Source organism: Oreochromis niloticus, linkage group LG7 (assembly GCF_001858045.2).
Source record: "Oreochromis niloticus isolate F11D_XX linkage group LG7, O_niloticus_UMD_NMBU, whole genome shotgun sequence".
Taxonomy (NCBI): domain Eukaryota; kingdom Metazoa; phylum Chordata; class Actinopteri; order Cichliformes; family Cichlidae; genus Oreochromis; species Oreochromis niloticus.
This window is the reverse complement of record NC_031972.2, coordinates 64,222,026-64,282,973: the sequence shown is the minus strand read 5'-3', so window position 1 is coordinate 64,282,973 and position 60,948 is coordinate 64,222,026. Positions and strand designations below refer to the sequence as shown.

The window sequence follows — 60,948 nt, the reverse complement described above, 5'->3', positions numbered from 1 at the left end:
GATTCAGCAGAGGGGTGAAGCACCAGCTCCTGGTAGACATGGCAGTCGCTCGATACTCTAAGACCACGCTCCCCAACCTGTGCACCACCTGGATCGACTGCAAGTCAGCCTATGACTCAGTGCCCCACACACAGACTTTTTTTGTTCAGTGTGACTGTTTATGATGAGACAAATGAACACGTAAATGCAAGAAATTGACTGTTGACAGTAGTCAGAAGCCTGTGGTTGTGCAAGAGACTTTTGTAATGTGGTTGTTTGATGTTGTAATGTTGTTTGGGTAGTAACTGTCTTTAGTCGATGTTTAGAACCGTGAGCTAAGAAAAAAACAGTGTCAAAATAAAAGATTTAGACTGCAGGAACTGTTAGAAACAGAAAGGTGAGTTTCATATGTTTATTTTTTGTTTCAATAATACAACAGAAGACAAAAATTATTTATTATTGTGCAATTTACTGTACAATATAAAGCACCTTGAGGCGACTTTTGTTGTGATTTGGCGCTATATAAATAAAATTGAATTGAATTGAATTGAAAAAACTGGAACGGTCTCTAATCTTTCACTTGATATATCCAAGTTACATTCCCACCAGGATTTCCATGGTGACGTGTTAGTTTGTGACCTCACTGTGGCGTTCTGAGTTGGACTTTCATGCAGTAAGGTTTGGGACTCAAAGTGACCCCATAGACTGGAGTGAAGTCTGGTTCTCCTGCGTCCTCGGGCCAGATGAATTTAAACTTCCTCAGCAGAGTCACCATGATGAGGAAGAGCTCCATACGAGCCAGACCCTCTCCAAGACACACCCGAGGACCTGAGCCATTGAAAAAAATACATCAGTATCATCCACGACACATAATTTAATCAACTATGTCTGTAAGTGTTGCATGTACCTGCAGAGAAAGGCATGAAGGCCTCTGGTTTAACAAACTCTCCTTTGTCATCAAGGAAGTTTTCAGGGTTGAATTCATGAGGGAATTTCCACTGTCCCTCCTCGTTGAGCACTGAGGTCAGATTCTCGATGATCATTGTTCCCTGAGGATGAAATCAACCCCAAAACCATTAAGGATGCTCATCACTTTTTCTGTTGCCAAAACCTATTTAACCAGTTGACTTTACCTTGGGAATGGAATATCCCATTAGCTCTGTGTCTTTAGTCGTGCAGTGGAAGACACTGAGAGGAACAGTGTTGGAAACTCTCTGTATCTCATGAATCACAGCCTGGATGAAGAGAAGACATTTCTTATGCTTTGGCTTGGAGCAGAATGTATGTGTGCACCCTGAACCAGGTGGGGACCTTAAAAATAAGTTCAATAGTAAATAAAACTTTGCTGTACGGCACCTGCACGTAGGGCATATTGTGTCTGTCCTCAAAACTGACCCGGTCTTTCCCTTCCAACACTCGGTCTATCTCCCGCTGACACCGTTCTGCCAGAGGAGGGCAACACATTACCTTCTACACACTGCAGTACACCACAAACAATGATACACAACAACATTATACCAAATGTATTTGGTGAATTAACAGTATGTTGAGTTCAACCAATTGGCTGAAAATGGTTTCTTTCCATTGATTGTCATAGTCTACAGCATATAAGTGGCATGTGGCACACAAAGGTAAATGCAACAAATTTTAAATGGAAAAATATCAGGTGAACTGAAAGAAAAGAAGAAAATGTGCAGGTTTACCTTGTACATGTGGGTAGTTCATAAGGTAAAGAAATCCAGTAAGTAGGGTGTTGGATGTAGTGTCAGTCCCAGCAAAGTGAAGGTCTAAAGCGTACAGACAGATCCGGTCTTCTGAAAATGAAGACCCATCATCGCCTCTCTGAATGAGAGGAATTATTTCAAGATTTATGCAAATAAGGAAATTCAGCTTTGTTGTTATAGGGTGAAAAGGTCACAGCCATATGTGTAGTCTCCTTAATGTAAAATGTATTTTTAAAAATTATTTTAAATGTAATCAATTGCTATATTACAATATCTGAGATAGTAAACTCCTCATTTTACACACACCTTCTCCAATTCATCCAGATAGCAGTCAACAAAGTCCCGTGGGTCTCCGGGAACTCGGGTCTTCTTGTGCTCCCTTATAAACTCATTTACAAGATTTTCAACTGTCTAAAAAACACAAGTAACTATGAATGTATTAGCACTGACTTTTTCTTATTACTGATGAAATACACAAGTTATTTCAATGCAGTTAAAGGGATTTTAAATATTACCTCTGCATTCTTGAAGGCTTTCATGAAGGGCAGTGGTAGGTAACGTATTAAAGGAAAAGAGTCATACAGCTGCAAAGAAGGACAATCGTTAATTTTCCTTTGTCCTTCAGTTGTTACCAATGAAGGTTACAGGATGCTGTATTTCCAATAATTAAGTCATTTCTTTTATTTAATCATACCTGAAAGCTTCTAGTATAGCTTCTAATAGAGCAACTGTCATACAGACTGTGCTGGCCTCACTTTACACAGAAAGCTGTTTTACTCACCATAGCCCACGGCCCATTGGCTATCTTGGAGTTCTCAGTGAAGCACTGAACAATCACTTTGATTAACGCGTTGTCATACTCGTAGCGTCTAGCAAACAGGACCTGGCAGATGATGTTGGAGGCTGCATTGTGAAACATAACTTGAGGGCTCATGGTTTTATCTGTGGAAGGCGTAATGTAAGTTATAAAAACCAAAGGAATACACAAGAATAGAAACAACAACACAAAGAACAATTCTATGTTAATGATATACCAATGCTCTTTTCCAGGGTACTGATGGTGTATTTAATCTCTTTATGAATCCTGTCCTCCATTGAATTCTTCCCCAGACCAAAGTTCCTCAAAGTCATCAAAGCAAAGCGACGATGTTCCCTCCAACTAGAGCCGTAATCTGCCAGAATAACCCCTACAACAAGTTCACCAACACAAAAGGGAAAGAACAAACTTAAGAATCATCTATTTGAACATTTGATGATCATTGCTGTTCTGTTCTAGAGCTCTAAATTGTGTTCATGTAGAGAAAATTCACAGAAAATCACTGGGTGACAGGTATAAACTCCACGCAGACCTTTTTAGTACCATTACACTTTACAGAGTCATGCTGATGGTAGACGTGCAGAATCTAGTTTGGGATTGTCTTGTTAACAGTGCCAAACTACACAACTGGACATTGTCAGCAAAGTTCTTGAATTTAGTATTAGTAGTATTTCATCTTTTATTTAACCAAGAAGTTACACTCTTGAGATTAAAAAGGTCTTTAATGAGAGTGACATGGTCCCAGATAGAGAGCATATTTTTATTGATGCAAGAAACCAGAGAACCAGGATTAAAATGTCTTGATGCATGCTCAATCATCCAGATAGGTAAGACTGAAGAAGTTTCTCCCATTGAAAACGCTACATCCAGATGAACAGAATCAACCTTTTGTGAGAGAGAACCAGGAGAAAAGCCACGCAGGGGCACAGGGAGACCACCAGACAACCACTGAGCCGCCATGGTGCCTGTCATAACCTCAGGATAAAAATGCTCGGAAACTCAAGTGCCAATTTTAGGACGTTTACTGACCACTTTTTGAAACAACCACAGCTAGTCGCAACACATACAGAAAACTGTCCCACACATAACATTCCGGCAGGGAGAACCCTGAAAAACCTCTGAAGGTTCCGGGGTGCAACGCCCCCAAACATACATTAACAACAACACTGTCTATAACAGTGCCTCTTTTTAAGAGTGTTTTACTGGAAAAGTAAAGCAGCCTGGCTTACAGGAGGCTCGTGGAGCCTGAACTGTGTGGTCTGGGGTCTTTGACCCTGTTTTTTGAGGGGTTTTTTTGGACTTAAGAAATATTTATATATATTTTTAGCTCCCTATTTGTCTTGATTTTAGTTTTCCTGGAGCCTCATAGTTTTGTCGTTTATATTTCTAGTTTCTGGTTCTTGTTTTATTACGTTAGTTCCCTTTTGTGTTCAGTCTGTCCCGGTCTCGTCTCTGTGACTCGTGTCTGTGGGGTTTTTTCCTTTTTGTCCTGCAGCCATGTCCCCGTGTCTCCATGGTTGTCTGATTTCCCAGTTTGTTTTGTCAAGTTCTCTGTGTCAGACACTACCCGTTTTATTTTGAAAGTCCCTCGTCTCATGGTACATGTAATCGCTGTCAGTCTATCCTCAAGGCGATTTCTCTTTGTTTAGTTGCTTCGCCTCATTTCCAGCATTAATAAAGCTGTGATCTTAAGTGTGCATCGGTCTGCTGAGTACTGGGTTCACTCTCTGCCTGCCACACGTCCTGTTTCACATGAACACTGAACCAAAAACTGGTTTTCTTAATGAGTGAAACAAGGCCGGGGACAAACTCTGGTGTAGCCACAGTTTAACTCTCACTTTTTTGCCTCTTTCAGATGTTTTTTTATCAGTGTATTATGTTTCCAACATGCTTGCTCTCTGTGAATTTTGCACACTATATTGTGACGCCTTTTACAAAGACATACTTTACACAAAGTACTCTTCATTTCCTTTTGTTTTACATGTCAGACACTACTGTGGCATGTTACCAACACACAGAGTATAAAACACTCTTACCTGAGTGTTACCTCAAAGTCATTTCCTGAGATAATGATGCAAGAAGAACAAAGGTGAAATTTGCATATACTGCTTACCATATGATAAAAATATAAAGACAAAAATGTGTCCTATACAATATAATACCTGCTTTACCTTTACTCTTGGTGACATCATTAACAAACAAGTCTTGAGGTCGTCCAGCAAAATCACTAGCCTTGGTCACCATCGCCTCCTTTATTGCCTTCACCCCATTGATGATTACTGCTGGTTTAGGGCCAATAAAGATACTGTAGACGTCTCCGTAAGACTTCCTCAGCTGGGAGGGAACGAGATAAGTCATGTTTAAAGTGGGCTAAACATATTTGCACAGCTGAGCACACTATATAGAAACACTGCATTTAAATATTACAAAACATACAGAGAGGATAAGATGCATTTAGGGACAAACCTCCTGTGTAGAGCTTTGTGCGGTTCCTAATGTAGCAGCCTGCTGTAACATGATTTAAGACTGTGCATAATAGCGCCTTTGTGTGATATGGCTATTGTCAACCAATCAGATGCAAATGTATCCATGTTCAACCAGAAGAGAATCACCCCTGGACAGTTTGCTTGCTGGCACGTGTCCTAACCCTCGAAAACCTTTTGTCTTCTTTATAACTGCTGAACTATGAAACGTATGAGTGTGCTGTGTTGTACTAACACACACCCATACATTGTAGAATAACCATCTTACCTGATGCAATACTTTGGTTAAATTTAGGTACTCTGCTGTTGTTTACAAAAACTGTTTTTAAAATTGCTTGAAGGACAAAAAATAGCAACTTCCTTTCACCCAAATTATAGATATAGATAATAAATATCTACATAAAGATATTAGAAAACTCCTGTTGTATGAGAGGTGCAGTACTGCTGGGACGCATGCCAAGTTCATGTTTTGCAATCACACAGAGCAAATAAATGCACTGTTGTTGCTGCCAGGTAATTTATGCCCTTACAGCTCAAGATGTTTTTCATTGCCATTACGTTTTATTCAGTCTGTAACAAAAACAGTTTAATCCATTTAAGGAAAAGCAGAAAAATGTCCTCATGTGTTAGATGTCATCCAGACATTCAGACATATTTAAATGCTAATAGTAGTAATTTCACCAGTGCCATAACAATATGTAACTTTAACAAAGTCTTCTTTATTGCAGCATTTGTTTCTTACCCTTTCAAAGTCCTTTAAAGGGTTTTCCAGGCTCAGCTGCAAAGTGTTGCCTAGCAGAGGCAGGACAGGGGGTCCCGGTGGAAAGTTCTTGGGCCTCCGAGATTTGAGCTGAAGAACGATGAAGCCAACACAGAACCACAGCAGCACAACTGAAAGAAACATGGTCAAACTGGACTGTACTGAAAGCTGGCTGACTTGCTATTAGTAGTAGTAGTCCTGCCTCTTGTAAGTGTTTACTTTGTCCTCTGAGTCAAAGTTCAGAGAGGTTGTTAAAGAGGGAGGCCATCGAGTTTTGCAGGGTTTCAGTGAGAGCCACCGTTAAACCAAAGCATATGTTTTTGTGTCAGATAAAGACTACTTGAGTATTTTCTTTTTAAACTCTGTTGTTAAAACACAAAAGCCAGTGAGTTCTCTCAATGCATCGCAGCTGAGGTGAATACTGATAGAGGGGAGCGAGCCCGTGTTTCTTCCCGTTTCCATGGTAATGTGCTCATTTTAATGTTTTTTTAGGTTTGTTTAATTGTAAATCAAACAAGGTTTGAAGCAAAGTGCAGTAAATGACCCAAATGGAGGACTCACAAGGCAGCAGCACATAGAGGGAACAAGAAAAGTGGAGACACTTTTAGACAAAGCTGAAACTACAGCAATGATACACAAATAAAACAAATACAAGACACAATAGAAACATTACTAAACTACATTAAAAAATACAAAATGAACACAATCAAAACCACAGTCTAGAAATAAAACAAAACCAGGAACACTGAAACATCCCAGAATCCAAATATGAAAACAAGGCACAAAACCCAGAATCCATGACATGAACAGCAGTCCTGTAATCTTGTCTAAGGTGTTATGTATCAGGACATAATTAAAATAATCTGCGCCTTAACAGGTAATAAACAAATTGGTAAAATTACACTCATCATACATTACACGATGTCATTATTTAAAGATAACAAAGTCAAAATGCAGAAGAAGCCTGAGAAACTAATTTCACCCTTATTGTATCTCTTATTGTAAATGGGATTTTTTTTAAAGGCAAAGATCAGAAAAAACAAGAGTGAAATAAAACTTGAACTGTAACACCGAAACAGGAAGAGGAAATAAAAGTGATCAAAAATTGTGATCAGCAAAAGTGATCAAGTTTGATGAAAACTCAGTTTTTCACAACTCTACATCATGTTTTTACTGACCATCCAAAATAAATTGCAAGACAACGTTTTGACCAGTAAATTGAAAAAAAATGTCAAATGTAGCAAAACTATGGGACTTAAAACTCATATATGCAATCTGATATTTAATTTCTTTTTTTATTTGTCAGATTTAACTGAGCTTAATAAACAGTCCAGCTTCAAAAGTTTGAATTTTCAAATCTTTGCCTGGGAATTGTTAAACCGGCCAGCAGGTGGCAGTGATCACTATCCAAAAAGGTTTGGACTGAAGACACATGAGTAATGACAACACACAGGTGGAAGCTCAGCAATGCAGACCGGCAAACGTCAGGGAAAGACAGTGTTTGTTACAGTAAGTTAGCACTAGGGCTGGGTATCGTCACTGATTTCTAGAATCGATTCAATTCCGATTCACAAGGTCCCGAATCGATTCGATCCACGATTCGATTTAATTCGATTCGATTCAATTCTATTTAAATCTGGGAAATTTTGACAGTCAGAAATATTATAATTCAGATCAGTACATTTACATATTTTTGTATCAATAAAAAGGAAGCTGACACACGCAAGACTTAATCAACAGTGTGAGCGTCACAGCAGATGCCTTTGTGTCAAAGTAGCTGAAGATAAAACACAGAAAAACATGAAGGTGGTTTTCCTGGCCTGGGATTTTATAAAAATATTCTGCAGTACATCAAAAACGAAAGAAAACCATTAATCAACATATGAACGTTACCTCTGACGTTACAGAGGTTTTATTAGAGACATGGCTGAGCGTTTTGCATTTTGCATAATTTTAAAAAGTTTAAATTGGTTCAGTATTGAACAGCAGAAATTAGGTTTTCTTTTCAGAAGTATGTAAAAGGGGGAAAAAACAGCGGCGACAGCGCTGTAAACAACGGTAGACTTGTGCGTAACAAGCAAGCGAATAATGAAGAAAACAGATTTTTAGATGGGAAACTGTTCTTGAAGTACAGAGAGAGAGAGAGAGAGAGAGAGAGAGCTGTGCATCCTGGTGGAAGCAAAACAGTAAAAGTCAGAGTTGTTGTTGTTTATGTGAAGCGTAGTTTGGATCTTCTTTTGCTGCTGGTTCGGTCAATATTGTTTGGAGAGAGATCAAACTAACAGCTTCAGAATCAGCGCAAAAAGGGCGTGAACACAAAGCGCGGACCCGCCGAAACATCAGAATCAGCGAGCTGTTGGCTTTCAGCCCCGACCGTGTCCGTGCTGTCGGGTGAGAAAGGCGACGTCTCACTGATCCGCGCTGTGTGTTTACGTCTTTGTGCAGAATCCGTGTACCTGCTCTCACTTACTGTCTTAGCTGTTTGGTTGTTGTTTAAATTTTGTGAGATTTCACCTGAAATTCTGGCATTTCGGCCAAAATAAATTTATATTAGAAAATTGATTCAGGATTTTAATGAATCGATTTTACGTTATCCAAACCAGAATCGATTTTAATCGATAAATCGATTCTAAAAACCCACCCCTAGTTAGCACACGTGGAAGACACTGGAATTGATATTCAAATTGTTTGATATAATATAGGATAAAGCACAGTCAGTTTGGAAGCAGACACTATAATGTGGTGCAGTGAAAGCCAATGACAGAGGACCACAAGCACCACACGCATTGAAACAAAGAATTCTGTTCTTAAGTAATGAATTGTACAATAAAATATGCATTTGTAAAATTGTTTTTTTTATGATACTTGGAGTTAAAAGATCTGAGACAGGCTTATAATAGCTGAATAATAGCTGTCAGTTCTGTCATGCATTATATTATGTCCAGTCTCAGCAGAGGGCAGTGACACTGTTGATTTAACCCCCAAAAGTTGATTCTGTTCATCTGGATGTACCTTTTTTGGATGAGTGACAAAACGTTTCTCCCACTAAAAAACAGGTACGTCCAGATAAACAGAATCAACTTTTCAAGATTTCAAGTCATGATGCATGCTCAATCAAAGACGATTGAGCATGCATCATGACACTATCGGTTCAGGCTCATAAGCAAGTTCAAACATTTCTGGCCTCTTATCACTTAGATTACTGAATCTAACTGAATGCATTTAAAGCAGGAACTGCCCACCTAGTAACATGAGTACTGTAAAGTTTTGCAGGGTACTCACACAAGCATCACACCACATCTGACATATATAGTTCCATTTTTTACAGGACATTGTTGAAATTATAAACTATATATTCCAGTTATCCACTTATCAGTGATTTTTGAATAAATGGATGATCAATCAGTGGTGATTCACCTGCGAGTGTTTTTAACAAATGTTGTTTTTTGTAGAATTGATCAGCAGCTGTGGAGAGATGTATTGGACTATCTTCTGTTCCACTTTTTTTAACCTGGAAGCTGAGGATGGCTGATTCCTGACAAGGACACAAACCTCAGCGCTTATCGTGGCTGTTACATCCTCCGTGCAGCCATTCCAGAGAGAGAGCAACAGCCGCTCATTAACATCAGCCAGAAACAGCCTGTCCCTTTCTGGCAACTGTGGAAACTTCCAATAAGAAAGTTTGCAGTGTTACAACAACGATGTGTGATGTGTCATTCATATGAGGATGCTACAGTTTGACTTAATTCTGATAAATAAGGTGTTTTGATGAGATATCGTGGCTCAAGAGTTGGGAGTTCGCCTTGTAATCGGAAGGTTGCCGGTTCGAGCCCCGGCTTGGACAGTCTCGATCGTTGACACTTCACCCGTTGCCTACTGGTGGTGGTCAGAGGGCCCGGTGGCGCCAGTGTCCGGCAGCCTCGCCTCTGTCAGTGCGCCCCAGGGTGGCTGTGGCTACAATGTAGCTGCCATCACCAGTGTGTGGATGACTGGTTGTGTAAAGCGCTTTGGGGTCCTTAGGGATTAGTAAAGCCAGGCCATTTACCATTTACATTCATCACTCATCCGTGACACTAGAGAAGTCACTTGAATGAGTGATAAAACTATTTTCCATGGAAACATCCAGAGGAACTAAACTTTTGGGCATATCCCTGCCTGTAACTCATTCACCAAGAGATTTATGTACACATTTACTTTCAGTTGTTTCTGTGGGCTTGTTTTCAGCCTTAGCAGCAACTCTCAGAGGAAAACTGTGTAAACTTTCCTGTGTGTGTGACTCAGAGCTGTAGTTGTGCCAAAACCTGATTGCTCATATTTAAACTGCTATAATTTCATCACTGAAGTCTATTTACCAACATAAGTAAAGACATTCCGCATAAAAAACACAGGCAAACATTGGAAATCACTTGTTGGCACATCTGGACTGATGTGTTTACTGTCAGCATTTTAATCGCTAGTTTAAAGGCTGTAGGTTGCAGCCATTGCTCTAACACTGTATAAATGTAACAGGGCTCAGTGCTACATTGTACCGTGTGGCTAATTCGGATTGCTTCGGAATTTTGCTAATCCAGTAGCTAATCCGCGAGCTAACAGGAAAGGGAAATGGATTTTCGAATGACGAGTGGCAGATATAAATCTTTGAGTTTTGAATCTATTTGCTTATTTCTCTTTTTTAAATTGTGTTTAAAAGTTATTTTGAAAATCTGTTTTTAAATTTGGAATTTGAAAATGGTTTGTGAAATGAGATTTTTATTGACAATTTAATTCTTTTTTTTGTGAAATTCTATTTGGATTTGATTTATTAATGGATTGAAAATACTGATTTAAAAGTAGTGTTTTGATTTTAAATTAAATTATTAAATAATAAATTACTTTAGTAATATTTGAATAAATAAAATAATTTTAAAATATGCATTTTTAAATTAATTTACAAATGCATATTTTATTGTACAATTCATTATTTAAGTATAGAATTATTTATTTCAATGCTTGTGGCTCTTGTGGTCCTCCATAAGAAAATATCAAATTGTGCAACACTTACTTTTTAATTCTTTACCCAGTTTGTATGCAAAGTCTAGTGTGTTAAAAAGGGAAAATAATGATTGTAAACAAGCTGAAGTGTCCTTTAACTTCAACATATGTAACCGGTGTATACCAGGAACCAGGAACAGTTTGGGGTCTTGAACACCCTTTTCTGTAATTATAACGTCATAATGTCATTTATGACCCGGTTACATATAATTTACATAAGTGGCCTAAACAGTCTCTAACTTTCCAGTAACAGAGCTACATTTAAAAAATACAGTCGAACCTGTGACATCCAGATCTCAGGTTAAATCTCTGTAGTTAGATCTCAGTATATGTCAGTGAATCAGGAATAATGTAAAACTATTTGAAACACCTTTACACCATGCAGATTTCGGTCACTCTCCCCTGTTGTCTCTAGTGTCAGCTGCCTTTTTCTGTTTAGCCCCCTGCTTCTAGTCTCCGTCCTCCCCCTCGTCTTCTCTTCTGGTGTGTGAAAGCAGGCAGATCTTTTATTCCTTATAAGGTCCTCGGAGCTGTGTTCTCTCACAGATGACTCCCTGACCTGCACTTCATCCACTCAGCTTCCCTTCCATCTTGTATATTTAAGGGTCAGCACAATCATCTAGTTTTAGAGCATAGCTAACATCATGTTCATGTGCAGAATCTGTTATAGTAGTTTGATGGTGTTGTAATTTCCCATTTACCAAAGCACTAACCATCATTTCTCATCATGTTTGAGATCCTCCTTGGTGCTTTCCTGCTAGTATCAACCCTATGGAAACCATCTGTGGAAACATCACTTCCTGGAAATATCCAGCTATCTGCAGTCACTCCACACAGCCTCAGCTCAAATCTCGTCCATCTGGGTTTCTTCCCATTTTACATTTTCACAGTTTTGTTTAAAATTTTATTTGCATGCACTTTGATGCTCACGCCTGAACATATTCTGGTTCACACTCATCTTAGAGAAATACTTCATGAAGCAGGGAATGTACTGTGTATGTACTGTATATTTAAAAAAAAAAAAAACGACAAATTATATCTAGATTTTTTTCTTTAAAAGCATCAGTATATTAATAAACATCATAATTTGTCCTTTGAATAAAAGTTAAACTGGTCTAAAAGATTTTTTAAACTTTTCAGCAAACCACTGTGGGGTTTTCACAGGATTGTGCTGAAATTGGGTGAAGGACCAGTGTGTCACTCTGATAACACTTTGGTGTGATCAGGACACTGAGGTCAGTTAAAGACCTTGGTTTCCCGAACATGACCATCCCAGCATTCCTCAGTTCAGCATCAGACAAACAATGTCTTCCTGTAACTCAGTCTGGACTGCTTCTGTTCGCCATCACTGTGGATATTACATCAAACAATTAAAATGGGATTGGAGTGCAGAATCTAAGCGTTAATCCAGGCGGTGTAAGAGAAATATTCCATAAACTGCTTTGAATTTACAGGAACAGGCGTACATAGTCAGAGGCTCAGAGGTAATCAGGCAATGAGTGAGATAGAGACAGATAGAATTTTATTTCGAACATGCAAATATAACTGAAATAACAAGAGAAAAGGAGAAAAAAAAACTAAAACTTAAAAAAACATCACGTTTTCATGTATATCTCTATGTCTACACGATGTGCGCACTCGAAAAGGAGTAGGATGAAGTTTAGTGGCAAGAAGCTTCAAGGTCAGAAGAGGCCAGTGCCCTTGTAATTCCATTAAAGAGATAAAAGCTTCTAAACTGGTGTAGAACTCATGAAAAGTGCATTCAAACATATTAAATCTAAGATGGAAACTGCTTAAGTGGATTTTCTGCTGTTTTTTGGCTCCACTCAGCAAAATATCGACCCAGTCTGGACTACCAGGTGCTGCTGAAACCACAGCAGATTTCGGATCAAATTTTGATATGTCCTGGTGACATTTCCATCAAATTTGCCTCTTTCAGCTGTAAATGAGATGGAGCTGGGTATAAATAAATGAGTCAAGTGGCTGTACATGTTTAACTGACTCAGTACTGAATATCAATACTGTATAAGTGTTAGTGAAAGTGAGTGTGTGTAGTTTACAAAAAAAAATAACTCTCATTGTACGTCATCCTTCTAACACAGTAGTGACACCTCAGGCTATTTTTTGCACTGTGTTCATTGTGTTTGCTTTGTCAGTGCTCTCAGTCTGTCACACACATCAGACACAGACGCTCGGTGGGCACTGAGAAATCTAACACAATGCAGTAAGAGCTCCAGTTGCACCAACACATTCAGTTTCTTCATTACAAACCAAAGTCACAGAGATGGTTTTACATCAGCAGATTAGGACAGGGTCAAAATTTTCCAGCACCTATACTGACTCAACAAAATGTAAGCTGCAGAAACCCCCGAAACACAAATGACTCTTCTTAACCTGCTTCAACTACGTGTTGAACTCAAGATTTCTGGATGTGTGCCTCACTGTTTCAGCAGGCTGACGGGAAAAGCTCAGTGTGAGGAAACAGTCGTGCTGTTGTGACAGGAAAAGAGCCAGCTCTCATACGGCTCTAAAAGAGAAATCTGACTATCTGGCTTTACAAACATGTTGCACAACATAAGTGCTTCTGAATCAGTCCTCATCAGAGTGATGCTGTCTCTTTCTAGTGTAGATCAGCAGCTTAAAGCACACATGTTCCCTCTCAGAGAGGTCATCCAGCAGCCCACACCAATTACAACTTACTGACCACCCAAAGAACACCGGAAGATTTAGCATCAGCGATAACATTGGATTCATATGTGTACAGATGTGCATGAGTTATTTTCTCACCTTTGCCATAACCTTATATCATGCCAGTCTGTTTACAGTTTGTCCAAAAGCATCAGATATTATAACTTTAAACTCTACATTTAGTCCTCACTACTCTTTGTGGTTATTCCTACATGAATCCCTCCCTTATCCCATGACTCCATCCTTACATAGTGTTATTTGCTTATCTAATTCAGGGAGCTTATCACAACTATCTACTTCTTGACTCAGTGTACTTAAGTCACTAAACTAAATCCTAATAAGGCAAAAGGTCTCATGTAGTTAAAATATGTTAGAATGACTATAAATAGTGGTTTCCTCTTTTTTAGGACAGCAGCATGAAGCTTAAAACTGTTTTCAGCTTTCTCTACTTGAACATTAAAATTCAGCAGTCCGACCGTTTCGGTGTTGCAGAGGTGCTGAAATCTGGTGTATGGGTTAAATCACTGGAGAGTGAAAATAGAGATAATTGTATGACTGTTCAGAGTCACAGACACTCTGCTACTGAATAATCTCGGGTGTGGACATTAGCTAGATGACTAAAGTTGTATTTAGTAATTCAAGAATGGGAAACTGACCTCAAGTTTGTGACTCTCTGACCCAACTTTCACCTTCCTTCCTGCTTCAGCTCAACTTCAGATGACAGAGTAAGAAACTTTAAGATAAAGCACAGGACCAGTCGCATACAACAGCTTACAAGCTCACAAGTTTAGCTGTACGAGAGCACCATTTGACATCTTTTTGAAGAAGTGTACCCAGACCAGTGGGCACGTGATCCTGACCTTCTTTGTTCTGTTGTCACTTTGTGGTCACTGGGCCTATATTTGGTGAAGACCTGTGTCTGCCTTCTGTCTCTGACAGCTTCAATATATTTAGTCATTTCATGATCTTTGTTTAGCACCAGATAACTTTCTAATCTGCTTTGGCTTCTGGTTTCTTTGCATGGTGTTATAATTCGGTCCTGATTGGTATTTGATGGGTTTCGTTTCTGTTGTGTTTGTTCAGCACTTTGGTCAACATGACTCGTTTTTTCTTTATAAATGTGCTGAATAAAGTTTGAAGCAGTCAGAACCAGCGTGCAACTTAAACATGCGTACATCGTTATCGCATGTTTAGGTTACAATAGCCCTGATGTCGTGCTCAGTGTCGTATTGCACTACACTCAACATTTTACTTCCTAACCTCTGTGATGCTTGGACAAATCCACCAGTCTTCATATAAAGCAACAATATAAGGTTTTATTTATTAGACTGAATGACTGTGTTCGATCTCAATTTTTATATTATTCTTTTTCTCTTGACTCCACAGGGAGTGCTCTTGATTTCATGCTACTTGTTACAATGACAATAACGACTCAAAGGGAGCATTGCCTCAAGAGAGATAATAAACAGCCTCTGAAGCTTTCACTTATGCCTACTCCCACAAAGGAGTGTAATTTTTGGTATGTGAGAGGTCAAAGAGGGAGGATAAGCAGCATGACCGAGTGTTTGGGGGGTGAGTGTGTGTCAGATAGGTGGGAAGGCCTCTCTGGAGTATAAATACATGAGCCTGGTGGATATCGAGCACGAATCTGACACAGCGTGAAGACATTTGGAGCAGATATTTACGATGGCCAACCACAAAGGCAAGTGAACATCTGCTGCTGACTGCACATTACAAAATTAGTTTGAGATTTTAATGTGTGTGAGCAATGTGCTGAAGTGTGAATCAGCATTTGGGTGCTACAGGACTCGTCCTGGCTCCCTACCGAATGCTTTGACAGCTTTTGAGCAAAACTAGGACAGGAAGGAAGGCAGTGATGCATTAAGAACAAATACGTGTAATTTTGCAGTTTAAGCAACGTTAATACTTTGTTAATAATCGGATTTAAAGCGAAGAAAAATCGACAGTTGGGGAAATCGATAGGCGTAACAACACAGCCGACGTACATCTTGACTATGATCATGGACTTGACTCTTAGTAATGTCGCAACTTAAAAATTTGAAAGCTGAAACTCCCAAGTCTGTGTAAATGTGTTATTTAGCGATATGACAGACACCTCTAAAAGCCAGATATTAGTGCATGACCGATGTCTGAACTTTCTCTTGTTCGTCTTAGGTTTGATTAGTGATGTGGATCTGAGAAGTCGCGAGAACAACTCGGCACACCACACCAGGGAGATCGATCAAAAGCGTTTGATTGTCCGTAGGGGTCAGCCCTTCTCCATCACTCTGCAGTGTAATGGCTCTTTGCGCCCCAGACACCACTTGGATCTGGTCCTGCACCTCGGTGAGTACAGTCTGACCAGGAAGGAGCTGTGAAGATAGAAAAGATTAAACTCGAGTCTTCTGGGGGAACATTGCAAAGAAAGCATGTTGTTTTGGAAGATTTCTTTACTCAGTCAGAGGCCTTATAAGAACTGTAAGTCATTAATAATTCAGTATCAGCACATACGTACTTTTTTATGCTCTATCTCAATATCAATTGCAACTTCAAATTGACTTATGAATTATATAACAAGTTATAATATTGGTTTTACTGTATATTTATACAATTACACACAGCTTGTTTGTATCTTTGTAAAAGCAGAAATCAGATACAAACACTGATTGTTAGTAAATACTGTGCGTACAATAGACTCTAATTTTAACTTAAATGAAAGTTTAACATGTAGCAAAACTGGGTCTACACATGAGTCTACTGATCCCCAACACTTTCTGATCATTAAAACAGATCACATTTCACGCATCACTTACTGTATAAAGCTGAACACCTGTTCCATATGTGCTGTTGTTTCTGACCCAGAAAGCTTTGATTGTTTCATCAGGTAAGAGAGACGAGGTGGAGATCAAGGTTCAGAAGGAGCGTGGAGCTGGGGACAAGTGGTGGTTTAACCAGCAGGGAGCACAAGATGAAATGCTGCTGACTCTGCACAGTCCAGCTGATGCTATAATTGGCCGGTACAGTCTGGCTGTGCTGCTGATGTCACCGGACGGACGCATTTTAGAGAAAAAGGACAAAATGAGTTTCCACCTGCTCTATAACCCCTGGTGCAAAGGTAAAGTGTGTGCTCTCTGTGTCTCTGATTTCTTCACACAATGCAGATTTTGCTCTTTCTTATGCAGCTTTGGCCATTTTTATTTTTCAGCTAATTATTTAGACTTTTAGAGATCATGATAGTACGAGGACATATGAACTGAAAGCAAAACAGTAAACAAAGGATCAGAGACACACGTAGCAGCTCAAGTTTGTGTATTGCGTTTATGAAACAGCTGAACAATGCCAGTCTAAAAATATGTGACAGCATCATCCAAACGCTGCAACACTGTCGTGGTCTTTATGCGTTTACCAGATGATGTGGTGTACCTGCCCGACGAGACGCAGCTTCAGGAGTACATCATGAACGAAGACGGAATAATCTACATGGGGACCTGGGAATACATCAAAAGCACTCACTGGAATTATGGACAGGTAACACACACAAACATTTAAAGTGTGACTGGGCTGAATACATCTGTGTCTGTCAGCCCAGTGGGGGCTGGTGTGAACTGTCACAGCAGTGTGGCAGAGACTCTCAGGCTTTGGCTGGATCAGAAAATCTGTCAGTTGGCTGGAGGAAAGATCTGGATGAGATGTGTCAGAATGTAACCAGACCACACAAACAAAGGCTCACCCATTCACAGCTAGCTGGGAGGGCAGAGAGGATGACTAACAGGCAGACTGTGGGTGTAACAGATGCACACATACAGTGGGGGAAATAATAATACTAAACTGTGGAGGGAGCTGAAGCTTCGAGTTGCCAAGGAGCAGCCAATGAACCTAAAGGAGTGCTTCTGTTAGGAGGGGTGGACCAAAATGCCCCCTGACACGTGTGGTTGTCAGAGAGAGTTTCTTCACCAAGTTCTATTTTTCTTGAGGATCAAAAGTCATCAGCAGGGAATCCAATAATTATTTCCCCTACTGCACACACTGGGCAGCCAATGGGAAACATTTCGTATTTAGAAAAATGTTCTTTAGGAAATCTCTCCTGAAAAGCCTTTTCTGTTTTTGGGCACTCTTCTATGGTCTCTCTCACTGGTGTTCTCCTTCTCCTGCAGTTTGAGGACTATGTGATGGACATCTGTTTTGAAGTCCTGAATAACTCCAACGATGCTCTGCGAAACTCACAGATGGACATTGAGCAGAGATTTGACCCCGTCTATGTCAGCAGGATCATCGCTGCAATGGTGAGAACCATTTCCGGCTTCCACTGAAAATAATGTTAACGGCTTGAAAACAGTGCAAGGAAAAACATTTGGTTTAGTTTATGTTAGCGCATGATGAACCTGATCTGCAGCCCATGAATGCCACAGTGGAGATCCTGAGTCTGATAGGTGAACTCCTGCAGGTGAACTCTAATGATGACAGAGGAGTGCTGACTGGGCGCTGGACTGAGCCGTACTCTGATGGAGTTGCACCGTACCAGTGGACCGGCAGCGTACCGATCCTCCGTCAGTGGAGCAAAGCTGGGGTCAGAGCAGTGAAATATGGCCAGTGCTGGGTGTTTGCTGCTGTTGCATGTACAGGTAACACAGACTTCCCTGCATTCAAGGATCGCTGAATCATTCCTTTAACAAACATCCCTTCTGTAGCAGTTGTCATTTAAACTGTTTCCATTGTTCCAAATCTTCAGCACAAACACATTCACAACATCGGATGTAGAAACGAATCATTTGTCTCAGTTGGAGGCGTGTGATCTTTTCACAGTGCTGCGCTGTCTGGGAATCCCAACACGCCTCATCACCAACTTCTCCTCAGCTCATGATGTCGATGGAAACCTCTCTATAGACTTCCTGTTGGATGAAAACCTGCAACCATTGGAGAGCAGAGGAGGGAGAGACAGCAGCTGGTAGGATCACAGGAACTCCTACAATCAGGAAAAATACATAAATATGGCATTATCTAAAGGAAGGTGATATGTTTTCCATCCTTGTGGTTTTAGGAATTTCCACTGCTGGGTGGAGTCTTGGATGAGGAGAGATGATCTCCCCAAAGGAAATGATGGCTGGCAGGTTTTAGATCCCACCCCTCAAGAACTCAGCAATGGTACTGTTCTCTTTTTGGCTTTTAAATGAACATCTCCTTATTCGTACTTAACTGGCAAGCCATGTGATCCCGAAGGCTAAAACATGTACATGCTGCACATCATCACTGTAAACGCCTCCTCCTTTGTGCTTCAGGGGTTTTCCGCTGTGGTCCGTGCCCTGTGACAGCCATCAAGGAGGGAAATCTGGGAGTGAAGTACGATGCTCCGTTTGTGTTTGCAGAGGTGAACGCTGACATCATCCACTGGATCGTTCAGAGAAATGGCCAACGGAGAAAAGTACGTGTTACCAGTTTGATCATTTACCCACTTTACAAGCATCTGTCTCTTGTGTTTTCACCCAGATAAACAGACAGAAACAAACTTTATTCCGATGGCCGCTGTGCCTGTGATTATTACAGATCAGAGTGGACCATGCCACTGTGGGTAGGAACATCAGCACCAAAAGTGTTTATGGGGACTTCAGAGATGATGTCACTCTGCACTACAAATATCCTGAAGGTTAGTTGGAAAGCAGATGTCAGTATGTCACACGTAACAATGCTATTAGAGCTTTAATATTCTGATTGCAAAATATCACGTTGCTATTGATTCACCTTAAAATGTAAAAAAACATAACACCACAGGAAGATCATATAACTGATGGATGCTCTGAAGCTGTAGCACTGTGGCATATTATGTGCTCATGGCGCAACCTCTTCTCCACAGGATCCAAGAAGGAGAGAGAAGTGTACGAGAAGGCGGGGCGTCGGGTGACAGATGTCCCCAGTGAGAGCTCAGAACCAGGACGACTGCAGCTGTCCATCAAGCATGCCAAGCCTGTGTTTGGGACAGACTTTGATGTGATTATTGAGGTATGGACTATTCACACTGCAGCTAAATGAGTGGATGAATTAAACCTGAATTCATGACACAGTCATTCTGTCAGTAGGTGAAGAATGAAGGAGACCAGGATGCTCATGTTCAGCTGACCATGCTGGCTATGGCTGTTACTTACAGCTCTCTTCATCGGGGGAACTGCCAGAGGCAGACCACCACTGTGATGGTGCCTGCTCACAAAGGTCAGCAGCCTAGATGAGCTTTGACATGTTACAAAGTAACATCTCAGCTGTTCTTGTAATTGTGTAAGAGCTGGATGCTGTTTGATGCTGTGTGTTTGTGTGTTATCAGCTCAGCAGGAAGTGCTGCGTCTGCGCTACGATGACTATGCCCAGTGTGTCTCAGACGATCATCTGATCAGGGTGAAAGCATTTGTAGAGGCTCCAGGCGAGAACGAGCCCCTCCTGACTGTGACTGACATCCCACTCAGCAGACCTGAAGTCTTCATACAGGTGGGAACACCTGTAGGGGTCACCTGGGTTATTATAGTTTTATATTTTCTAACTAGTTTTAACTTTTGGTTTTTAAGTCAGAGCTGGTTTATTTGTTCCAGTTTAGATTTTATTGTTTGAAAATCTTTCACTTTAGTTTTTACTAGTTTCAGTCTTTTCAGTTATTATTGTGTGGAGGGGACACGTCAGAGGACGATTCTGGAAAATCAGTATTCCAATGAAAACGCTTTGTGACTCACAGCCTTGTAGACAGTCAGTTTCAGTAACACGTCCATTTTAACCAAAGTGACAAATACTAAAACGACCTCAAGTCCACAAAATCATTTCACTAAGTTTTTCAAGAGTGTATTTTTTTATTTTTGTTTCTATTTTATTTAATTATTATTTTTTTTTTTTCACATCTGGTTTTAGTTTGACGTTTACTTAGACTGGACTATAATAACCTGGTGGGACACACAGATGTTTTTGCTGGTGATGTTTCTTTAGTGCCTAAAGAAGAAGAAATGTAAGCAGGAAGACTCGGCTATCTTCACAAAGAAAGAAATTTGGTTGAATTTAGACACATTTCAAATAATGTAACCAAACAACATGACATCCTGTGTTATTTGTGTTTGGTGATACTTTGTAGACGTTCTAGAACACAGAGCGGTCTCCTCTTTCTCCAGGTTCCTGGGAAGGCTTTTGTTTGTGAACAAGTAAAAGCTTCCATCTCCTTCACCAATCCGTTACCAGTTCCACTGAAAGGAGGTGTGTTCACTCTGGAGGGTGCAGGCCTACTCTCTTCCACTAAGATCCATGTTAGGTAAGTAATGGGTCTGCTGTTTAGAACAAAAGTTTAGACCACAAAGCAAAGCTTGCAGCGTGTATAAAGAATGAGGCATGGGTCCAACATTGGGAAAATGTGGAAGAAATGAGTGCGTGGGTGGGCATTTTTATCTAGAGACTACAAGTATATACTTATAGAAGCCCTCTCAATCACTTAAAAGTATCAGTGTTTTACAATCTGCCTAGCGCAGTAGGGTCTCGCTGTGGTCATTTGGATTCCTCAGGATAATACGGTTTTTCTGGGGCTGGACAGAGTTGGGCCAAAGGCCAGTCCAGTCCTTGAACAGGGATTTTTCCATGTGTGAACCAGTAGCTTGATTCTAATAAACTGCCCTTGTAGGTTATTCCTGATGACTTTAATGTGGCACTGAGGCACAAATACAGCAGTCAGTAAAAAACAAAATAAAGAAGAACACATGCATCTTCTTTTCCAGTGGGGACATTTCTCCAGGACAGACGGTATCCATTGTGGTGTCCTTCTCACCCATGAGGACTGGGGTGAGGAAGCTGCTGGTGGACTTTGACTCTGACCGACTGAAAGATGTAAAGGGAGTCACCACTGTGGTCGTCCGCAAGAAGTACAGAAATATCTTCCCTGAAATTACTGAATGTTATTAAGTAACCTTTAAATAATCTGAGACAATGTGACGTGTCCTGTGAGCGGATGAGCAATCGAGCAATCAGCATGTATGTGCAATAAAACATGTTCCACATACATCAGCCTGTGAATGTCCACAAATACATCATGATAAAGCATTAGTTTGAAGCCACTATGTGTCAGGTATGAACATTTCTGACTTTGCATTATTATATTTTGCATTTTGTTTCGGTTTCACTGCGTTAGCGTCTCATTTCTTACCTTTGACTTTTGTTGTTTGGTTTTTCTGCTGAATTTTGGCACCTGGCCGACAGTTTAGAGGTGAAAACGGTTTCTAATTAAAGAAATTCTGTTTTTGTTTGTATTTTTTGTGTTTGTTTTTCACTGTTTGTAATCACAAAGTTCAAATGAATGCACTTTTATAATATTTGTGTTTTAGCCAATATATAAAAACATATACAGAAGTTTTTTCTCCTGGTTACTTTCATTAGTTTTTCATTACTTTCCCTTATAACAGTTGAACCTGTCTATACGTTTATAGCACATTTTGTAAATCAAGACCATTTCAAATATTTGACATAATCCATCATTTTTAAAACTTTAAAAAATGATGGATTATTTTAAATGTAAAATATCAAAGGAAAAAAGAAAATAAAGAGGAGCTCACACTCTTAATATAAAAGATGATTAAAAATGTAAAGATAAAGTTTAGAGTAGTTATATCTAAATTTATAGAATCAGCAGCAGATTATTTTTTTTATTTATTTATAACGCACTTTACATCCAACAATGTTGACCAAAGTGCTACAAATATAAAACAAAGAGAAAACAGTTTAAATTACATATAGAATATCTTAAAATTAAAAATAATATAATTAGTAAGAAACATATTAAGAGACATCAACAAGTCCTGCCGTGCTGAAAGCCAAGGTAAATAAATATGTTTTAAGACGTGATTTAAAAACAGATAAGGAAGGTGCCTGTCTAACATGTAAAGGCAACTCATTCCACAATTTTGGTGCTGCCACAGCAAACACCCGATCCCCTCTGAGCTTATGATTAGTCCTGGGCACACTCAGGAGGAGCTGGTCTGCTGACCTGGGGGACCGGTGTTCCAGATTAACTGGCGTTGGTCGAACAGATGTGTGGCAGACTTGCGTTTCAGGAGCTGCTACCGACAAACCAGCAAAAAAACGCCAAATGTGTCATCTGTGACCAGGGCTGGACTGGGACAAAAAATGGGCCCGGGCATTTTGACTAGAGACCGGCCCACCAGGTATTATAGGAAAAACCATAAAGCCTTTTGTCAAGAGCATTTTGTTTCAGTAAGTAAGGAAAGAGACAACAAGCTTGTTAAGACATGTACATGGGTGAGAGCTCTGAGTGAGACTTACACCCAACTGTAGTCCGCCTTCTTTATTTATACACTCAATGTATAGTTTACACAATGTATAGTTTCATAACTCTGTTAAGGGTAAAGGCGTGCTTCCCCTTTCGACAACTCTACTGCACGTCTTCGCCCTCATGCATATGGCATAATCTTCTCGTTTCAAGTTCCTTAGGCGTTTCCTGTTTTTCTCTAAAAATAGTTGAAACAGGTTTCACAAGCGGTTACACAAAAGTGGTTATTTTCCACTGCAGCACTATGTATGCTAAAGACGTAAAACATAGACTTTATAAAAAGGTATAATAAAACAGTAAAATCTTTTAACATATTCCCTCCTGTTTTTACGAATTTAGCAGTGTACATAATCATGATTTTACACATATCAGAATATGACCTCTTGTTTTCACATTTTCGATCACTTCGTCATTAGAACCATAGTTTATGAATAATTACAACACTTTACACAAAATCATCATCTCCATCGGGATCATCCTCATCATTGTGTTCATTCATTGATACTGAAACGTAAGCCGTTAATGATGTAAAAATCATCTTAGTAATCATTTTCCTTAAACATGGAAGAATGCATGTTGAAAATACACAAAATAACAGGAGTAAAATTCCTACGACTATTAGACCCTTGTATAACAAAACAGTCCATGAGCCACTTAATAACCATCTCAGCCAGTCAGTGCCTCCATCCACATATTCCTTTGACTGCACGTTCTGGAGCTGTTTTAAAATTTTTAAAGCATCTGTCATGTTACTAGAATGTATATTATCAGGTATGTACGTACAACAAGTAGTATTAAAAAGTACACATAAACCTCCCTTTTCTGCTAACACAATATCAAGCGCCACCTGATGTTGCATAACCATTATCCTGAGAGCGTCTATTTCTTCGTTCTGTTCGCTGTTGACTTTGCAGGAAGCATTCAGAAACAGTCCGAAACGGTAATTTAGAGTCTCTATTCTTAAAGCATGTTTTCCTACTCCCACCCATGGGAAAAGTGCGTGAGCAACCTTTTGTCTTTCAGTCCAAAGTTTAAATTCCTCTGGGACATCAGAACCCCATATGGAATCATGCAGCTTGGGGTCTGAGGTGCTTCGTCTTTTCCTTGTTATCGACGTGGCGTCTACGGTTATTTTAAAAGTGTGGTCAGATATGAAAATGGGAGCGCACTGACCTGTCCAATTCTTAGGAAGAATAAAATAGGCTCGTTGGCCACAGAGCCAGGCCATTCCTTGCACCCAATAGGTGCCATTCGAAATGTTGCTGCTCTTCACTGGTCCTCCAGGAGCGTGTGTCTGTACTGCTTTGCAGTTGGTGGTGTTTCCCATTGGCGTGGATCCGTTCTCTTGGCGGTAGCATAGGGTGTGGTTCAAATTCCCATTGTTTTCGAGAAAGACTGGGAATGATCCAGCCTTACTCCTGTGCTTCACTTTCAAGTCAACCCAGAACCATTCGTCACATGTGCCATTTCGTAATCCTATCTGGAAAGGTTCACCATGGTTGATCACAATTCCCTGGTATTGATACCCAAGGCTGGCATAACTTGCGGCACACTTTGCCTGAGTTATGTTCATTGCCTTCGCGTACAAGGTGGCATATTGTGTCGTTGGGGGCATATGGGAGCAAACATAGCAATCTTTCCTGGGTGTGCTGTCATGTATATATCGATACCATGCGTTGTTCATCCAGGGGTGGATGTTATCCTGTGTCATAGCATAATGATGTGAATTATCATGTGTCCAGGCTCTTTTCTTGCGAGGTCCATCGTTCTTCTTGAGCAGTATTAGACATCCTGCGACCAGGGCTGCCAATGTCAATGAGATCAAAAGCAGCTTCATGATGACCTGATACACCTAGCTCCTCTGGTGAGTAGACCACAAGCAAGAAGTAAAGGGCGGGGTATACCCAATCGGCCCTTTCTCCACTTTATGGATCACCAGAAGGTAGGGGAATCGGCGTCTATTAGTCTATGCTCTCACTCACTTTCTTACAGTGGCTTTGATGTATCCAGGATGGTCGCTCCGCGATCTTACATGCTGTGGGAGTGGTTAGAAGCACTTGGTATGGTCCTTCCCAACGGGGTGAACTCCAATTTTTCCTCTGGAGCACCTTGATTAGGATCCAATCACCTGGTTTCAACCTGCAAGACACTGGAGAAAAGTCCTCTGGCAGTTTATTATTCAGAACGATTTCTTTGTTTTCTAGCAGTTTAGTCATCCATTCTGCTAATGTGGTTTCTCTAGAAGATTTAGTTAAAGCTTCACTCGTTATAGGTAGTGGAAATGGTCTACCATGGATGATCTCAAACGGTGTGAGCTTCTGAGATCCTTGTGTTAATCTCATCCACATTTTTACCAGGCCTACACATTCAGGCCACGGTCTTCCTGTTTCTTCCATACACTTCCTAAGTCTCTGCTTGATTGTGCCATTTGTTCTTTCTACTAATCCTGCACTTTGTGGATGATAGGCACAGTGGTTTTTGATATTAAATCCTAGTGCTTCTGAGACTTTTTTAATTACATCATTTACAAAATGGGTCCCATTGTCTGATCTTATCAGAGTTGGGATGCCATAGGTTGGAATGAAGTGATTACACAGACATTTAGCAACTGAAATGGCATCTGCTTTCTTTACTGGATAGATTTCAGGCCATTTTGAAAGTACATCTATGATCACTAATGCGTATTTTGAGCCTTGACATTCATTTAGTTCAATGAAATCCATGTGTATTGTATGAAAAGGATGAGGTGGTGTAGGGAAATGACCTCTTCTGGGTCTTAAATTCCCTTGTGAGTTATGTCTTTGACAGGTCATGCATGTTCTTACAAATTCTTTTGCTGAAGTTTCAAAATTTATAGTGTAGAAGTGTTTAGTGACTATAGTTACTATCCCTCCTGTTGACACATGAGTAACTCCATGTGTCACCAGGGCCGCTGTTTTATGTAACGACTTCGGTAGTATTGGTTTTCCGTCGCACATCATTAGGTCATCTTGTAAAATTGCTCCGCATTTTAACCATTTCTTTTGTTCATTTAATGGAGCTGCTTTTTGTTCATTTTTCAGTATGTCTATTGGTATCTGTGCGTTTGTTTCCATTATTAGTGCACTTTCTGTTTTGTTCGCAGCTGCTTTTGCTGCTTTGTCTGCAAAGTTGTTTCCTTTTGTTATGTCTGACACATCCGTCTGATGTGCAGCACATTTGCACAAAGCTAGTTTACTCGGTAAGGTTATTACTTCTAGCAGTCTTTTAAGTAGACTTCCGTGCTGAACTGGGCGTCCTGTTGACGTCACCATACCTCTATTCTGCCATATCTTGGCAAAATGATGTACAGCAGAGTAGACATATTGGCTATCAGTATGAATGTTGATATTCTGTTCCTTATGTAGTTCACATGCTCTTATCACAGCTGTTAGTTCTGCACTTTGTGCTGAGTGTGAGGTAGTTAATGGTTTTGCTTCTATTATGGTGTCACTAGTTGTCACGGCATAGCCTATACAGTTCCGACCAAAACTATCTTTAGATGCTGAGCCATCTACAAAAATGTCAAGGAAGCCAGGCTGTGGTGTGCTATAAATGTCAGCTCGTGGTTTCGTTTCCTCATCTAACTTCTGCATACAACAGTGCGGTTGACCATCATTCGGCGTAGCTAAAAGTGTGCTTGGATTCAGCTGTCCAGACTTTTCTATCGTTATGTGGGATTGTGACAACAGAATACCCACATATGATAGTTGTCTGGCATGCGTAAGGTACGACAGATTTGCTTGTAGCAGTATTGAGGTTACTGCATGTGGTACCTTAACTATCAGAGTGTGTCCTAAAACAATGTCAGCTGATTTCTGCACTGCCTCTGCTGCAGCTGTGCAGGCCTGTACACATGTTGGGAGGCCAGCTGCAACAGAGTCCAGTTTTGATGAATAGAATGCTAGTGGACGCTGTTTTTCACCGAATGTTTGTGTTAAAACTGCTTTCATATAACCTCCTCCTCCATCTACATGTAGATAGAACAGCTTATCATAATCTGGCAAAGCTAAAACAATATTAGTTTGCAGCACGGTTTTCAAGTGTTCAAAAGCTATAGATGCTTCTGTTGACCAGGTTACTTTATCTTTTAACCCTAAATTTTTTCCATAAATAATATTCTGTAAAGGCTGTACCTTTAATGCATACTCAGGTATCCATGATCTACAAAAGTTGCACAGTCCTAGAAAACTCATCATTTGCTGTTTTGTCTGGGGTTTTGGGGCATTTTGTACTGCTAGCTTTCTTGAGTCTAGTAGTTTCTTTCCCTGCCCTGACAGCGTGTGCCCTAAGTATGTTACTTCTGCTTTCCATAGTTGCAGCTTATGTTGAGAAACCTTGTGACCTTGCTCGGCTAAATGATGTAATACTGTCAATGTATTTGTTTTGCAACTCTGTTCTGTGTCTCCGGTGATTAGAATATCGTCTACATACAACAAATATTGGCCTGGAGCTGGCAGTTTACATGATGACATTGATTTTCGTAGAGCTTCAGCATACAAAGTGGGGCTGTTCTGAAACCCTTGAGGTAGACGTGTGTACGTGTATTTTTGTCCATTAAATGTAAATCCAAATAAGTGTTGTGAATCTGGGTGTAGAGGCACAGAAAAGAATGCATTTGATAGATCTATCACTGAGAACCATTGTTCTTTGGGAGTAATCTGATTCAAAATTGTGTGGGGATTAGCTACAACAGGCGGTATCTGTTCCGTTATCTCATTAATAGCTCTGAGATCATGCACTCGTCTATACTTCCCTGTGTTTGCTTTCTTGACAGGAAATATTGGAGTGTTGCATGTTGAACTCGTTGTTTTTATTAAAATCCCTGCTTTTAGCATGTCTGTTATTACTGGTGTGATGCCTTCCTTAGCTTCTGAAGTAAGAGGGTACTGAGGTTTCAAAGGCCTGTACATGGTTGTTGTTTTCACTCGTACTTGATCTGCTGTTTTAATCAGGCCTACATCTGTTTGACTTGTGGACCATAATGTTTCAGGCAGCTGTTTCAGCTCAGGGTATGTCTCCACTGTCACCGCATATCATTCAATGCTGGAGCTTAATAAATGAGAGTCTGCACAATCAATAAGGTGTGTTGCAGGTTTAGTTGTCACTACCCAACCTAATGTGTATCTCATACATCCTGTTCTACGACCTTGCAACCAACCTTCATGTGTGTCCTCAGTTTTTTCATATCTATCTCTCTCTACTTGAGTTAGTACATGGCCCAAATGTTTCCAATCAGTGACATTGTTTCGTGCTACTGAGACGTGTGGTTTTGCCATTCGGCTTAACTCTTGTGTTTTATCGTTCTGTATTACAGAGCATACGGCATTGCCGCTTTTAGTTACATACAGGTGTTGTAAAGTTAATCTTTGTGGGCCTAGTCTGTGCACTTCTTTGTCATATGGAGGATCAGGACCTGGGCTTTGTTTAAATCTCAAAGTGTTATGATAGTCTGTGCACGCTAGTTGTTGAGAGTCTGGTGGCAAATATTTTTCTGCTAATCGCTGCAAGGGTTCTAATGGTGGCAGATCTAAAGTCCAGTAGTAATGGGGCTCACCATTCCCTTTGCAGTAAAAAGGAGATTGGCTTGTTGATTCCTCCTCACACAGCATTAACTCTGCGTGCATGCCATTCTCACCAGGTACTACTCCTATTTTAGTTTTTCTAAACTATCTCTGCCTAACAAATTAACTGGGCAGGATGGGTCATAGATGCACTGATTTTTGCATTTTCTACCACTTTTCCTTTCCTCCAGTATCAGTGGAACGGTAAGCGGCTGTACATTTGTATGTCCTGAGGCTGATTTTACAATTACAGTGTCCACTGAAAATTTCAATCCCTTTGGTTTTTCATGTAGGACTGTTCTACATGCACCAGTATCACATAGCATGGTCATAGGCTGACCATTTACATAGATAATTATAGTAGGTTTGTGCTCTGAATCTAGAACTAATTGTTCTATATTAAAAATGTCATCCTTTGCCTGTTTTTCTTCTTGTCCCTTTCCTAGTCAATCCTGCTGTTTCTCTCCTCTATTCCTGCAGTTCCTTGCAATGTGTCCTTCTTTACCACAGTTCCAACAAGTATTATCTCTCTCTCTGTCACTTTCATATCTTTCTCTGTCATTCTCTCCCTTTCCTCGATATCCGCCTCCTCTGTTTTCACCTCTAAAACCTCCTCTTCTCCTTCCTCTGTTTCTCTGCTGTCCCTGTCTTGGGCCTCTATATCCTCCTGCAAAGGCTATGAATCCTGTTTCAGGATCCACAGAAAAAACGTTCCCTTTATTTTTTTTCTTTAACACACGAGTAGCGTGCTCTGCATATTGTAATGCATCAGGCAATAATCCAATGTTCATGGTTACCCAATGTTTCTCTACGTGTGCTTTTACAGGTGGCAGAAGGCCATTCAGGAATGCATTTTTTAAATGTTGTTGATACGGGGTGTCTGGGCCTTCCTCATAGTTTAATCCTGAATGTTGTCTAAAAACTGGGCGTAAACGATCGAGGAAGTCGGATGCTGTTTCAGCTTCCTTCTGCTTTACTTCTCCTATTTTAGCATAGTCTGCTCTGGGAGCCAGTCGAACTCTAATCCGCTCATACAGCTGTGTCATGGCAGTTTGTAAGTCAGCAGATCCAGGACCTAGGGCCCTACCATTTTCTTCTGATCCTGTGAAGTCTCCTCTAACTGTTCCCATTTTTAATCCTAACAGGTCTTGTATTACCTGAAGCATTTCATGGCCATTCAAATACCACTGTCTTCTAATTAACTCGACAGCATCTCTCCACTGTATGAAACCTTCATTTAAAGGTGGGACATCTTTGAGTACATTCTGTCTATCTGTTTGTGACCATGGTCTAAAAACAAATATATTTGGATTCTCATCTCGCTCATTATTTTCACCACCAGTCGGCTGTCCATATCTAGGATTGGGTGTGGCTATCATTGGAAATAGACCTGAGAGGCCAGGTGGATCTACACTGCCCCCCGTGTCTCTCCCGTATGGGTCTTTTCCTGTGTCCTCCTGTGGGCTTCTACCTACAGTTATACTTTTTAACATGCTTTGAGCTTGAGCATAGGGGTTAGTTTGGGTGGTGAATGGATTTTTTGATTGTGGTTCAGGTGCCGACGGCGTTGGCACATAAGGAGGTGGCTGTGATTTCTGTAACGTTGTTTCTTTTTTCTTTTGTTTTTTTCTCTCTATTTTCACTTCTCCTTTCTTCCTCCTCTTTCCATGCTTTAAAATATTGCAGTTCTTGTGAGCGTTTTATTTTCCATTTTGGATCTTTCTCAGTATTTATTTCTGCTTGGAGGGTTTCTTTTAATTTTGTCAATGCGGAGGGGCTACATTTTCCCTCCTATGTGGGACATTTAGTTTTCTTTGGGTTCCTCCATCTGCATGCACTAATTTGTCCGGCGCCTGGACATTTTTTCTCTAGCCACTGCTCGTCAGCAGTGAGTTTTGTAGCTTTGTTACCCATTACAACAATACTGCAGAGCCGTCTCTGGTATTAGAGTTAGGAGTGGTAGTTGACACGCCCTTCAACTCCAAGATATTCCTGGAGCGGTGTCAGCTTTACGTGATGAAACACGACCTTTCTCCCTTCTCACCAGTACTTTAGCTACTGACAGGAAATAAAATGACAGTAACAAAAGAGTAATCCAGCAGCGTACTGTGCTGTTAAAAATGATTTACTCTTAACACACAAAAAACACAAACATTTAATATACAGTCGCGCAGATCCTTTTAGTGGATCAGTCTACCGGCCCTTCAGGCGGGCAAATCCCTGCACTTTTATACCAGCCCGTGCGGTGGCGAACCTGCACTTTTATACCAGCCTGTGCGGTGGCGAACCTATTTTTGGATCCCTGCACTTTTCTACCAGCCTGTGCTATAGGCGAACAACGTTTTACGCGAGTGTATACGTGTGGGTTTCTTTACATTACTGAAACGTCGCTGCAGCCGGTTTCGTTAGATCGTTCCACTGAATCCCACCGCCATGGACCACTGATAAAAACACTGGCCAGAACCCGAATTTAACGTTTCTGGACTTTTTCCTCTACCTGGAGAGGGCTGTCGACAGACTTCAGTGCGGGCTCCCCACGACGTCAGGAATCAGTGTAGATCTCTGTTTGGAGTCACAACAAAACAGTTGTTATTTTCCCATCCGGCTCGAAGGACCAAAAAATATGTCAAGAGCATTTTGTTTCAGTAAGTAAGGAAAGAGACAACAAGCTTGTTAAGACATGTACATGGGTGAGAGCTCTGAGTGAGACTCACACCCAACTGTAGTCCGCCTTCTTTATTTATACACTCAATGTATAGTTTACACAATGTATAGTTTCATAACTCTGTTAAGGGTAAAGGCGTGCTTCCCCTTTCGACAACTCTACTGCACGTCTTCGCCCTCATGCATATGGCATAATCTTCTCGTTTCAAGTTCCTTAGGCGTTTCCTGTTTTTCTCTAAAAAATAGTTGAAACAGGTTTCACAAGCGGTTACACAAAAGTGGTTATTTTCCACTGCAGCACTATGTATGCTAAAGACGTAAAACATAGACTTTATAAAAAGGTATAATAAAACAGTAAAATCTCTTAACACCTTTGAATGAAAACAAACGCTGCTGTCACAGTGATGTACACTTTCTTGTTGGTATATATGTATCAGTCTAATAAACTTAAACCTTCACCATCCTCCCTATTCTGGTATTCTAAACAGTACCCGAAAGTAGACTGCCTGGTCGAGTTAACCTCCTGAACTATCTACAACACATGGTGAAAGCCTGAAATTAAGACAGAGAAGACTAGAGGTGAGACATGATCATTACTGATTACTGATGACAGATTTAGATATATTTTCATAAACCATTCATTTGCCACATCAATAAACAGCATGGCAGGGCAAAATATTTTTTCTAACATAGCAACCTTTAAAAAGTGAAAGGAGACAGAAAGACAGGTGAGAAAGAAAAACTTAATTGACTTTTTGATGGCATTTTACACACAGTACTGGTACAGAATCTAGAAAATGTGGGAAAATACTGGCATCATATACAGTACTTAGCTACTTCTGGAGAAATTATGATGAGACCCTAAAAAAATACTATGTACAATAATGGATTTCTATACATTTTACATCAGATGAAAACGTTTGTTGTAAGATTCAGAGCGATAAACACACAAGAGAGAAAAGCCGATCAGCTGATCACTGATCAGTTTCATGATTGAAGTAGAAACAGGAGAGAGAGGGGGAGAGACTGAGAGGAGAAGAGGCAGCTGTGCAGCAAAGACACAGAATAACTCCAGCTTTGTGTCTTTTTCATTGTAGCTGAAATACGAGACAAACTGTGCTCCTTTTCACCTCAATACCAAACGCGCAATATTTTCTCTGTATACGAGACGATTCCGTTTTTTAGGGGATGGTTGGAGACTCTAATAACTAACCTTATAAATAAGATAAAACAAGTTCAACATCAATAATATCATAGCACCCGCCCAGCAGTATAGAAACGAGTTATTGTAACTGACTGTAAAAAGTCAGCATAACGAAAATAAACTCCACCTAAACTTGGTTTATATCTGACCCAGATAGACTGCAGGTCATAACTTCTTACCTGAAGTTCAGTTCACCGCCTCGGGTCTCTGCTCCTCCTGCCTTTCTGTCATCCACCTGCCAGCGTGTTGAATCTGCTTGCCTCCACCTCTTGCTAATGTTACTGAATCTGTAGAAGCTCCGCAATAGCCACCACCAAACAATTGAGTTATTTTTACATCTCCCTTTATCTGGCCAATTCACCACCTTTCAGTGTTTATACCATTACGGGAAAAAAACGAAGATAAAACCCCCCTCGGCCCATGAAAACGAAAAATCACCATCGGGCATACCGGGCATTACTTGTGAGGTTATCTCAAACACACTCCGTCAGTCTTGATGCTGTTGAACAACAAAATGTTTAAAAATGTCGCGAGTTTACCTGGTGATATTCTCATGCGCGACGCGATCACAAAAACAGCAAACAATTAACCCCACGCCGGTGTTGTTCACGGGACAGCAAGAGTAAACGATCGGGAGAATCTTGTCGTCGTTATAGTCCCCCTCGCCAGGGGCGGATCTAGAGAAATTTTCTTAGGGTGGCATGAGGGTGGCAAAGAAATCAAATGGGGTGTCAAAATCGAAGCCTTTTTTTTCTTTCAAACACATATGCAGGTGGTTACATATGGTTAAAATAATTCAAATGCAGTAAGTATACACGTTTTTCATCTAAATATAGTCTATAACTTAATTATTGTCTGTAGCCCACATAATTACACACTTTAGTTACATAAAACATGTGAGTTTTGATGTTATGTACTGTATAGCCTGTATAATAAATAAATATGTAGCCCAATAAGTATAAAATCCAGAAAGCTACACAACATTGGGCGGTTCATTTACGAACACAAGTCTAACTTAAGTTTCACAGTTTTTTGTTAGAAAACAATCACATTGTTACAGCTTAAATTACACAAAATGTCAGAAATCTGCACTGTCATGAACAAAAATTTAAACCTAATTTTTCATGATTTGTTGGATTAACCCACTGAGGTCTGAAATACAACCGGCCATTTTTGACCCCTTTTGAGTTTACGTTTGTATTTCACCCTCAAATTGTTTCATTTTATTTTTCCCCTTTGCCTTGTTTGGTATCATTCTTTTCAGCTCAACTGAATTTAGTTGTTTTTTTCACTGACATACTGCATTAGTATTACTGATCTAAAATCACACAAAGAACTTCAAATCCTAGTAGTATTCTTTTACTGTAAAAAAAAATCACAGACATGTTGAGTAAATTTTTATAACTTGAAATTTAAATATAAAATGTACATTTTGTAAACATATACAACTATTTATCTAAAAATGCAGCCAATACACCTGCCGTTTTTTTCATCTTGTACAACCATTTAAAAATATTACTAAAACTAAAATGAGAGAACAATCAGGACAATCAATAAGATGCCCCACAAATGATGTGTGCCAGTAAAAAAAAGTTTGTCCACCAAAAGACAGAGGAGAGCAGCACAGGGAGAAACCTGCAGGCCTGACAACAGCAGGTGTATCACTCCGCTGGTTTTCTACTTAGTGACAGTGTTTACGTTACAAATGTGCTTTTGTGACATTCATTAGTGCCCTCACTGACACACAAAACAAAACGACTACACAACAGAACAACTACACAAGACAACACAACACACTAAGTATGTGGCTGCCGTCAGCAGCAGTTATGCAGTTTAAGATAATTTCATGGTTTAAGTTATAATAAATAAGTTAAAAATACTTTATTTTAATATATCAGATTTAATGTATACATTGTTGGTTTGAAAATACACATTTAAAGGGTTTACAGAATGTTTCCAGGGTGGAACCAATGTTCAATCTGTTGTTTGGGGTTGACAATATTTTCAGTTACACGCCACACTCGGTAGAGGGCAGCATGCTTTCCTCTCTCACTTGGTGGTAGAGCTATATAGACGCGTGCAATGAAGTTTTCCAACTGTGGGAAGGAGTGCACACTGCAAGATGCGTTTTCATTAACCCCTGCAAGTTAATGCGGCCAATGAGGTATGCAATTTGTATTTTATATGTCGTGGTAGAAAAATAAGATGTTTGTTTGTGACAGAACTGGCGAGTTTATGGTAGTCACGTGTAATTTGTTAACATTTTGTAAAGGTCAAATTGTGAGTGTTTTTATGTTGTTTAATAATGTGCTTTATTGTTTATTCTCTATGAGAACAATTTACTGTGGAAATTGATTATTTTATGTTGTTTGTACAGTTCTCACGGCATCGTTGGTGGCACCTGTGTGCAATAAATGCCAGTAAAAATCAAGAACGCCTTGTGTCCGTTTTTCAACTTGGAGGGAGTTACAAAGTATACACTCCACACTAAACGTCACAAATCTCCCACATCTAAAAACTCTCTCACTCGCTCGCTCTGTCTCGCTGCCCTCACCGTCACTCCCAAAACTCTCCCCTCTTCCTAAACAACCAAATCTCACGTGTTGACTTTTTTAAAAATTGGTCGACATGGTGCATTTTTCCACCGATAGCAAAGAGGTGGCTTTTTTTCCTTTCTTTACTGTTTTCGCGCTGTCCTTAGAAAACGCTTAAAACACACACACACACAAACGTGACGACAGTATTTAGAAAAAAAGCGTGGCTTATATATATTATCATAACTGTGGATTTACTGGCCTGTAATTAAAATTTAAAAACTTTGAAGTACGAACTTTCAATGTGGGCTGAAATAGAGACTCAGCGTGGCTGCAGCTTGTTGCTATGTCAGCTTAAAATAGTCATGTGATTTGGAGGTGCAGCGTGTCCGTGGACCACAGAGGGTTAATAACACTCACCTTCCTTCCATTTCCAGAGTGTAACATCCAACCAAATGTGTAAAAAGCGAAATTCCCATGGTGTTGTTCAAAATGTGCTCTGGCACAATCATAAACATCGCTTGCTGCTGACAACAAGAAAAAAGCCGGTCCTGCTGTGGGCTGAACCATTTGTTAATGGTGGAGGGGGGGGGACACTATGCAATATATTCAGTTTTAGCATTTATATTCACTGTTGACTGTAACTACGCTCAAACTGTTAATGCTATCTTATTTTAATAAACAACACTGTCATATGCAAAATTGGGGTGGCAAGGGATCATTTTAGGGTGGCACTTGCCACCCCATGCCACCCTTCTAGATCCGCCCCTGCCCCTCGCACGTTTTATTACTCCGATTTCAGCGTTTTTGCTTCACAACTAAAGCGTGCAGTTTACTTTGTGTGCACTAACATGGATCGAATCAACCAGCGCCACCTCTGGCCAAGTGCCACAGCCTACAGCCAGATCAACTTGTGACACACATCTGCACCACGTTTGAATTCGTTTCATGCACAACACATTTGTACCTTTCAATTGTGTCTGTTTGTGCGTCATGCAAATAAACCTTTGAAATGAATGAAATGATATCATGTATCTATTTTTGGCCCACATTTGTAAAAAATTCCAAATTACATACACAAAGTCATAGGAATCACCACCCCTGTTCATCATGATTTTAATATTTTTGCCCATAAGAAAAATGTCTTGAACAAATATGACACATCAATATTTCATTAGTGTTGTCACATCACATCCTGTAAGCATAGTCTGTCTGTGTCTTTTCTCTGCAAATGAACATTTTAGAGGTGGTAGTTATATACAGTCTGTATAAGTGTAGTTAATCCAATAAACATTTGTAAGGAGATGGCAGTTACTGTGAATGTACAGCAGTTACACAGTGATTAGTAATAAACAGTCTCCAAAACTTGCATATGATCTTCAATTTGGAGCCCATCTACTGACTATCACATAGCAGCTAGAGCAGTCTCCAATGGAGGTGAGTCCACTGCTGCCACCTGTGGCCAAGTACCATAGCCTACTACTAGATTAACTTGTGACACACATCTGCAGCTGGCTCTACACACATCTGCAGCAAAGTGGTACCATACAGTGTTTGTGGACTTCCCCTGTAAAGAAGGCGACTACAAATGTTGTGCATGCCAAATAAACATGAAAAAAATTGATCCCTGTTGTCTTTGCTTACTGATTGTTTTTAGTGTTGACAATCCACATTGCTGGCATTCCGTCTTTCAACAGGTTTGTGGGTAGATTTGAATGCACCAGGTGTAAGTGCAGCCACTCAGCCTCTACTCAATGTGATCATAGCAGCAGGTGCAGATGTGTCACAAGTTGATCTGGCTGTAGGCTCTGGCACTTAGCCACAGGTGGCAGTAGTGGACTGACCTCATTGGAGACTGCTCCAGCTGCTATGTGATAGTGGATCTGCTACAAATTGAAGATCGTATGCAAGTTTTGGAAATTAACCCTTGTATTATGTTGAAAAAAAAATGACATTGATTTTGTTGCGGGTCATTTTGACCCGTACTGTGTAAATCCACTCAGAATTGTCAAAAAACTGCACTAAAACAATAGCAACTTTATTTTCCATTAGATAAACATGTAGAACACAGACATACAACAGTTAGACTTTCCATAACTATTTTTTAGGAACAATTTGGTAAAGGTTTTTCGTTCTTACAAACACATTTCTTTTGAACTTGCCCGATGTTCTCAGTTTTCCAATGTTCAGCATTTTCAATTTTGTCCACATGATGGACAGAATGTAACTGTGTGCTTTCTGCAGATGTACTTCTAACATCAGATGTGATATTTTATCTTCTTGTGATATGATTTTAAACACATCTGAGGGCTCGATTGTACCTGAGGAGACACTGGACAGCTTTGTCCTGGTTAAGTCAAAGTCAAAGTCAAAGTCAGTTTTATTTGTCAATTTCTTCAAATGTACTTGCCATACAAAGGAATTGAAATTACGTTTCACACTGTCCCATGCGTAGACATAGACAACAATAAAGTGCAGATGCACAACAAAAACAGTCCTAAACAATAAGGTAATATAAAATAAAAAAAAGTGCAGGTAGGCTTAAGGCATTATATTTAGGTAACATACAGGATATAACAGACAAGACCTAACATATAATAGAGTGTTCCAACAGTGTGCACTGGAAAGTAGTATACTAGTCTACTTGAGGTAGTCCTAGGTTGTGGTTGGTAAGGGTTTTTGTTTTAGTGCAGCATAAGACTGTAGCAGTAGTAGTAATATAAATAATATAAATAGTGCTAAAAAAAATACTAAAAATATATAGCAGCAGGTGTGTGCAATTGCAATGCAGAGGTAGTTGTTTCCAATCAGGAGTGTTTTCCAGTTCTTGGTTCAGAGAGTGTTTCCTTGTTGGGGAGTGTGTGTGTGTGTGTGTGTGGGGGGGGGGGGGGGTAGTAGAGTCCAGTCTGTCTTCCTATACTCCTGCCAGTCTGGTGGTTCTGCTGGCTGGGAGCCGGGAGGGGAGAGAGTTCAGCAGTCTCACAGCCTGGTGGATGAAGCTGTTGGTGAGCCTGGTAGTGCGGGAGCGGAGACTTCTGTATCTCTTTCCAGAGGGCAGGAGGCTGAACAGACAGTGCGCGGGGTGGGTTGCATCGTTGACAATTGTGATGGCTTTGCGGGTGAGGCGGGTGGTGTAGATGTCTTGCAGGGAGGGGAGTGGTACACCAACTATCCTCTCAGCTGTTCTCACAATGCGTTGTAGAGCTTTCCTGTTATAGTCAGTGCAGCTACCGCCCCACACAGTGATGCAGCTGGAAAGGATGCTTTCAATGGTTCCTCTGTAGAATGTGGTCAGGATGGGTGGTGGAGCACTTGCCCGCTTGAGTTTGCGCAGGAAGTAGAGGCGCTGTTGTGCTTTCTTGGCCAGTGATGCTGTGTTGGCGGTCCAGGAGAGGTCCTCACTGATGTGCACCCCCAGGAACTTGGTGCTGCTCACCCTCTCTACAGCAGCGCCATCGATGGTCAATGGGGGGTGACAGGTGTGGCCTGTCTGGAAGTTGACAATAACCTCCTTGGTCTTGCTAACATTTAGCAGGAGGTTGTTGTCTCTGCACCACGTGGTCAGGAGCTCGACCTCTTTCCTGTAGTGGGTCTCATCGCCCTTGGTGATGAGCCCCACCAGCGTTGTGTCATCCGCAAACTTCACAAGGTGGTTGGAGCTGTAGGTTGGTGTGCAGTCATGTGTCAGCAAGGTGAAGAGCAGAGGACTGAGCACACAGCCTTGTGGAGCCCCCGTGCTCAGGGTGATGCTGTTTGAGACCTTGTTAATGCTGAGAACTTTAAGAAAGTTTTCTCCACAGTGAGACCCACCACATGTCTTTTAGATCCAATCCCCTCTTCACTTTTTAAAACACTTTATGGATTTTTTGAAGCTGAGCTTTTATACATGATGAATTGCTCTCTTCAGTTGGGTGTCTTCCCTGCTGCCTTTAAAACGGCGGTGGTGAGGCCCCTTCTGAAGAAGAGCAATTTGGATTGCAATGATTTTAATAACTACAGACCTGTATCCAACTTACCATTTTTAAGTAAAATTTTAGAAAAACTTGTTTTTACTCAGATTAATGATTTTTTGATTGATAAACAGATCCTGGAGATATTTCAGTCTGGATTTAGGGTGAACCACAGCACAGAGACCGCTCTCCTAAAGGTTTTAAATGATCTTAGATGTAACTGGGACTCCCAAAAGCTCTCAGTCCTGGTGCTACTGCATCTAAGCGCAGCCTTTGATACAGTAGACCACGCTATTCTTTTTAACAGACTGAAACACATGGTGGGCCTCTCTGGTGCTCTACACAACTGGTTCACTTCCTATCTCTCAGACAGAACTTTTATGGTGAGTATGGATACATGCTCCTCTAAGATCCATAAAATGACATGTGGTGTGCCCCAAGGGTCGGTTTTAGGCCCTGTACTTTTTAATTTGTATATGCTCCCTCTTGGCGGTGTCATCAGGAGGCATGGAGTGAACTTCCACAGTTACGCTGATGACACTCAGCTGTACATCTCCGTGTCTCCTGATGACACCAGACCAATGGATGCCCTTTTTAACTGTATTCTAGATATAAAATTTTGGATGGCAGAAAACTTTTTACAGCTTAACCAGGACAAAACTGAAGTTTTAATCATCGGTCCTGAGGCTCAGAGAGAGAAACTCTTGTCTAAATTACAGGCATTTTCACTATGCCCTTCACTACAAGTGAAAAACTTGGGTGTTATTTTTGACTCTGAGCTTGGTTTTATCCCACATATTAAACACGTAACCAAAATTGGATTTTATCATCTAAAAAATATAGCCAGAGTCCGCCCTATTCTCTCTCGGGCCAACACGGAGATGCTGATGCATGCTTTTATTACCAGTCGCATTGATTATTGTAATGCCCTGCTCTCTGGTCTCCCCAAAAAGAATATCTCACCTTTGCAACTTTTGCAAAACTCTGCAGCTCGTGTGCTGACGAAGACCAGAGGGCGGGCCCACATTACACCGGTTTTAGAATCGCTGCATTGGCTCCCCGTGTGTTTCAGGATCGATTTTAAAGTTCTTTTATTGGTTTTTAAATGTCTTAATGGTCTTGGGCCTTCTTATCTTTCAGATCTGCTTTTACCATATGAACCCTCGCGGACCCTGAGGTCCTCTGGTACTGGCCTTTTGATTGTCCCTAAAGTCAGGACACATACTCACGGAGAGGCAGCTTTTCAGTGGTATGGTCCTCGACTGTGGAACAGCCTGCCGGAGGAGCTCAGGGCCGCAGAGAACGTACATGTTTTTAAAAACAGGCTCAAGACCCACCTTTTTAATTTAGCTTTTAACTAACGTTTATTTATTTTATGCTTATTTATTCTAACCTGTTGTTCTATTTATATTATTAATTTAGTTTTTACCTAATATTTATTGATTTTATTCTTATTCATTTTTTATCTTCTTACTCTGTTTATACTTATATTTATATTGTATCCCACTCTTATTTATTTTATCTCTTTATCCTGTTTATATTCTTATTAGGTTATATCTCCAGTGTTTCCTCGGAGGGGGCTCTCTGCACCGGGGCTGTGATCGACCATGGCTGCTGGGGCTCTGTGGGTCTTCTCAGCCTGGCTGGGGGGCTTGTTTGCCTCCCTCCTGCTGTGTGCCCAGCCTGGAGGCTGCGGTCTGTGACTGGCTCCCTGTGCAGACGGCTTCTTGTGATAGTGTTTCCTCACTTGGCTAATGCGTACCCAGCTTAATATTATTCTTTAAGTGTGTGTGTGGGGGGGGGGGGGGGGGGAATGTGTGTATTCATGATCGTTTCTGTTAATGAGAGTGTGGGGAGTGAGTGGGAGGGTGGGGTGGGCTGCTTTTAACCATGTAAAGCACTTTGTGCTACAGTTTTTTTTTTTATGAAAAGTGCTTTATAAATAAAGATTGATTGATTGATTGATTTCTCACAAAAAGTGCTTGTTTTAAAACAGGAATCTTTCTAACTTAGATTTAAAACAAAAGATTTCTACGTCTCCTCCAGACTCAAAAACAGATGACAAACCAATCGACACACCTGAGTCACTGACTTTCTTAAATCCACTCACTTTCACTGGCTCTGTTTATTACTAATCACTGTGTAACTGCTGTACATTCACAGTAACTGCCATCTCCTTACAAATGTTTATTGGATTAACTACACTTATACAGACTGTATATAACTACCACCTCTAAAATGTTCATTTGCAGAGAAAAGACACAGACAGACTATGCTTACAGGATGTGATGTGACAACACTAATGAAATATTGATGTGTCATATTTGTTCAAGACATTTTTCTTATGGGCAAAAATATTAAAATCATGATGAACAGGGGTGGTGATTCCTATGACTTTGTGTATGTAATTTGGAATTTTTTACAAATGTGGGCCAAAAATAGATACATGATATCATTTCATTCATTTCAAAGGTTTATTTGCATGACGCACAAACAGACACAATTGAAAGGTACAAATGTGTTGTGCATGAAACGAATTCAAACGTGGTGCAGATGTGTGTCACAAGTTGATCTGGCTGTAGGCTGTGGCACTTGGCCAGAGGTGGCGCTGGTTGATTCGATCCATGTTAGTGCACACAAAGTAAACTGCTCGCTTTAGTTGTGAAGCAAAAACGCTGAAACCGGAGAAATAAAACGTGCGAGGGGAACGATAACGACGACAAGAGTCTCCCGATCGTTTACTCTTCCTGTCCCGTGAACAACACCGGCGTGGGGTTAATTGTTTGCTGTTTTCGCGATCGCGTCGCGCATGAGGATATCACCAGGTAAACTCGCGACATTTTTAAACATTTTGTTGTTCAACGGCATCAAGACTGACGGAGTGTGTTTGAGATAACCTCACAAGTATCACAGATGACACATTTGGCGTTTTTTTGCTGGTTTGTCGGTAGCAGCTCCTGAAACGCAAGTCTGCCACACATCTGTTCGACCAACGCCAGTTAATCTGGAACACCGGTCCCCCAGGTCAGCAGACCAGCTCCTCCTGAGTGTGCCCAGGACTAATCATAAGCTCAGAGGGGATCGGGTGTTTGCTGTGGCAGCACCAAAATTGTGGAATGAGTTGCCTTTACATGTTAGACAGGCACCTTCCTTATCTGTTTTTAAATCACGTCTTAAAACATATTTATTTACCTTGGCTTTCAGCACGGCAGGACTTGTTGATGTCTCTTAATATGTTTCTTACTAATTATATTATTTTTAATTTTAAGATATTCTATATGTAATTTAAACTGTTTTCTCTTTGTTTTATATTTGTAGCACTTTGGTCAACATTGTTGGATGTAAAGTGCGTTATAAATAAATAAAAAAAATAATCTGCTGCTGATTCTATAAATTTAGATATAACTACTCTAAACTTTATCTTTACATTTTTAATCATCTTTTATATTAAGAGTGTGAGCTCCTCTTTATTTTTCTTTTTTCCTTTGATATTTTACATTTAAAATAATCCATCATTTTTTAAAGTTTTAAAAATGATGGATTATGTCAAATATTTGAAATGGTCTTGATTTACAAAATGTGCTATAAACGTATAGACAGGTTCAACTGTTATAAGGGAAAGTAATGAAAAACTAATGAAAGTAACCAGGAGAAAAAACTTCTGTATATGTTTTTATATATTGGCTAAAACACAAATATTATAAAAGTGCATTCATTTGAACTTTGTGATTACAAACAGTGAAAAACAAACACAAAAAATACAAACAAAAACAGAATTTCTTTAATTAGAAACCGTTTTCACCTCTAAACTGTCGGCCAGGTGCCAAAATTCAGCAGAAAAACCAAACAACAAAAGTCAAAGGTAAGAAATGAGACGCTAACGCAGTGAAACCGAAACAAAATGCAAAATATAATAATGCAAAGTCAGAAATGTTCATACCTGACACATAGTGGCTTCAAACTAATGCTTTATCATGATGTATTTGTGGACATTCACAGGCTGATGTATGTGGAACATGTTTTATTGCACATACATGCTGATTGCTCGATTGCTCATCCGCTCACAGGACACGTCACATTGTCTCAGATTATTTAAAGGTTACTTAATAACATTCAGTAATTTCAGGGAAGATATTTCTGTACTTCTTGCGGACGACCACAGTGGTGACTCCCTTTACATCTTTCAGTCGGTCAGAGTCAAAGTCCACCAGCAGCTTCCTCACCCCAGTCCTCATGGGTGAGAAGGACACCACAATGGATACCGTCTGTCCTGGAGAAATGTCCCCACTGGAAAAGAAGATGCATGTGTTCTTCTTTATTTTGTTTTTTACTGACTGCTGTATTTGTGCCTCAGTGCCACATTAAAGTCATCAGGAATAACCTACAAGGGCAGTTTATTAGAATCAAGCTACTGGTTCACACATGGAAAAATCCCTGTTCAAGGACTGGACTGGCCTTTGGCCCAACTCTGTCCAGCCCCAGAAAAACCGTATTATCCTGAGGAATCCAAATGACCACAGCGAGACCCTACTGCGCTAGGCAGATTGTAAAACACTGATACTTTTAAGTGATTGAGAGGGCTTCTATAAGTATATACTTGTAGTCTCTAGATAAAAATGCCCACCCACGCACTCATTTATTCCACATTTTCCCAATGTTGGACCCATGCCTCATTCTTTATACACGCTGCAAGCTTTGCTTTGTGGTCTAAACTTTTGTTCTAAACAGCAGACCCATTACTTACCTAACATGGATCTTAGTGGAAGAGAGTAGGCCTGCACCCTCCAGAGTGAACACACCTCCTTTCAGTGGAACTGGTAACGGATTGGTGAAGGAGATGGAAGCTTTTACTTGTTCACAAACAAAAGCCTTCCCAGGAACCTGGAGAAAGAGGAGACCGCTCTGTGTTCTAGAACGTCTACAAAGTATCACCAAACACAAATAACACAGGATGTCATGTTGTTTGGTTACATTATTTGAAATGTGTCTAAATTCAACCAAATTTCTTTCTTTGTGAAGATAGCCGAGTCTTCCTGCTTACATTTCTTCTTCTTTAGGCACTAAAGAAACATCACCAGCAAAAACATCTGTGTGTCCCACCAGGTTATTATAGTCCAGTCTAAGTAAACGTCAAACTAAAACCAGATGTGAAAAAAAAAAAATAATAATTAAATAAAATAGAAACAAAAATAAAAAAATACACTCTTGAAAAACTTAGTGAAATGATTTTGTGGACTTGAGGTCGTTTTAGTATTTGTCACTTTGGTTAAAATGGACGTGTTACTGAAACTGACTGTCTACAAGGCTGTGAGTCACAAAGCGTTTTCATTGGAATACTGATTTTCCAGAATCGTCCTCTGACGTGTCCCCTCCACACAATAATAACTGAAAAGACTGAAACTAGTAAAAACTAAAGTGAAAGATTTTCAAACAATAAAATCTAAACTGGAACAAATAAACCAGCTCTGACTTAAAAACCAAAAGTTAAAACTAGTTAGAAAATATAAAACTATAATAACCCAGGTGACCCCTACAGGTGTTCCCACCTGTATGAAGACTTCAGGTCTGCTGAGTGGGATGTCAGTCACAGTCAGGAGGGGCTCGTTCTCGCCTGGAGCCTCTACAAATGCTTTCACCCTGATCAGATGATCGTCTGAGACACACTGGGCATAGTCATCGTAGCGCAGACGCAGCACTTCCTGCTGAGCTGATAACACACAAACACACAGCATCAAACAGCATCCAGCTCTTACACAATTACAAGAACAGCTGAGATGTTACTTTGTAACATGTCAAAGCTCATCTAGGCTGCTGACCTTTGTGAGCAGGCACCATCACAGTGGTGGTCTGCCTCTGGCAGTTCCCCCGATGAAGAGAGCTGTAAGTAACAGCCATAGCCAGCATGGTCAGCTGAACATGAGCATCCTGGTCTCCTTCATTCTTCACCTACTGACAGAATGACTGTGTCATGAATTCAGGTTTAATTCATCCACTCATTTAGCTGCAGTGTGAATAGTCCATACCTCAATAATCACATCAAAGTCTGTCCCAAACACAGGCTTGGCATGCTTGATGGACAGCTGCAGTCGTCCTGGTTCTGAGCTCTCACTGGGGACATCTGTCACCCGACGCCCCGCCTTCTCGTACACTTCTCTCTCCTTCTTGGATCCTGTGGAGAAGAGGTTGCGCCATGAGCACATAATATGCCACAGTGCTACAGCTTCAGAGCATCCATCAGTTATATGATCTTCCTGTGGTGTTATGTTTTTTTACATTTTAAGGTGAATCAATAGCAACGTGATATTTTGCAATCAGAATATTAAAGCTCTAATAGCATTGTTACGTGTGACATACTGACATCTGCTTTCCAACTAACCTTCAGGATATTTGTAGTGCAGAGTGACATCATCTCTGAAGTCCCCATAAACACTTTTGGTGCTGATGTTCCTACCCACAGTGGCATGGTCCACTCTGATCTGTAATAATCACAGGCACAGCGGCCATCGGAATAAAGTTTGTTTCTGTCTGTTTATCTGGGTGAAAACACAAGAGACAGATGCTTGTAAAGTGGGTAAATGATCAAACTGGTAACACGTACTTTTCTCCGTTGGCCATTTCTCTGAACGATCCAGTGGATGATGTCAGCGTTCACCTCTGCAAACACAAACGGAGCATCGTACTTCACTCCCAGATTTCCCTCCTTGATGGCTGTCACAGGGCACGGACCACAGCGGAAAACCCCTGAAGCACAAAGGAGGAGGCGTTTACAGTGATGATGTGCAGCATGTACATGTTTTAGCCTTCGGGATCACATGGCTTGCCAGTTAAGTACGAATAAGGAGATGTTCATTTAAAAGCCAAAAAGAGAACAGTACCATTGCTGAGTTCTTGAGGGGTGGGATCTAAAACCTGCCAGCCATCATTTCCTTTGGGGAGATCATCTCTCCTCATCCAAGACTCCACCCAGCAGTGGAAATTCCTAAAACCACGAGGATGGAAAACATATCACCTTCCTTTAGATAATGCCATATTTATGTATTTTTCCTGATTGTAGGAGTTCCTGTGATCCTACCAGCTGCTGTCTCTCCCTCCTCTGCTCTCCAATGGTTGCAGGTTTTCATCCAACAGGAAGTCTATAGAGAGGTTTCCATCGACATCATGAGCTGAGGAGAAGTTGGTGATGAGGCGTGTTGGGATTCCCAGACAGCGCAGCACTGTGAAAAGATCACACGCCTCCAACTGAGACAAATGATTCGTTTCTACATCCGATGTTGTGAATGTGTTTGTGCTGAAGATTTGGAACAATGGAAACAGTTTAAATGACAACTGCTACAGAAGGGATGTTTGTTAAAGGAATGATTCAGCGATCCTTGAATGCAGGGAAGTCTGTGTTACCTGTACATGCAACAGCAGCAAACACCCAGCACTGGCCATATTTCACTGCTCTGACCCCAGCTTTGCTCCACTGACGGAGGATCGGTACGCTGCCGGTCCACTGGTACGGTGCAACTCCATCAGAGTACGGCTCAGTCCAGCGCCCAGTCAGCACTCCTCTGTCATCATTAGAGTTCACCTGCAGGAGTTCACCTATCAGACTCAGGATCTCCACTGTGGCATTCATGGGCTGCAGATCAGGTTCATCATGCGCTAACATAAACTAAACCAAATGTTTTTCCTTGCACTGTTTTCAAGCCGTTGGTCATAACATTATTTTCAGTGGAAGCCGGAAATGGTTCTCACCATTGCAGCGATGATCCTGCTGACATAGACGGGGTCAAATCTCTGCTCAATGTCCATCTGTGAGTTTCGCAGAGCATCGTTGGAGTTATTCAGGACTTCAAAACAGATGTCCATCACATAGTCCTCAAACTGCAGGAGAAGGAGAACACCAGTGAGAGAGACCATAGAAGAGTGCCCAAAAACAGAAAAGGCTTTTCAGGAGAGATTTCCTAAAGAACATTTTTCTAAATACGAAATGTTTCCCATTGGCTGCCCAGTGTGTGCAGTAGGGGAAATAATTATTGGATTCCCTGCTGATGACTTTTGATCCTCAAGAAAAATAGAACTTGGTGAAGAAACTCTCTCTGACAACCACACGTGTCAGGGGGCATTTTGGTCCACCCCTCCTAACAGAAGCACTCCTTTAGGTTCATTGGCTGCTCCTTGGCAACTCGAAGCTTCAGCTCCCTCCACAGTTTAGTATTATTATTTCCCCCACTGTATGTGTGCATCTGTTACACCCACAGTCTGCCTGTTAGTCATCCTCTCTGCCCTCCCAGCTAGCTGTGAATGGGTGAGCCTTTGTTTGTGTGGTCTGGTTACATTCTGACACATCTCATCCAGATCTTTCCTCCAGCCAACTGACAGATTTTCTGATCCAGCCAAAGCCTGAGAGTCTCTGCCACACTGCTGTGACAGTTCACACCAGCCCCCACTGGGCTGACAGACACAGATGTATTCAGCCCAGTCACACTTTAAATGTTTGTGTGTGTTACCTGTCCATAATTCCAGTGAGTGCTTTTGATGTATTCCCAGGTCCCCATGTAGATTATTCCGTCTTCGTTCATGATGTACTCCTGAAGCTGCGTCTCGTCGGGCAGGTACACCACATCATCTGGTAAACGCATAAAGACCACGACAGTGTTGCAGCGTTTGGATGATGCTGTCACATATTTTTAGACTGGCATTGTTCAGCTGTTTCATAAACGCAATACACAAACTTGAGCTGCTACGTGTGTCTCTGATCCTTTGTTTACTGTTTTGCTTTCAGTTCATATGTCCTCGTACTATCATGATCTCTAAAAGTCTAAATAATTAGCTGAAAAATAAAAATGGCCAAAGCTGCATAAGAAAGAGCAAAATCTGCATTGTGTGAAGAAATCAGAGACACAGAGAGCACACACTTTACCTTTGCACCAGGGGTTATAGAGCAGGTGGAAACTCATTTTGTCCTTTTTCTCTAAAATGCGTCCGTCCGGTGACATCAGCAGCACAGCCAGACTGTACCGGCCAATTATAGCATCAGCTGGACTGTGCAGAGTCAGCAGCATTTCATCTTGTGCTCCCTGCTGGTTAAACCACCACTTGTCCCCAGCTCCACGCTCCTTCTGAACCTTGATCTCCACCTCGTCTCTCTTACCTGATGAAACAATCAAAGCTTTCTGGGTCAGAAACACAAAAAAACAGCACATATAGATTTTTTGCATTTGATTCCTTCTTCTTCTTCCTTTACTATGTAAGTACAGATATAAAACTAAGTTGTTGTGTAACTCTATAACTATATAGTATAACTTCTTATAAAATTCACAGGTCAGTTTGAAATCCATCCATCGTCGTCCACTGATCCAGGCCTGGGTCTCAGGGGCAGCAGCTCTTAGGACTATTTTTGTGTGTACACCCATCAATAACAACAATTTCTTTCCAAATTTGCCTCAAAAGAGCATCAAGTTTCATCTTTTATATCTTTACAGCTCCTTGCTGGTCAGACTGTACTCACCAAGGTGCAGGACTAGATCCAAGTGGTGTTTGGGGGGCAAAGAACCATTAGACTGCACAGTGATGGAGAAGGGCTGACCTCTACGGACAATCAAGCGCTTTCCATCGATCTCCCTGGTGTGGTGTGCCGAGTTGTTTTCAGGACTTCTCAGATCCACATCACTAATCAAACCTAAGACGAACAACAGAGACAAAGTTCAGCAATCTGTCTATAATACAGCTGTGTTATTATGGTTTAATTATATAGGTTGAGTCATACGTGGGGACACATGTCAAAATGTCTCTTGGATATTTAATAGACAGATACAGACATAAACCTGAAACATAAAAGTTGAGACTTACTGCTGCGGTTTGCCATTGCCCTGCTTTGTCTTTAATGACCGATATGTCGCTCTACGTGTCTTGACACAAACTTGCATGGTATCCATCACAGTTCTGTATTTATAGAGATGTCCTACCACACTTCTGAAACACACTCAGTTGACCTCTTTGTGACTTTTCCACACCCTTATGTATAAAGCAACACTTTTGCATTAGCATATAACAGAGAAAAGGGAAGTTACTGGTTATCAGTAAACATTTTAGAGAGTGAAAGAGGAAACACAACCAAAACCGATGGTCATGTCCTCAATTTTTCTGATGTAAGATGTGTGTTATGGGGCAAGACTTAGTAAGATATGAGGTTATGTTGAGTCACATTTATGTTTCTCAATATTTCAGCAGTAGAAAGACCACATGGCCCCATTAACATTAAAAATTGTTCTCTTCAGAGGACATTCAGTTATGAGCACCTCAAGAAATCTCTCTATGCAAAGGACAAGGCTTTAAATCAATAATGACTGGCTGTAATCTTCTGGCCTACTGGTGACACTGGATTAAAGCAGATATGACGCTTTAGTGGAAATCATCAAGTGGGTTCAGGAACATGTAAGTGCAAAAAAACAGAAACATGCATAAACCTGTTTTTTTATCATTTTTTTTCTAACTTCATCGTCCTGAACTCATTCTAAGATGATCACAAACCAAAAAGTGGTTAGAAAGAGGAGTGAAAGAAGCCAAATATGTCAGCGTTTCCCAACCACTGTGAGAAATGACCAGGTGCTATTAGTTCCACCTGATTGGTACTCTAAGGGATCGGTGTGAGTTGCGAGCAGAACAATAACATTCTCTTCCACTAGAGGGCAGTACAACTACCTGCTGTACTTGCCAACTGCCAGTAAAGCAGAAGAAGACGAGAAGAAATTACATTATAGCCATGGTGTGAGTGAGACAACGCAGCGCGTAATAGCAATAGATAAATATCTGAAAAGAGAAAGTCAGTCTGGCCTGGTCCTGGAGAAACCTCTGACCCAGATGAAGGCCCAGCACGAACAGTGGTCAGAAGAAAGCAAAAAGGTATTCTGTAAAGGATGTCGCGCCGCGACAACCAATCAGGAGCCTGGTGACGTGATGCTCTGACCTAGTTCAAAGGGCCAGGTCCAGCCAAAGCCATTCATTCTAGCCATCAGTAGTTTTCTGATGAGGCAGCAGGCTCTCCAGGGCAGAGACAATGTTCTTATTTTTCTCCTCCTTCTCCCCTGAGGCTCTTCCACTTTAAGCTGGGTCCTTTTTATTCTTGTCTCTCTGTAAATAGTTATATTTTATATATTTATGTTTAATGTTTTTCTGTTTGAGCATCTTAATATTATTTCAAATAAATTTTTGTAATGACTAATGTGTAAGTCTAATGTGTAAGTCTGTTACTGTTACTATTTTTACAATTTCTTCTTGGAGCAACTGTAACCCACATAATTTCCTTAGGGATTAATAAAGTATTCTGATTCTGATTGTTTCAGGATGACCTGCCATTATCCACTGACACATCTGCTTACCTGTATCTTTTGCTCGTTTCGCCTCCTCTTCTTTTCTCTTTTTTCTAAACTGAGGACCTGATGGTTTTGACCTTTTCTTGTCCATCTTCCATTGGTTTTAATTTTGCACTCCAGTATGAACACCCAGCCCCCAACCCGAGGATCACCACAACATAACCTAACAGACCTACACCTTAGCTCACGGATTCACTTTGTCTAAGGTTTATTTCTGGGATTTCACACAACCCAGGATTCAAATCATGAATACATAATGGGCTTGGATTTACAACATTATGAATGAAATGCGCTCTATTTGGAAGCAGCCGGGGCTCCTCCCCTTTCGACGGGTTGTGTTTGAGACTTTAAATCATGAAACTGTAAATTATAAATTTTAAATTGTTATTGATCCCTTTACCCCGAGTCCTAAAGTGTATATTTATTTTCTTACTCTTCTTATATTTATTGTTTGTTTACTTGCACTGCTGTAACTGGAGCCTCATCGTCTCGATACTGGACTGTATGTAGCAGAGATGACAATAAAGTTTACTTTGACTTCAGCAGCATGCAGGCGCACCGAGGGCTCTCGCGCTCACTTTTCGTGTATAGAAAAAACATCGGTGCAAATTATAAGTCTGTATCATAATATTTGGTGTTTTCGTGTTTGTTGGTTTGTTTTTATTTTGTTTTATTTTGCGGGTTGGTTATTAGATGCTGCTCCAGCCAGCCAGACAATCCCCCGCCACCCCGCCCTCTCCTCCCTGTGCCGCTAAGCAGCAGGCGCACCTCGCAAACGGAGGACGCCTCCCAGCAAATGGGTGATAGAAACCCGATCGGTGCCTATACCATCTCCAAAATGCGCTGGCATGACGTCGGGGCAGCATGAGTACGAGCAAATTTTTTTTGTTTGTTTGGTTTTTTTGGCCGATGCAGGGGCGATTCTAGGATCAGAGCTTTGGGGCTGCTGAGCACCCAGAGAGCTGCCCAGCCAGGCAAGATAAACTTTACACGTCACGATGAGACTTCTTCCCCGTCTCTGTCAGTCCCTGCATCCTTAAATGTCTCCAGTTGTACCGAGTTCCCTCTGACTGTCTCCTTGGTGCATTTAAACCCCTGTTCCTCCCTGTCCTCATCGTCTGTTGTCTTCATCTCTGCTATCAGTCATCATAATTTTACCATCTCTGTGCAAGTCTGCAAATTTCTTTATTAAATCATAAGATTCTTAAATTCATCAAGTCTCTCTGTGCCTGGGTCCTCGTCACAAAACATGACATCACCGTTTGGTACATTTTAACACAATTTAATCCCCACATCTGTGAAAGAAAAGCAAAACACTTTTTTGAGAAGTCTGTAACAAAACCATCAAATCTGATAAAGGTTATTTAAATGATGCTCATAGTGAGTAAGAAGTAAACTGAGTGCATGTTTTGGACAGAGATTCACTTTTAATGTGTATGTATAATATAATACAGACACATAAAAAACACTCCCAAAACAGAATAAATTATTACAAAATATTAATAAAAAACTATAAAAATGGAGGCAACTTTGCCTGTGGTAGAATGTATACAATGTATGAAAAAATCTTTACTGCAGATACTAATTTAACTAATTTAATAATACTAATTTTGTGTTGTAAGATTTATGAGTTTCATGCTTTCATAGTGGTACTTGGGAGAGCTTGACATTTTTCTCAGGTGGTACACACTGTAAAAAGTTTGAGAAACACTGATAAGTGTTTCTCTGCCGCATAAGTCTGTATGCGGCAGTCAAACTGGACAGTCCAAAAGTTGGCCTACCTATTACTGGCTGAGGTTTTAGTAGAGTTGTGGCTGAACCACATAAAAATATATCATTAATTTTAATCTCGCCAATCAATGATAATGTTATGTTGGAATGTTGTTAAAGAGGGTCAAAAATGTTTCAACCCAGTTTGTTTTGCAGATTCTGTATAGCAGCTTTAATATAGGGAGGAAAAAACTTCCAGACTGTATGAGTAAAATCAGGTTTTTTCTCTTCGTCAGTTTAATAGTTTCTGTTTTGCCTGTCACTGTTCCCTGTCTGTTTTCTTACCTGGTTCTTCCTGACCTTGTACTTTCTCCTCTTTCCTCTCTCCCTCTTTGGACTGACAATCATACACAAATAGATTGTATTCAATTAGATGAAAAAATTACATTAATATGAAAAAAAAATTTATTAAGATCACTAACGAAAAGTCCTCTCTCAGTGTACTTTCAACCAAAAGGCAAATAACCAAACCACATGAACATCTAATAAAAGATATAAAATATTGAAACACTGATCCAACATTATCCTTTATTGATGGATCATTTGTTCTTACACTTTTACCTGGATGTGGCTCCTGTTTTTGAAAAAACTTCCTTATATCCATTATGAACCTGGCTGTCTCTGTGTACACAAACACACACACACACACACACACACACACAACAGGAGTTATAAGGTTAATGGGCATTCAGTCAGTTAGCTAGTTAGTATCCATTTCAAACAGGACAGTGGTAACAACAGCAGGCTACGGACAATTTTAAGTTTTAGATTTTAAATAGGCTGTATACATTTCAATGGGAGCAACAGGACGGTCAAATGTCGCTGAATTTACTACAGAGTAGGACGGATTGTAGGGCAGCAAACATCATTGGAAAACACGTTTTCAACACTGCAGGTTACCTGGTGTAAGGTTTTTCAGCTAAAAAGAAACATGACTCCTATCTAACTACATAAAGAGTAACTGAAGGTTAAATGCTGCTAATATGTCCTGTTTTAATCCGGGCACTCCACCTCCGCTCCGCTGCGTCTCAGCTACCATCGCTCTGGCAGCAACGACCCTAGAGCCAGAGTGGGAGCGAGCTGGAACAAACCATTTTGGGAGGGGGGAGGGGTTATCTATACTTTTGTTGTTAAAATGTTCCGTCTCAACCAAGTACTGTATGCTTTTTATATTTTTAGTAGTGTGTCACACAAACAGCAAATATTGTAAAAAAAAAAAAGTAAGAAATCTTTGGGGGTGCTGAAGCACCCCCAAAAATGGGCTAAAATCGCCCATGGGCCGATGCCCGTGATGCCGCCCTGGGCAACCGCCCATGTCCTGTATCAAAAACCGCTACTGGTAGTGATGCGCGAATCATGAACGAATCGTTCAATACTCGAGAATCACTTTACTGACTTGTGAATCATGATTCACAAGCGCAACTGACTCACTGACTCATCCCTGTTGCTGTTAGCAAACTAATTTCATTAGTAGAAATATATCTAGCTTATAATTCAAATTGTGAAGAAAAACACAACATCCAGTATCTTAACAAAAACATTTCTGCTCTGAACTGGAAGAAAAAACCCTAAGTAGAAGCTCACATCAAGACAATAGCTCCTCGGTTCACAGTAGCATCGCTCTGCTAACATGCTAACAGCACATTTGAGCTACTCACCCCCTCCCTTCCTGCGCTGAATCGTAGGGGAAGCAAATCACTCAAAACTCACTAACCCCCTCCCTCCTGTGCTGAATCATAGAGCGAGCGAATCACTCATGACTCGCTCACCCCCTCCCTCCTGTGCTGAATCATAGGTCGTGTCCAAATTCATGGGCTGCATCCTCCTGAGGCCGCATTTGTAGACCAATTACGTCACAGCGACGCGCCGAAGGCTGTCCAAATTCATAGACTGCTCCGAATGCAGCCGACAAATGCGTCCTCCTTTCCCCCGAATTTGAGGATGGGTCAGGTGTATCCTTCTTGGTCCACCATATCCCAGAATTCATAGCGCGGCCCAGCCAAACTCTAGTTTCCGGCAATGGCGGCCGGTACTACATTTTAAAATTACTCTGATTAATTTTTCTGGGTCACAAAATAAACTTTTAACATATTTTCAGGCGAGAAAGTAGCTGTGTAAACATCAAATATCTGCTCGGTTTATCAAGATATCGCATATTTGGAAAAGTGCTTCGACGTTTTCGAAGACGCCTGCCACCCACCAGCTCGATAGCGAGCCGGGAGCTCGAGGGTCACTGAAGCCGCTGAGAACGGCACAACTCCCGGCACATCATTTTCAGATCACCGTGGACTTTCGCTACTCAGGTTAAACGTAATATATAAGTCACTTAGACAACCTAAAAAGGATATTGTTGGGCTTTTTCAGTGTTTTGTTTGTTCGTGAGTAAATCGGTTTGGCTGAGATTAAAGTTATTACATTAGATTAGATTAGATAAAATAAAACTTTATTAATCCCCTCAGTGGGTTCCTCCTTGGTTTTTATACAGCTGACTAAACGTCAAACAGAAAACCGATTAAACAGAAGTGTGAGACGGTCGAGAATTTACGCCAGTGTCCTGTTATATTTTACATAGCAAGGAGCAGACGGCTGAGTTTATTAAACTCCACCGAGACAGCGGTGACGTTAATCAGAAGGCTAGACCGTCCAATTCCACTGCCGTTTACTTCCGGCCTACCCGACCGTCTGAGGACCCGGCCCACGTATACCGCGAAGGCCGGGTCCTCAGGAGGATGCAGCCCATGAATTTGGACACGACAGAGAGCGAACGAATCACTCACTCACTCACTCACCCCCTCCCTCCTGGCTCGCAGCTACTTCTTCTTCTTCTTGGTTGGCAACCAATGTTAAGGCGCACTACCGCCCCCTGGCTCACAGCTCAGTAGACATTTAGATGAGAAAATATATATTTGACACATGTAAGGAAAATACTAATAAAATAAAAATAAACAAAAGAAATGTTCCCTTTAGAAATTCTTTTGCTCTTTTTTGCTCTATAAAATAGTTGTTTTCTTTAAGAATCACTCATCTTAGCAGTAGGATTTACATTAAAAGAGAAACAAATTAAGTTTGAGTGAAAATGTACATTTTTTGCACTCTCTGGTCAACTGACTCAGTGAATCAAATGACTCAACAAACCCGATTCACTTTGGTGAGTGACTCATTAAAACTCGATTCAGTAAAAAGAATCAAATTTACCATCACTAGCTACTGTGACTGGCAGTACTTCCTCCCACATTTCCGCTTCACGCGCGTGAAAATTGCATATTTTAAAGGGCGACCAGTTCACTTTGGACACTTCGAGGTGCGAATGTTCACGCGACCAGCTAGGGGCGTGTGGCGCTTTTTGGTCGCGTCTATCGCGTTCAGTATGTACGCACCGTTACGGATCAGTTTATTGACGGTGCGTTCACACCGAACGCGATAGAAGCGACCAGAGCTTTAGGTTTACATGTAAAGTCAATGGAGGAGCGCGATGAAGCGCGACTGCGGGTTCCGCGACAAATCAGAAGCAGATTTGTGTCGCGAAAATGCTTTTCTGCTTGATTCGCGCGAACAATTAGCGCGACTGGTGCGTTTGAAGCGCGAAGTAAAATACGCACTGCATTTTATGTGGTGCATTTTGTGCAATCGCGCTTATCGCATCTGCCGCTCAAGTTGGAAAAATCTGAACTCCAGCGTCAAGTCGCGCCACGACAACCAATCAGGTGACCGGTGTCAGTAACGCTGTGACTGACTGAATGGAGTCACAGCATCAGCAGGACATACTGATAAACACCATGGCTAATCACCCCGAGCTACATGACACCAGCTGTTTTCTATACAGAGACAGGAATAAAAAAATAAACATTATAAAGAGGTTAAACTATTTAGACAGGAAGGCTCTTAAGAGGTTTGTGGGTGGCTCTTAAAAGAGCCGTTGTGGCTGCAAAGGCCCTGCTCTCTCTGTCGAGAAGTGAGCCATGAACAGCTTCCTCACCCTGACACCCAGGCCTGATGGCTCCACTACAGCACGTCCCGTGCCGCTCACATATTATAAACTTTTACTAAACGCAGACAGATAGACAGGTGCTCTGCAGGTGGGATTGAGCGCCTGTAATTGGTGTCTAGGCGGGCGATGCTTGGACCAACACGGGACAGCAGCTCCTCAAACTGGGCGAGGGAAAGACGGTGGTACCGCTGAAAGCAGCCGTCATCCAGACGCAGCTCCTGGAGCAATTCAATTCAATTTTATTTATATAGCACCAAATCAAAACAAAAGCCGCCTCAAGGCGCTTTATATTGTACAGTAGATCGCACAATAATAAATACAGAGAAAAACCCACCAATCATATGACCCCCTATGAGCAAGCACTTTGGCGACAGTGGGAAGGAAAAACTCCCTTTTAACAGGAAGAAACCTCCGGCAGAACCAGGTTCAGGGAGGGGCGGGGCCATCTGCTGCGACCGGTTGGGGTGAAAGAAGGAAGACAGGATAAAGACATGCTGTGGAAGAGAGACAGAGATTAATAACAGATATGATTCGATGCAGAGAGGTCTGTTAACACATAGTGAGTGAGAAAGGTGACTGGAAAGGAAAAACTCAGTGCATCATGGGAATCCCCGGCAGCCTACGTCTATTGCAGCATAACTAAGGGAGGATTCAGGGTCACCTGGTCCAGCCCTAACTATATGCTTTAGCAAAAAGGAAAGTTTGAAGCCTAATCTTGAAAGTAGAGACAGTGTCTGTCTCCCGAATCCAAACTGGAAGCTGGTTCCACAGAAGAGGGGCCTGAAAACTGAAGGCTCTGCCTCCCGTTCTACTTTTAAATACTCTAGGAACAACAAGTAGGCCTGCAGTGTGAGAGCGAAGTGCTCTAATAGGGTGATATGGTACTACAAGGTCATTAAGATAAGATGGGGCCTGATTATTTAAGACCTTGTATGTGAGGAGCAGGATTTTGAATTCAATTCTGGATTTAACAGGAAGCCAATGAAGGGAAGCCAAAACAGGAGAAATCTGCTCTCTCTTTCTAGTCCCTGTCAGGACTCTTGCTGCAGCATTTTGGATCAGCTGAAGGCTTTTCAGGGAGTTTTTAGGACATCCTGATAATAATGAATTACAGTAGTCCAGCCTGGAAGTAATAAATGCATGAACTAGTTTTTCAGCATCACTCTGAGACAGGATATTTCTAATTTTAGAGATGTTGCACAAATGGAAGAAAGCAGTCTTACATATTTGTTTAATATGTGCGTTGAAGGACATGTCCTGGTCAAAAATGACTCCAAGGTTTCTCACAGCATTACTGGAGGCCAAGGTAATGCCATCCAGAGTAAGAATCTGGTTAGATACCATATTTCTAAGATTTTCAGGGCCGAGTACAATAACCTCAGTTTGATCTGAATTAAGAAGCAGAAAGTTAGCGGCCATCCAGGTCTTTATGTCTTTAAGACATTCCTGCAGTTTAACTAATTGGTGTGTGTTACCTGGCTTCATGGACAGATAGAGCTGCGTGTCATCTGCATAGCAGTGAAAATTTATGCTATGTCTTCTAATGATGCTGCCTAAGGGAAGCATGTATAATGTAAACAGAATTGGTCCTTAGCACTGAGCCCTGTGGAACTCCATAATTGACCTCAGTGGGTGAAGAGGACTCTCCATTTACATGTACAAATTGGAGTCTGTTAGATAGATATGATACAAACCACTGCAGTGCAGTACCTGTAATACCTACAGCATGTTCTAATCGCTCTAATAGGATATTATGGTCAACAGTATCGAACGCTGCACTGAGGTCTAGCAGGACAAGCACAGAGATGAGTCCACTGTCAGAGGCCATAAGAAGATCATTTGTAACCGTCACTAAAGCTGTTTCTGTGCTGTGCTGAGCTCTGAAACCTGACTGAAACTCTTCAAATAAGCCATTCCTCTGCAGATGATCTGTTAGCTGTTTGACAACTACTCTTTCAAGGATTTTTGATATGAAAGGAAGGTTGGAGATTGGCCTATAATTAGCTAAGACAGCTGGGTCTAGAGATGCTTTTTAAGTAAAGGTTTAACTACAGCCAGCTTGAAGGCCTGTGGTACATAGCCGATTATTAGAGATAGGTTGATCATATTTAAGATTGAAGCATTAATTAATGGCAGGACTTCTTTGAGCAGTTTTGTAGGAATGGGGTCTAAAAGACACGTTGATGGTTTGGAGGAATTAATTATTGAAGTTAACTCAGAAAGATCAATTGGAGAAAAAGAGTCTAACTTAACATTGATGGTACTAAAAGTAGCTGTAGATAATGTTACATCTGTGGGATGATTATTGGTAATTTTTTCTCTAATGATAAAAATTTTATTTGTGAAGAAGTTCATGAAGTCATTACTAGTTAATGTTGAAGGGATTGTTGGCTCAGTAGAGCTCTGACTTTTTGTCAACCTGGCTACAGTGCTGAAGAGAAAAGTGGTGAAACTCACCAAACCGCTCACGCTTGTGGAGGACCTGATGGACCCAGGTACGGTGAGGACGTCCTTTATGCCGCTGCTCTGCTCCCTCTTCAAACGCTAGATCGACAGCTGCCATCTTGCAAACATACCGTCTGGCACTACTTCCTCACACATTTCCGCTTCACGTGCGTGAAAATTTCATATAAAGCGTGACCAGTTCGCTTTGGACGCGCTTCGAGGTGCGAATGTGCAAGCGAGCAGCTAGGGGCGTGTGGCGCTTTTTGGTCGCTTCTATCGCGTTCGGTGTGAACGCACCGTAAGGCCAGTAGTGTTGTGACCACCCCTCGTGACCATCTTAATTCTTCAACACAGCCTGAACTCTCTTAGGCAAGCTTTCTTGTAATATATTGTTAAGTAGTCCCCAGTAATAGTTGTCCAGGTATCTTGAAGGATATTCAAAGCTCTTCTTTGAACGTTGGCTCTCTTTTGTTCTGTTCTGTTCTGTGTCAAGATGATCCCCCCTGCTTGATTTACAGCTCAGTGTTAAGCATTAAAGACCAAGAAAATACCTGAATAGTTAAAAATAATCAGATGCAATGACTGAACTGAAACTCAGTGAAAAAGTAGCCAAAGTCCAAAGAAAACTTTGGAAAAGCTTCAGTATCCTTCAAAATTAAACTTTTTAACATGTTAGCTTGATGGATGGTTCACTCACACTCATACTATGATAGTATCAAAGAAAGGGCACCACATGATGTAACTCAGCAGCGTCATTTCTTCAGAAACACTTGATGATATGGTTTGCAATTTATGTAGAAATTTCCTCATACTTATCTAAATTCGCTTTTTGTGTTCTTCTGAAATTATCAACAAATACCACCCTTTTGTAATAATTATATGTGAAACATCAAAACAGGACAGTGCTGGTCACAGCTACCAAACAGGTGGTTAACAAAATACATCACACAGACAACAGGGAACAAGGCGTCTGGAAATCAAACTGCTGAGACCACGGAAAGATGGTGAGATCGGGTCCTGGGTCAGCCCAGAGCTTCATGGTGGTTCAAATCCCACTCCATACCAGTCACTCAAGACTCCTTACACACCTAGGATGTCTGGAGTCTACAATGAGTCCACTGTGAAGGTGCAATAAAACTTGGGGCCCACTTGTGATAACATTCTACATGCATGCATTCAACTGGTGACAGGAGTGATCTTGCTAAAGTGAGGAAGTGATATTACTATTACTAATGTGAGATGATTAAAATGTATGATTCATGCATCAGAAAAGAAATCATTAACCATTATCACCGATGCCCTTTTGTGTAAAGCATCATTTTTGACCAGGACATGTCCTTCAATGCACATATTAAACAAATATGTAAGACTGCTTTCTTCCATTTGCGCAACATCTCTAAAATTAGAAATATCCTGTCTCAGAGTGATGCTGAAAAACTAGTTCATGCATTTATTACTTCCAGGCTGGACTACTGTAATTCTTTATATCAGGATGTCCTAAAAACTCCCTGAAAAGCCTTCAGTTAATCCAAAATGCTGCAGCAAGAGTCCTGACAGGGACTAGAAAGAGAGAGCAGATTTCTCCTATATTGACTTCCCTTCATTGTCTCAGAAATGAAGGAATTGAATTCAAAATCCTGCTCCTCACATACAAGGTCTTAAATAATCAGGCCCCATCTTATCTTAATGACCTTGTAGTACCATATCACCCTATTAGAGCACTTCGCTCTCGCACTGCAGGCCTACTTGTTGTTCCTAGAGTATTTAAAAGTAGAATGGGAGGCAGAGCCTTCAGTTTTCAGGCCCCTCTTCTGTGGAACCAGCTTCCAGTTTGGATTCAGGAGACAGACACTATCTCTACTTTCAAGATTAGGCTTCAAACTTTCCTTTTTGCTAAAGCATATAGTTAGAGCTGGACCAGGTGACCCTGAATCCTCCCTTAGTTATGCTGCAATAGACGTAGGCTGCCGGGGAATTCCCATGATGCACTGGGTGTTTCTTCTTCACTCACTATGTGTTAATAGACCTCTCTGCACTGAATCATATCTGTTATTAATCTCTGTCTCTCTTCCACAGCATGTCTTTATCCTGTCTTCCTTCTCTCACCCCAACCAATCACAGCAGATGGCCCCGCCCCTCCCTGAACCTGGTTCTGCCGGAGGTTTCTTCCTGTTAAAAGGGAGTTTTTCCTTCCCACTGTCGCCAAAGTGCTTGCTCATAGGGGGTCATATGATTGGTGGGTTTTTCTCTGTATCTATTATTGTAGGGTCGACCTTACAATATAAAGCAGCTTGAGGCGGCTGTTGTTGTGATTTGGCACTGTATAAATAAAAATGAATTGAATTGAATTAAAGCCTCTGAATCATCCCTCCAGCATACTTTAGGAGAAGTGGTGTTATAATGGTGTTATTGTCATTATTATTATAGTTGCTCATTGGACATAGTTATTGCTATGATTATTGTCATCATTATGATTATTGGTGATGGTGGTGATAATACTTGGTTAATCTTACTTTAACTATTATTTTGATTATTGTTATAATTCTCTCCTAAATTGCAATAATCCCAGGGAAAACGCTTTGCAGCACACAGAGCAGTGCTAGCTGCAGCCAGCCATGTCTTCAGACTTATGTTCACCAACAGAATGAAGGAGTCGGTGTCTCCCGAGGTGGAG

The 60,948-nt window shown here is 40.9% G+C and overlaps 3 protein-coding genes and 1 long non-coding RNA gene across 5 annotated transcripts; 1 reads left to right on the top strand and 3 right to left on the bottom strand.

The window, feature by feature from the left end:
- Window positions 1-506: 506 nt before the first annotated feature.
- LOC100707722 (cytochrome P450 2F2) lies at window positions 507-5,957 on the bottom strand. Of its 2 annotated transcripts, none has more exons than XM_005471173.3 (11): window positions 5,746-5,957; window positions 4,683-4,854; window positions 2,738-2,890; window positions 2,485-2,645; window positions 2,219-2,287; window positions 2,010-2,114; window positions 1,683-1,821; window positions 1,336-1,421; window positions 1,113-1,214; window positions 887-1,028; window positions 507-807 (listed from the first exon to the last, which is right to left on the bottom strand). In XM_005471173.3, the coding sequence occupies exons 1-11, from the start codon at window positions 5,905-5,907 to the stop codon at window positions 620-622; spliced, it is 1,479 nt and encodes a 492-aa protein (XP_005471230.1). In that variant the 5' UTR covers window positions 5,908-5,957; the 3' UTR covers window positions 507-619. The 2 variants fall into 2 exon arrangements, with proteins under 2 accessions (XP_005471230.1, XP_013127984.1); XM_013272530.3 differs by having other exon boundaries at window positions 4,692-4,854; window positions 5,746-5,956.
- A 9,211-nt stretch (window positions 5,958-15,168) lies between these two features.
- Window positions 15,169-21,396, top strand: LOC100534558 (transglutaminase). Its single transcript, NM_001279479.1, is given in 15 exon segments — window positions 15,169-15,184; window positions 15,658-15,828; window positions 16,367-16,597; window positions 16,892-17,010; window positions 17,637-17,765; window positions 17,927-18,104; window positions 18,286-18,427; window positions 18,521-18,624; window positions 18,759-18,901; window positions 19,024-19,123; window positions 19,331-19,476; window positions 19,554-19,683; window positions 19,793-19,953; window positions 20,619-20,755; window positions 21,213-21,396. Coding segments are annotated over 15 exon segments (2,091 nt in total).
- Window positions 21,397-30,226: 8,830 nt separating this feature from the next.
- LOC112847546 (uncharacterized) lies at window positions 30,227-30,677 on the bottom strand. The gene is made up of 2 exons (XR_003221135.1): window positions 30,648-30,677; window positions 30,227-30,613 (listed from the first exon to the last, which is right to left on the bottom strand). It is a non-coding gene; the product is annotated as an uncharacterized LOC112847546 (long non-coding RNA).
- An 11,693-nt stretch (window positions 30,678-42,370) lies between these two features.
- LOC100707993 (protein-glutamine gamma-glutamyltransferase 2) lies at window positions 42,371-48,666 on the bottom strand. The gene is made up of 15 exons (XM_005471172.4): window positions 48,549-48,666; window positions 48,208-48,378; window positions 47,620-47,850; window positions 47,207-47,325; window positions 46,452-46,580; window positions 46,107-46,284; window positions 45,784-45,925; window positions 45,587-45,690; window positions 45,310-45,452; window positions 45,088-45,187; window positions 44,735-44,880; window positions 44,528-44,657; window positions 44,258-44,418; window positions 43,456-43,592; window positions 42,371-42,998 (listed from the first exon to the last, which is right to left on the bottom strand). The coding sequence occupies exons 1-15, from the start codon at window positions 48,562-48,564 to the stop codon at window positions 42,815-42,817; spliced, it is 2,091 nt and encodes a 696-aa protein (XP_005471229.2). The 5' UTR covers window positions 48,565-48,666; the 3' UTR covers window positions 42,371-42,814.
- Between the last annotated feature and the right edge of the window lie 12,282 nt (window positions 48,667-60,948).

Coding starts and splice junctions, on each gene's coding strand:
- LOC100707993 (XM_005471172.4), bottom strand. Junction 47,851..48,207: donor GGATCTAGTCCTGCACCTTG/GTGAGTACAGTC, acceptor TTGTTTCATCAG/GTAAGAGAGACGAGGTGGAG. Junction 45,453..45,586: donor CCCTCAAGAACTCAGCAATG/GTACTGTTCTCT, acceptor TTTGTGCTTCAG/GGGTTTTCCGCTGTGGTCCG.
- LOC100707722 (XM_005471173.3), bottom strand. CDS start 5,907: ATGTTTCTTTCAGTTGTGCTGCTGTGGTTCTGTGTTGGCTTCATCGTT. Junction 1,215..1,335: donor ACAATATGCCCTACGTGCAG/GTGCCGTACAGC, acceptor CTCTTCATCCAG/GCTGTGATTCATGAGATACA. Junction 808..886: donor CTTCATGCCTTTCTCTGCAG/GTACATGCAACA, acceptor TCAATGGCTCAG/GTCCTCGGGTGTGTCTTGGA.